Here is a 71,180-nt window from a genome sequence, read left to right as displayed (position 1 = left end):
CAGCTTAGCAGCAAGGTCACCGGGGAAAGGCAGTTTCCACTAATGCTGTCGGGCAGTGGCCGTGCACCGTGCAAACGTAGCCAAATCTTTCTGTCTATGAGCAGTTCTGGAGTGACCACCATCCTAGGGGGCAAGAAGTAGCAAGAGTAAAAACAGGGAAAGCAAAGTACTTAAAAATGCCTACACTTTTCCTCTTCAAATGAAACAAACAAACAAAAAAACACAATGAAAACCCCCCAAAAATTGAAAATAAAAACATAGAGGAAGGAGAAAGGGTTTGCTTCTTTTTTAGAAAGTAGCCATGCTAAAGAAATGGCAAACCCATGGACCTGGAAGATCTCTATCAAAGCAAGTGGGGCTCAGATGGAGACCTCCCTCTATTTCTAAGGCCTGCCTTTGTCCCCCAGGAGCAGAGTTTTCCAATCCAGACCATTAAAATGAACAGCTGGGGAAGGTCTCCCAGTATCCTCTCAGGTATCTGAGCGCAGCTCCCTTGCACAGGGCATTTTTACCCTTCCACGCTTCTCAGGAATGCGCCTTGCTCCTATTGCAACAGCCCCTATGGGCACCAGCGCCAGCGCCATCCATTTGGAAAGAGGATGCTCTGCAAACTGATATGCAAATAAAAGCCATCAGCCAGGAGATGCAGCAGCCACAGGGCCAGGCTCATTGTGCTCGCTCTAAGTTCAGCACACTGCTGACCCAGCCTTCCCCGGAGGTGCCACTCGCCCAACAGGTGATGTTTGACTCAGTGGTCGCGGGGTGACAATGTGCCAGAAATAGGAAATTCATATCATTTGTATTCCTTTTCCTCTGCTATTCTACGGGTTGAAAGGGCCACCATTTTAAATTTAATTTACAGGGTATACCGTCTATCTGTTGGAAACACGAGGAAGCAGACCTTGTCCTAGTATTTATCAGACACATGCCGCCCATCTGCTTGAGCTGGGTCGAGGAGGATTTGCTGTTAATCCTTCAGACCCATCTGCAGGGGGTTCAAAATGCTGACCAGAAAGCTAGACAAGATGAGGTTTATTTAATTAAAAAAACTGCTCCGGAGGTTACTGGAAATCACTCTGAAGAAGAAATAGCTTTTGATCATGTCACTTCTAGGGAAGGCGGGAGGGGAAGGGGGGTGGGGGAGGCAGGCAGAGTTTTGCATCAAAATAAGACTGCGACCGTGGGTAAATAAGTAAAAGGAGAGATCTGCACCAAACAAACTTGTTCCCGTGAGGGAACGTTTCTATCTACCTGTTACATCAAATATAGCAAAAGCTAAGCCCCTGCTCCAGCTTGGATGTTTCACCACCACACTGCGGGGCTTGGCCTTTAATCTGGGCCAAGGAAGAAAGGCAGAAATTGGGTTACTCGTGCACGCACACACACACACACACACAAGCACACGCACTAATCTGCAGGTTTGTTTGCATGGATCTGGAAACGAGGCAGACACAACCCAGCAAACAACTCCAAAACTGCAGCAGGTTAGCACTTTAAAACTTGGCATTTGTGTTTGCCTGCTCCTTGGAAGGCACGCGAAATTCTGGGGAAGACGGCTAACCCGAGCCTTATTGCCTCAACGTTTAATTTCAGCTTTTCATATTCATGGCCACCGCCATGCGAGATCCATTTATGTGGAAGTGAGAAACAATAAAATCCCGGCTACGTTTGCCGTGCTGAAAATGGACATCTGTTAATAACAATATTATTTCTAATGAAACATTATGTACACAACTGGTTTAATGCGGGGCTGCCATTTGGGAGAAGTGGCTTTTATGGGAATAATCCGCGTACTTCCAGCTCCTGATTGTTATTTTACGGCAGTATAATGCCTGACAACTTTAAGAGTAACTCATACAGACAATTTGCCCCTACCTCTCCCAGGGCTCTTTGAAAAGCTGTGCCTTTTCCTAGTCAGATTTCTGTACTGAGGGTTACACAATCCTTTTATTTTTCTTTTCTTTTTTTTTTTTTTTTTAAAGCATAAATATCCTTAGAGAAAGCAAAAGCAGAGACAGAAGAGAAGCCAGCAAATAGTGATATTCCTGACAACAGGCTGTGAAAAAGAGGGTCTGGCATTGCAGGTCCTGTACCCAGCACACCAGTAAATACAGCCCCACCTAGAGACAGGGGGCACCCATCCTGCAGCAATCGTGGATTTTGGAAACCATGGCCAGGAACAATGGGGAGATCTTATTCGCCTGCAGAGTGGCAAGTAAAGATTCACGCTGCTTGGGATCAGATAGCAAGCCTCCTGCTTTGTGGCTGAAGATAACCTCTCAGCAAAGTAACTTTATCTGCAGCAAATTATTCCTTAGCTTCCCATTGCAGGATTTGCTTCACCTTATTCTGAAGCAAGTGGGGCTGCCTCCTATCAGATAGAGAGTTAGAGGGATGTCTGCTTTGATTTATTAGAGAAGTTCCCAAGGAAAGTGCTCCGGCAAAGTAAGAAAATCTCATCCAGAGATTCTGAAGAGAGAAATTCACTGCATTTCTTTTATGATGACCAGGTTAACCAACTATGCAGAGATTTGAACACACAGATAGAAGGTCTCTGATGTTTAGCAGGCCAGCAAAATACATGTTCTCTCTTCTGGATGTACAGTTTCAAACGATCAGTGGGTCTTTTGTTCCCCTGAGCCTCCCAATCCACATTTTTTTACTTTTTACTGAGCAAACCAGGCATTTCCCCTAGTTGTTTATTCTCAGTGATGTAAATGTGACATTGACCCTCACTAAATGTCCATTTCACGTGTTCACAGCCCAAGGCTGTGTGAACGGGTCTGACACCCAGCCCTGCCTGTCCTCGCTGCACCAAGGGAAGACATCGCTGCTGCTTTAATTCATCTCACCATTTTTGCTGGCAGTTACTGCACCCATCACAGCACCAGCAGAAAGGAACATGCACCCCTGCTTGCCAGGGTAAAACCGGGCAAGCTTTGTATTTAAGGTACTGTTGAACTTTTATTTCTAAGATGCTGGACTGAGAGTCAAAGCCACTCAGGCTGGCAGCACGTTTCCTTCTGCCCTCTCCATCACAGAAACTGTGCACCTCAAGCCACAGCACAGCTCACCAGATCCCCTTTAAGGGGCTTCAAATCTCTGTGAGGTCCAAACATCACAAGGCGAAAAACATCACAGAGCAAAAGAAAAAACTTTTCTTAATGGAAGTATTTAAAAGATAGCAAAGCCCAATTTCTCAGTGTAGACACTTCAACTGCACACAGATCCTGTATTTACACATGCAGAGTGGAATTTGCACATGCAATTAAGTTGATTGACATTTTCTCACTGTGTAGATACCTTCATCAGCAAACATTTGTGCAAGCAATCAAGTGAGCTATATTTTTAAATACCCAACCCTGGCATGCAAGAGGAAATGGCGAGGAAACAGCAAGGACCCAACTTAGATGAATTCATCCTAGCACTTGTCAACAAATGTAATGAACAGGAAATCAGAGAAGCAAATGACAAAAGCCATGGGTTCTGGGAAAAGAGCCTTAGAGGTGGTGTTAAAAGTGTCTCAGGAACAAGCAAAGATCACCTGATATGTCATTTTTGTCATAATTAGTTGGCAAAGAAAATAGTGAAGTCAAAGTCACAGTGGTGCATCGCAGCACTCCTGTTAACAGAGCAAGGCTATCGATCCCATCACTCATTTACTTAGGAGACAGAATTTTAAACAGGAATGAGGACGTAGTCACCATCAAACCAGCTGTCAGCTGGGTGTCACCCTAGGCAATTAGCATGCTCCTAATGGGCTACAAATTTTAAGCCCAAATTCTGTCCTCAGATGCTTGCGTGCAGCTCACACCGACTTTGCAGAGCACATGGTTTAGAGCACAGGAACAAGAGAAGATCTGCAGGCTGATACTGCAGAGGCTTTAGACAAACAGTCTTGGCTGGGAAGAAAAGGAACGGGAGAGGAGGTCTACCATGGATGCTGCTAACAGAGCAGAAAGCGTGAAAAACCCTCCTTGCCAGACTAAATAAGGCTGCAAATGTGCTATCTTCTGCCCAAGGCAGCACTGGAAATGGACTGTGAGTACGTTTGTAAGCACTACAGGTAGTTAGCTATTAATATTTCTGGGGCTGATCCTTGGCAGGTGTAAGCCATCCAAATTCCACTGATTTCTTGGTTTCCTACCAGCTGTGGCTCCATCCTCGTGTTATTATTAAAAACAATAAATCTCCTCTTTGGTCCAAATTTAGTTCTATCTATGCCACTGTGGCTGGATTAGCTCCACTCAAACGAACGGAGGGAAGTCTGAGCTCACGTGTTGGAAATGAATGTGGCTGCAACATTTGTTCAAGTCGAAAAGAAACACCTTCATACACGTGTGCGCGAACATATTTGTTGCACATTAAACTGACTGAACGTTTTCCCTTAGAAAGAAGGGGAAACAAACTACTTTCCCTTCAGGAAATGACATTTTGTGCAAAGCAGGATTTCCCACACCGGGAAAAAAAATGTTTGCCAGAAATGTTCCAAAGAGAAAACCGATGGTTCTTGTTTCGTTCTGCATCTGCCTCAGCCAGCACACTGCGCTCTGGGAGACTTGTGATTCCTCCAAGCAACTCAGCTGCCGGAAGAAATAAGGGCACATTATGGTAGAAGCAGTTTAGGCAGTGGTGGGATTGTCTGGGATCACGGGAAGCAAAGCTACAGCTCCTGTGAGCACGGGGCTGTTCAGGCAGAACGTGAATGATGACCTGATTCAAGCAAAACTCTTTCATTTTAGCTCAAAATGTCAACATGAAATGCTCTGACATTTGCAAATCAATTCTTTTTAGGAACTATGTGTTCCAATTTGAGATGAAAACAAATATGAAAATACCAGAATTTCCCATGGGACAGAAATCCGGTTTTTCAGTGAACAGTAAGAGATCTCTATTGAGAGGTCACTTCTTTATTACAAAGCCATTGCTTTCTACGTCTGTGCCTGAATTAAAATAAAAGATGGTCAGGGACCAAACGCCCTTCTCAGACATAAATGGCCCACTGCCTTCCACCATGCACACAGCTGGCTCCTCTGTCACATTGGTCACAGAAGCACACAGTTGAAGACTCCAGAACAGAGGCAGGGAGTGAGATAATCAGAGAATTGAAGAAGAATGAAGTGACTTTTCAAAGCCCATCCCATAGACACACTCAAAGCAGGGCTAACTTCAAGTTTTGGACCAGGTACCTCAAGGACTTACCCAGTCCAGCATTGTACATCTGCAAAGATGGAGCTCCCACAACCTTCCCAATCCCCTCTTCTAGTGTAACCTCATGGGGAGAAGTTTTCTTAACACCTAACTGGAATTTTCTATGACACAATTTGTGACTGTTGCCTCTTGTCCTTCACCTCCAAGAACTGTCTGTCTCCATCTTCTGAGTGATGATTAATTCATTGAAGCTGGTTTGTAGATCCCTCCTCAGCTTTCCCTCCCTCCAGCTGAACAAACCCAGCACTCCTAGTCTCTCTGTGCACATCCTGTGCTGCAGACTCCTGGTCACCTTGATGGCCTCAGCTGGACTCACTCCAGTTGGTGTCCTTCTGGTACTGGAGAGCCTGAAGCCATATAAAGAATTACATATTTAATCAGTGAGAGGGATGGATGACAAGGAGTTTGGTGTTTGAACTCAATTCTTGCACCTCCTTCACTTAGCAGTACAATACGATGGCTTTAATGGCATTTTCTATCTCTTAGCAGAGTGACAATACTCCTGGCACACCTCAACTCCACGAGCTTCAAAACAAACCAAGCCAATTTGTACCAGGTCTGGATGAGGCTGGGTAACTCCTGGGCACTTGTTAATGTTTCCATTCAATCAGATGAAACCATGATTGCAAATCACTTCCCTGCCTATTTCAAGAAGCAAAACATGCAATAGCACAACAAACATAGGTGGGGAGAACAACCCAATTGTGGAATTTATAGCATGTAGAGCTGTAGGTTGTGTTTGTGAAGGGGGCAAATACCAATGTATGTGCAGAGCAAAGTGGAAAAGTTAACATTCAGGAAGAGCAGTATGTAATTCTCTGCACCAAAGCACATGCTAGCCATGCTACAAAGCTGTCTGCAAGGAAAATGCTAAATGTATTTTCAGGCAGCTTTTCACTGCTAAGGGCTGGAAAGGAAAGAGAGAGGCCAGCTCTCTGCAAACCTTCAGCAAGCTCTGTGGAAAAACCGTGACATCAGGAAAAACAACCACAAGCCACCAGAAAGTGCCACACGCATGCAGCGTGAATAAACACCACTCCTTGGGGCTACCTTCTCTTGATTCCTTGACCATGAGTCTGGGCACTAACTGCTTCTCCCCACCCCACAAACCTTCCCTTATAAAAGACACCCTGTGCTGGGATACCTGCTCTGGTGGTTGCAATTAACAACATGACTCAATGGGATGCTCCACCTTTCTTGCCAGAGGATGAGCTTGTTTTTTCTGTGCCTTGTTACCAGGGGATTGCATCTGGCCAAGGCAGGGCTTTGCTCCCCAGACTCCTGATATCAGTGCAATTTAAGTTTCTGTAATTTAGCTGTGGAGGAGACCCCCAAATCCTCAGAACGTGAAGCTCATTCATCCTGCAGTCTCATCTTCTGTTCTCTGCTCTGTTCCAAAATATTTAGCCTTTACATTTCAGCCACGCAAACAGGACACCAATGATTAAACCCAGGTTTCTACATTGTCACAGTTATACATCTCCTGTCTCTAACCTCTTTAAATAGAGTTGATTAATATTCAGACTTTGCAATCCCTTGATTAAACTAGACACCCAAAAAGGAAGGCACTAGCAGAGACCAGTTGCTGAACTGGAAACTCCAGGTCAAAAACAAAGAAAGAGGAAAGAAAAACAACAACAACAAAAAACCCACCACCAACCAGCTCTTTCATCTGCTTCCTAGGAAGTCTCAGCTGTGTCTGTGTCACCGTGCAGAAGGCAATAAGAGACGATGGCGACAGATGGGGAGCTGAGGACACAATTCACCCAGCCTTCAAGAAAGCTTACGGTCCCGTACTATACATTAATCCACAAGGTCAGTAATGGGGAGGGGGGGGAGACACTAACTGTGTAAGCAGATAAAGCATTAAGATGGAGGTAGCAGACAAAGCAGGCACGTCTGTACTGTTTAGCGTGGATGGGGGAATCTGGTGGAATGTCACAGGGGGCATTTCAGCTGCAGGGCCCCTTGCCAAAGGCACGGCCAAAGGGGAAGAAAAGAGCAGAAGGAAATAAATGGTGCAGGAGACACTCATCCAAGTGACAGTCAGTGCTGAACAGGGAGTAAATTAATCCTGGATGACACTGACAGACTAGGATTAAGTAGCTCACCCATGTCATTAGGTTGCATGCACGTATAGATGAGCTAACAAAGATAGGGACAATGCTTACCCCAAATAATTGAGGGCACAACAAAAAAGGGTCAGGGAAGGCTACAAAAATAGTACATCGGGAAGCTTCCAGAGAAGGTTTTCAAGTCAGCCCTTTCCTCTATCACTCCCTTGCTAAAATATCTATTCCTATTCTGATCACCTCTCCTCTCACCTACTTGACTTCCCTCTCTTTCTAGCTCCTCTCCATCTCCTCCACCCTGTCCAAAAGACAGTCCCTTTGATTTATCACACATTGTCCCGCTCCCCAATCCCTATGCTACCTCCAAGCCTTCTGCACAATCTTGTAAAGCTCAGTTTCTTTCATAAAAACTATCACTGTGCTGTGATGCTTCTGATGAGAGGTAACTTGCCAAGAAATCCTAACTCAATCACTTGCCATCATGAGTCCAGAGCAGATATAACCAATACACATCATTTTCTAAATGGTTAGGACTTTTAGGATACTCTCACCAAGCTGAGGCTGCTAAACAGTGGGATCTGGTTGTCTCTTGCCAACACCACCAACTTCACATATGACTGGATGCATCACCTTGGTTCTCCAGTTTAATTCCCCCTGCCCTTTGCCAAACCCCTGTTTACTTCCCCCAAAATCTGCCCAGGTAGTTCCTCTTGCGTTGAACCCGTAAAGCACAACATAGAGCACAGCCTCCAGGTATGGCTTCAGGGCTGGTTTAAAACAATCTGTGAGAGCACTGCTGTCAATAAAGGACAGGGCTGCATTTTTCCTCCTTGCCCTTCATATTGGTTGATATGCTCAGAAATCAATTATCCACGGGGTTGAGCTACAATTCATTGCAGAGCTGCGAGGACTCTGGAGGAGCGGGCACAAGGGAAGAGGCAGACATGCACAATTGGGGATGGAAGCAGCAAGTGGCTTCAGACTCACCTCTGAGCTCTGCTGTAGCTCTGAGAATTTATTCAGGACCCTGCAGATAGTGCTGCTCCATCCATAGACTCGAGGGACGTCGTACTTTGAGTTTCTTACAGAGCTTGCCTGGCCAGGGTCCTCAGTGCTCTCTCCCAGCAAACATTCACTCTTGTTCACTAGAATAATGAAAGTTAAAGATTAGTAATGTTCACATCAGTGTGAAAGTGGTTTAAACAATGTGTTTGGTAAATTAAAAAAGGATCAACCTTACTCAGAGCTGGCAAGGAGATAAGACTTCACTACGTATCACCCAGGTGGGAAAGTGAAAACTGCTGTTTACCCTCTAAGACCCCTGCTAAAGGCATCTCTGCCCAGACCAGGAACATTCACCAAAGCTCTGTAGATGCCGTTTTGTTTCAGTTTTCCTTCCTCAAGACTGTTGCAATTAGCATTTCTTAATGCAGCTCAGCTGAAACCGCCACTAATGCAATCCGAAGTTGCTAACTGCAATGTCATTGTGCACCATAACGAATGTTTGCTTAAAGATCAATAGGTGAGGCCAGTGTTAATTGTTAAATTAAACATAAACATTGTCAAAACACATCTATCATTATTCTTCCACCTGATGACATGAACCTGGAGATCCCTTGGTGACCTTATATTCGGGCTCTGTGACCTTCAGGTGCTTTGCATCAGATTATCTTTACCTCCTGCAAACTTTGTGTTTTAACTGATCATTTTAGAATACAAAAGATTGCAAAACTTGTGCAGACTCAGGAGTGTTTTTTCTGAAAAACAATCTCTGAGGGGGTAAAAATATCTATAGTGTACTTAGGAACATCTTCAGGGAATTTGGAGTTAAATGTGTCACAATCTTGCTGCAGCCTTTTGTGGTAACATCCATTTCTACCCTGCTTAGATTACCTGCTGGATTTACCAGCAAAATACAGTATTTCAGGTGTTAATTTTCAGATGCTTTGCCAACTGGTGGGCTTCAGTTCCTGCTAAGCAGTCACTGGAAGAGATACAGATCTGAGGATGGGCACTGCACATTATGCAGGAAGCTGGTACTGATGAACATAAATAATATTGGGTTACAGCCCAGCACAAGCACCATTGCTCCCAGTGACTAACTGTGTAGTTACACTGGATTTAGCAGTGACCAAGAACTCATTCCTGCCCTTCTCTACCTTCCCCTTGTGCTGCTATAGCAAGGTGATCAGAGTTTGCTGAAGGTGCAGAGAGCCTAACATAATAATTGCACCATGCATTATCTTCTACGTGTCTTAGGATGTTAACACCACTGTAGAACTTGAAGGGCCATCCTAAGTCACCCCGTCTGGTTCTTTACATCACAGAGAATAAAACCGCACAGATTTCATCCATTTATCAACAGCACCTTAAAACCATTGAATTTTTTGTCCCTGTTACGCTGGTGGGGTCTGTTGCAGAGCCCCTTCCTCTGACGGTAAAAAGCTTCCTTCTAACTTCCAGCCTTGATTTATTCAGAGCCAGTTCCTGCCTATTTGTTCTTGTGCCAGCATTTCAGCTTATATAGCTCTTATCCCCTCCCTAGTGTTTACCCCCCCGATGCATTTCTGGAGAGCAGGCCTATCTCTCCTCAGCCTTCATGTTATTAGGCTGAACAAGCCCTGCTCTTTCAGCCTTCTTTCATAAAATTGGTTCTCCATTTCCCCAGTCACCCCAGTAACCCTGCCATTCTTAAACCTGGGTAACCACAACTGTCCCACTCAGGTTTTCCTTGGTGTCTCATACAATGATATTAACACTACTGTAGTTCTACAATAAAATGCATATGCTCTAGGGATGGTTTTTTTCTGTTCACAGCCAGGTTGCAGAGTGGTCCATCTTCCTTCCCCAAGCATTTAATGCTCCCAATGCTTTCACTACGTCTGTCTTCCAAGATGAGGAGACCATCCCTTAGGGCAGCAACTTCTGTTATTGGTTCCCAGGTGCATTGACTTTGTACATCACACTACCCAAATTCTCTAAGTTGATCTGAATCAACAGTGCTCCCAAATTTTCTATCAGCGGTGTGTTTCATTAGCTCAAGCAACTCCAAAACCACTTTCCAGTTTCCTTTTTCTCCTTCCTAAGACATTTCCATCCATGCCCCTTGGACTACTCTTTCCACACAACAGAACACAGGTTTTAATCCTTGCCTTTTCCACCACAAATTCCCTGTGCAGCACAATATATTGAATGCTTAAGAGGAGCCCAGATAGACTGGGGCATCACACTGGCCTTGATTTCTGCTCAGTGAAAGCTCTCCAAGGCACAATCTACCTTTCACAAACCCATCTTGTATTTATCCCACTTCTCCTGTGCCTTTATGTGCTCAGTTATTTCAAAAGCTGTTCTTAAAGCATTGCACAGTACTGAGATAGGGCCAGGAGTTTCCCTAATCACTTTTCAACAGCTGTTCCATCCATGATTACAGGTACCGTGCTTACTACTCTTCAGTCAAATGCTCGGGGCAGAGTACTCAGGCTCTGAATGGTTTATTTAGTACCTTTGCTACGGGGACAGTGATCTCATGTGTCATGTCTCTCTTCGGGCCTGATCTAATCCTTACAGACCTGAACACACGAAGCAGTTTGAGTTCTGCATTGCATGTGACTCTCCCCAGTTCCATTCACCCATTCCCTTTAGCCATCTTCATCCTTAAGGACAACTGAGACAGTGTCCCTTCAATGTCTGGATGACACACACCGCTCCCTAACCCCTGCTTATTTCAAGGTAGACCCATTCATTCTTTCTCTTTCCATTCATATGGCTAGTGACCCTTTTATTGTTTCTTTTCACTATTTTACAAGATCCTCTCAGTTTCACACCCCAGCTTTAGACCTTCCTCTCCTAACCTTCAGGACATGGCTTCTTTACCTGGTCTATCCTTTCATCCATTCCCTGCATACTCCATTTTACTCCAGATACCATTTTCAAGGTTACTGTTAATCTGCTGAGGTCTAAAACTCCTCCTGACAGGTTTTTCTCACTGGTGAGTAACAGATTCCAAGTAACTTCTACACCTTGCTTAAAGGAAATCCCCATCATTTTACATCTCCAAACCTTTGAGCTGTCCTGCCCTCCTAATTTTACCTGCTTCAGATACCAACATGAGTTACTGCTTGCTGTTTCTGGGGACCCTTTTCCTTTCTTGCAGGAGGGCTGAGACTATTAATTCTACACATTACACTAGTGTTACTACCTCCACCCTTCATAGCTACTCAGTTATGGGCATGATGAATCCTGAATGGCTGCACACACAAGCTGTCTTCCCAGCTCTAGGTAGTTTTGCAGTAACAGGGAACGTGAGAAGCGTTGCCTATCTGGGTTCTGATATATAGACTTGCTTTTTGTAATTATCAACTGGTGCCTAGGCAACACCTCAAGCACCAGCTGAAATTCTGAACCTAGGTTAGCAGGTAACAACTCTTCTGCACCATGATCATCCCGCAGATCAAATTCTCTGCCTGTGTGATTGAAGCTACGCGTCTCTCTTCAAGTTTGCACTGGCATGACTGAACTGTTATCGGTGTTACACAGAAATAAGTTGCCTTCTGATGGGATTCTTGAGTGGAGCATTGCGTAAAACCCTGCAGTTTTAATTTGCTGGAAGGAAGAATACCACTTTGATATTCATCCTCACTTCTGTCAAACAAGATACGTGCTCTGATCTGCCATGACTGCAATTTCATAACTTCAGAAATACACAGTCACACAGCAGTGAGGACGTGTTTTTGCTAAAGTCAACAAACCTAACATGATAGTGTTTTAGGCTTCCTGTTATTTTTCACTGTGTTGTTAAAGCAGTTTGGTCCTCTCCTAATAAACACATTTATTCATGTTACACAGATTTGAGATTTGATAATTACGTAAAGAAGCATGGAAGTCTCAAGCATAGCAGGATCCACAATGAAAAAGTAATAATAAAGAAACACTGAAATTTTATCAAGATAAGAAGGACAGGCAGAACTAGAATTAGGAGTGCTAAAAAAATGAAAGCAGCCTGCTTACCTCCTGTTCCCTTTGAAAAACCTGGGGAAAACAAAAACAAAACAAAACAAAGAAAGAGATGGAAAGAGACAGGAATCTCCAGATTTCAACTTCTCCACACCATTAATTATGGCAGTTAGAAGAATCAAGCGCTTTGGACAGATTTTGCCTGGATTCAGGAAAGCGCTTTAACATGGGTTTAAGTTTACCCTCTGTTTGGAAAGTACTTAAGTATAGGCTTAACTTCGAGCAGACGTTTAAGTCCCCTTGACTTTAACATGTGCTCAAGTGCTACCTACAAAGGAAGCATTTTCCTGAAGCAGGAGACCATCTTGGCTTAGGCACTGGATTAGCTGTCAAGAGACAGGGATTTGTTTCTGTCTCTACCCCTGGCCATTGACAGGGTGAGCCCAGGCAAATAACACCCCTTCTCTGTGCTCAGTTTCACCACCTGTAAAATGGAGCTAACTGCACTGCCTTTTGTAAAATGCTCTAATGCTATGCATGAAAAGCACTATATTTAAGAAGTACACATTTGTATCATACCCAGGTCTTTCAAACATCTGGTGGTGGCAGCTACTGGAAAATGAGGGATCTCAGTTTCATGTTCTCCGTATCCTTCCCTGTTAATTCAGTATAAGGGTCAACCGTATTGGCTGATTTCTGCTTTTTATACACCTCTTAGGGACACCTATCTTCTTTTTTTTTTTCCTTTTTTTTTTTTTCTTTTTCTATTTTAACATTAAAAAATCCAGTGAAGTTAATGGGTTATTAAGTTGTTGGATGCATTTTACACCTTCATATGTGAAGTGAGTTTGGATTTTCATTAGTTAGAGCTAACACCAATTTTCAATAAAATATTAACCAAACACACACAGAAATAGTTCATGTGGATCTATCCACTCCTTCAATAAAATTAATAGACTTAGATATTTACTCTTGCCCCAGCAGTAATATTTTCCCACATTACATTTCAAACAATGAAATGACACTAAATTCATTTAAAACAAATTTATATTATTGTTATTTTAAACAATGCTTAATTCAATTTCAGTGTTTGGCATGCAGTGTTTGAAAATATCAATATTATTGTTTAAAGTAAAAAAAAAAAAGAAAAAGAAAAAAAAGAACTCAGCTGCAAATTATTAGCATATGCATGCTACCTAAATGACTTCTAGGGCTGGTATTTACATTAAACTGAAAATGAGCAAAACCAGCCAGATGTAACTGTGTGCCATTCAGAGAATGGGGTTGCGAAGATATATACATTTATTAAAGAAAGGCATTCAGCCCTAATTTCACTTCTTTCACCTGCATTTGGTGGTAACGCACCCAGGGGAGCATTACCGCTTGTTTCCTATGGCTGAACTGAGAAGAGAGGGACACGAAAATGAGGAGAGATGGGGAGGCAGCCCATGCGTTGCTCGCTGTGGTACTTTTGGGGCTGTATTTGTCACTTGCAGACCTCCACATACTTGGGAAATAACACATAATTTCCCTCACAGGTGGGGAAACTGAGGCACTGAGGCTGTACCGTGGAAGAAGCCAGAGATGTGCCTGTGCAGATGGGGACGTAAGCCCCCGCCATTGCAGTCTGTTCTCCTAGCCAGGGCCTCGTCCTCTCCTGTCCTTCCCTCCCTCCTTCCCCTGCAGTCAGCATGGCTTCTTGCACAGCGGGGTCTGTCCTGGGTGAGGAAAGGCCCTGGCTGATGGCTTTTCCCCCTCAGGCGGCTGTGGTGAGGCCTCCTCTCAAGGCTGGGGGCAGCAGCAGCAGCCATTTTGTGTGTGCCTTCTGCTGCTGCAGCCTCCCGGCTGAGGGGGCAGTGCCTGGAGGGCAGAAGCGTTATTATTCAATAACAGCATTATTAATAGCATATATTATAACCTATATTGTTATAATTTAAATATATTGTAATAAAACTTAGATTAGCACACATACTGCAAGGAAACTATATGCCAGCACGGAGCAGGGCTGGCAGAGCACAGTCCACAGTGGGTGAATGCTACAGAGAGACAGCTCTACCCAGCTGTTCCCCTGAAAAAGAAAAAAAATAAAATAATAAAAAAAATAAAAAAATCAGATGCCTGCTATCTCAGCTTCCCCAATATTATTCTTAGGGGAAAAAAAGGTCTTTTTTATGTTTTAGCTGAGGAAAAGGATTGTGAGAGGAAGATGGAAGGGTTTGTAAGTAAGAGAAGGATATGTTAAGTATGAGGAGCAAATCAAGACAACTGCAGAGGAAATCATAAAAGGATTAAAAATGTGACCTGTGCACATTTTTTATTCTCCTACTAAGATATTTGGAACAACCGTGAAGCCACAGACACTCCGGCCTCAATTCCCAGTTCTGTGCTATGGTCTCCAGCCTCAGTATTTAGATCTGATCTCTACCTGCTAATTGTGGTCCTTTAAAGCCCTTCTAACAAAGAAAGGCTTGCCATTTGAGGATGCCTTCTCGATGTTCAGCGCTCAGAGGAGCTCTGATTCAGAATAAAACAAGCAGCTAGAAGAGTGTGTGGGTATTTAGCTAATTATACGTTTGGTAAATTTGTGTTTTAAAACAATGCCGCTTGTCTCCTCCCTTTGCAGAGTGCCAGTTTACTGGAGCGTTTCCCATGGATTGGCAATTAGATGTAATTAGGTCTTGTGATTTCTGCATTTGTCTTCATGTCACAAAGTTTACTACTGAAAATGCTCATTTTGGTGGTAGGCATTTTCTAATTGCTTACAGCCTGCAGCAGTAATGGAAACCATTGGCAGCCTCAGCACCTGAGTTTACTGTTGGATCAAGACATCGCTCTATGCTCAAGTTTTCAGGAGGATTTTGCAGTTCCAGAAGCCAGCCTGGATCTTGCCTGCATCAGCTGCACTGAAGTCAAGGATGGTAGACTTAGACCAGCAGAGGATGTGCCTGCTGGCTGACACAGCAAATCATCTAGTGTTTGGGGAGGTGGGAAAGAAGTTAAAGCCCATGTTTAGCAGTAGCTACAAATTTAAAGAGGACAAAGCAAACTCTTTTTCTTACAGGACAAGATCTCTGTGTTTAAGTGCTAATTTACAAACCTTTTGGAATTCAGCTTTGTGACTGATATTATCTCAGTGCTATGCAAGGCATTTTTGTGCAGTCTGTAGGAGGGACCAATTTGCTGTCCTTTTACAAGGAGGGTAGAACAAGGAGCAACAGGTTTAAGATGCAAAGGAAAAGCTGAACTAGTAGGAAAACCTTTGCAGTGTGAGAATTGCAAAGCAGTGAACTAGAATAATGGTGCTACGGGTTCTTTTAAAGTGGAGATCTTTAAGAATGGGTTATGGAAATAGCTAGCTGAAGTGATTCAGGTTTTATTGGATACTGGAACAGAGAGATGGACTGAAGAGCTTTCTAAGAGGCTTTTAAGCCTTATATTTTGGTTTTATGAGTAGTAAGGGTAGTCTTTCTCAGCCCACCATTGTCTCACTGTATTGTCTCACAGTGCGTGCATTTGTTACGTAAGTCATATGGGCACTGCTCCCCTCTCCTGGCTGGATCTTCTAAGCTCTTAAATGCATTCCCCTGAAGAGTGCATAGCGGAAGGGCATATTTGACAAGCACAATTGGAGATAAGCAGCCCTGAGGAGTTTTAGGACACCGAAGAAAAAAATAATCTTCTGGTTTCTTCCTTGCACAAAAAAAAAATCATAAAATAAAATAAAATAGCTCCATCCCCTCTGGACTGCAGAAAGAGACACTCTAAACCAGATAATCTCTAGCTCTTAGACAGAACATTTTCTCTGTTGATCTCAGAGATCTTTGCTAAGGAGGTCAGCAGTGAGATCCTGTTTTGCTGAGGAACGCAGGTGTGCAGATCTGAGTAGTGGCTACAGCACCAGGTAAGCACACGTGGGGGCTGCTTTTTCTGCTCAGAGGCAGATCCAGGCTGTGCCCACCCCTTCTTGCAGATGGGGAACGCCGTGCATCTGTGTGGGCAGACCAGCTGGATCCCGGCAGAGCTAAGCTTGCCACGTCTAAGTCCATCAGCAGACACCATAAGACCAGCTCTTTCTTAGCGTGCTGCAGATGCTTTGTGCCTCACCGACTGCTTGGCAACATGGACAGAGGCGTGTGTAGGTCACAAAATATAGTGATTACTCTTGTTCCTCATCCTCACCATGCTGTGTAGGCACATTACTAGCAGCTGGCTTATGCTCACCCCACAGGTCATAGGATAGAGTAGAAGTAGAGCAAAAAGCACCATCCAGTTGTCCTGATGCTTTCAAGGCTTGTGCCTTTGCCTGGAGCAAGCACACTTACGGATGACGCATGTGGTTATGCACGTTCCACCCGCAGAGACTGCAGCTCTTTGTCTAGTAAATGCTGCTGTGACAAAGCTGTTCCCTATCACTCCCTTTTATTAAATATTTGCTACAGCACTGGCTCAGTGTTTTTCTTAAACTCCATAATTTTGGATTTAGGATTGATAATAGTGAAGACGCACAGAAACCATATATGTGTACACAGGGATAACACCTAAAAATTCAAGGCTGATGGCCCTGACATCACGTAAGACATTTATTTGTTTCCTCAGTCAAGCTTTGGGGAAAAAATACCCTAAAACTATCTAGTTTATTTTTGTCTGGAACTGCAGGGCAGATGAGTTTTCCAGAAGGGATAGAAGGCTGCCATTGATTTTATTATTGAGTCAGTTTTAATGAGTCACAGTATTTTTGGAAGGCTTTTAAGATTACTGTAAAGTGCTTAGTTACAGTGGCTACAGGTGCCAAGGCAGGAAAGGAAATAACAAAGAAATACACAGCAGCTGTATCGCTACGCTTCCCCTCAGAACTGGGATCAGCAGAACAACACACATGGAAAATGCAAAAGAAAATAGGAGAAGATGTAAGAGATGACAGAAGTCAGCATGGTCAGCTGCTATGCTAAAGCAAAATGCATTTTATTTAGGGGACTGGCTAATGCTCCTTAGTCACAAGTTGGAAAGGGCCACTGACAGGCTCTGGATTGCCAGAAATTCACATATTTGCCTTTCAAACTGTCCTTTGGTTGTAAGTCATTTGCTCCCATGGCTGCCAAGCTCTACCACTGCCATCCTGTGTTGAATGAAACTGTGGAAACATCTCATTTAGCAGATGAGAGAAAGGAAGGCATAAAGGGGGAAAAGTGATGGTATCAGAGACATTTTTTTCTCTTTGACTATAATTTGAACAGTTGCCTTTTTTTTTTTTCTTTTGGCCTGTACCATTCTGAAGGACATAGGGCATGACTTGCAGAGAGCTCGCACAGGTGCTGTGTGTTATATGGCAATAGAAAAAAAAATAAATCAGTAATTTCTGCTAAAATTACAGTCTAAAGCTCAGGGGATGGAAAACAAACAGCCTCAAAAAATACAAGGCTAGACCAAAAGCTTCCAGTTACCACATGACGTGCCAGCCAGATTTTCAGATACTTTCCGTGATGTTTGGACTCAGAGTTCGTCGGATGCAGCAACCGTGATTCCAGCGAGCGGGCACTGAGCAGGATCCATTAAAACATGCACACGCCTGCGTTTGCTTCGGCATAGCAAGTGATTGAATGCACAGCTGGATACTTGCATATGCAAATACCGGTCTGTCCGTGCAGATAGCTGCACGCAGCCCAAGGAATCAGTCCTGGCTTTGGAGGCCTGTCTTCGCCCTCCTCCTGCTGCCCCCACCCCCTTATCCAGACAGGGACACTCAGAATATTCTCCAGGCTGCAGCAGCACCGTGAAGGGTCACCGCTGACTTCACAGCATCTTCTAGCACCCTCAGCACCAGCACTGCTGGCCCTGGAGATGCCACGTAGCACCCCGGGCCTCAGCTGCCCCACTTTCACACACAAACACGCACGGGAGAGGCAGGGAGAGCGGAGGAAACTACTCATTGTCTCCAGACCCAGCCTTGTGTCTGCTCTTCATGCGTGACTGGCATGAGTCCCACCGCTAAGTCCTTGGCTGCCGGCCATGCGCGGAGTGGCAGGCACCTGTCCCTGCTGGGAGACCTGGCGACCCCGACTTGCCCTAACGGTTAGTTCTTTTCTAACATCACGTCTACTCGAATTTACCTCAGGATTTCCCCCCTCCGGGTGCCAGGGAGCTTGGCTGATGCCAACTGCTTCACCATGGATAAGGCAAGGAGCGTTCCCAAGCTGCACCCCGGCACCCTCGAAGCATTCAGCTGTACTCTCCTCCCTGGAACAGATGGGGCCCATCAAGGTGTTAGTGTCCTCCACCACATCAGCAAAATACCCCAGCACTGGGACAAAGTCAGGAGAGAAAAACAAACCCCGGCGGGGCTCCCTTTTGACCGTCCTTAAAATGCAGTCGGAGGTGTGCTGGGGAGCAGACCTGGCTCCGCACCCCACCTTGGGGGCAGCAATGGGCCCGAGATGCTCCCCCACACCCTTCGTGCAAGGACATCAGCTCTGTGCTTGGGGAATCACAGCTCCCAGAGCTCTGCACGGCATTTCTGCTTCCCTTTCTTTGGGAATCCTGTTCTAATATTTCTCTTTTTCTTTCTAAACCAGGCTGTGCACGCACAGACCGAAATGCCTTTCACGAGCTGTCTCCGAGTGGCTCTGCTGGAGTGGGAGAAAGGGAATTTCATCTCACTGGAGAGGAAACAGAGGTCAGCAAGGACATTTTTTTCACCTTTTTTTTTTTTTCCCCCAAGATGTTTAGCACAGAGATAGGACTAAGACATCGATGTCCTTATTCTGCAGCCTGTTCCTTACGTAAAACTCTCCTTTCGTCAGCGTTACAAATGCGAGTAGAAATATTTCCAAAGCGTGGAGAATTTTTGAGTGATCTCCCATTATTTCAGCTTCATTTATGGTCTCTTGTCCCAAGGTAGGCACATTTCGCTTATCCTTTTGAAGAAAAAGAACAGAAGCCTTTGCTTTCCGACAAACGATCTGCAATGGAAATTGGCAGGTTCCGTGCACCTCGTCCTCAATTTTAATGGCGTGAAGTTCATCAGATAGAAAGAATGACAAATGGGATTGGAGAGGCTGTATTTTGCATGCTTGGCCCTTACTATAGTGTGTGCAACAAAAGCTGCCTGCTCTGTGATGAGGAAGAGGGGGTGGCTGAAGGCAGAGCATCCCAGCTCTGCTGCCTCATGCTGAGCGCTTGGTGGCTCTGCAGTCACCTTCCCCCTCGAGCAAGCATGGCCCATGGGTTTTTTCCATCCATCCTATCTCCCCCGAGCACAGATCTTCATGGCCCAAGCTCTCCTCTGCAAGGCTGATACAGTACCTACAGGCTGGAAGCTTTATCTCGGCAGGCTCCGCTGCAAAAGAAATAACAAGAGAAAAACTAGGCATCCAAATCCTCTCTCTCGGAAATCAATGCTCATTTTGTATTTAAGCTCAAAGAGGCGCTAGAGCCAGCATAACCAGGGATGGGGAACAGAAAGGACTAAGCAAAGGGTGCTTTGTGGTAGAACGACAGGTCAAGATTGAAGTCAGTAATATTCTCAGGTCTGTTTGTCTGTTAAAAAAAAAAAAAAAAAAAAGTAAGGATGGAAAAAAAAAAGGCTATAAACAGCCTAACAGCAGTGAGATGAAGGAAAAGCCATCATTTAGGGCAGTGGCAACTCGTTAACCCAAATGACCTGCATCTCTGGTGAGCGCTGACCCAAGGACTTGCGAATTTACCTCCGCTGCCCAATAAACTGTCGCTGCCCAGCTTCTCTAATTAAAATAGTCCTGGATTTGCAGGACCTACCCAGAGAATAAACTGGAATTGATCAGATTAGCTAAGCCAGATCATACGTAGAGCATACAGGCTGGCCAACAGCCTACTTTGGACCAGATTAACCAGCTAAAATAATTGGGGATTTTTGCAAAGTCTGCCCCTAAAGACTGGCATTAAAGAAATGCACCAAAGACTGAGCATATATTGCAGCCCATTTCTTTTTACCCTATTTAGTTCTTAGTCTGATGTTCTTTGGCAATTGCTGGGAATCAGCTTTTTATCTTCCACTCACCAGTGAAAAAATCCTCTCTCTGCAGCTGCTTCAGGTGAGCAACGGAAAGGCTCGGGAGGCTGTATTTAAGGTATTCCCTCACCAAAACTCTCGTCCCTATATTCTTTCCCACTGCTCCCTGCATCGCCACCCCTGTGTAAGGAGGAATGATTTGCTGGGAGTTGGTGGACCGATGCCTGAGCGAGAGCAAAGCTGCGTCTTGTCCTGACCGAGTCAGATGTCCTTGCTGGATAAGGATGAGGAGGTAAAAAAAGTCTTCCAGCCCCAAAAGGGACAAACCCAGGTGGCTGCAAAATGCCCTGGGGTCTACATGTAACATGGGAGCTTTTCTCCTGCTCTCCTGAAGGGAAACATGCTGCATCCCTCCACCTTTTCTCGCTAAGTTATACACAGGGGAGCCGGCAGCCGCATCCTGGCTGATGTTTCTTCTGAGCAATCTGGGCCTCACTGCTGCTCAGGCAAAGCAGGTTTTGCTTCCAGAGCCAAATGACTGCAGCCACAGGGAGGAGCAGAAGGAGGAGCAGAGCCAGGAGACACCTGAGAGCTGGATTTCCTGCTCCTGTTCTCTTTCTCGCCCTCCTCCCTCAGCAGCCTCTGCCCAAGCCAAGCAGACAGCAGGGCCACGAACATCTTGTTCCCCTCTGTGGAGGCAACCACCCACTTGGCTTGTGTGCAAAGCTGGGAATGCTTGCACATTCCCAGCATTGATTTAGACCTATACACAGGCACTTCAGAGGCAAATCAAGCCTGATGTTTTCTGGGATGTTTCTATGGAGGCTCTGCTTTTCAGCACCACCGCTCTCAGCCTGCTTCTTTGAGCACATCTGATTTTTTTTAACTTTAATTGAATTTTTTGCTACACAACAGCCATACCTACCCAAAGGTTTAAAACATCGTCAAAGTGGGTGTGTTGTATTCAGCTGGTCTCAGCTGTGGGATGCACCAGCATCTGCTCACCTCCGATCTCTTTATGAAGCATCTGTCTGAGCACAGCCAAGAGGGGAAGAGAAAATGGGAGGTGATGAATAGGGAAATAAGATGCTGCTGTCCTGAGCCTGTAGTGTTCTCAAGTCCATGTCTCTGAGCACTGAGGCAACAGAGAGAAGGATATGTCATCAAATGGCAGAAAAAGATCTCTGTAATTTTGGCTTTGCAAAGGACACCAGTTTGTAACAGAATAGGCTTCTGCTCTGCCTGTCCTGTAGCTCACTCCTCCCTCACCCACCTCTCACGAGCTGAAGGCAAATTTCCTTTCTCAGGAGGGCTCTTGCATCTGAGCTCAGTGCAGCACGCTTATTTTGGCCATGGTATTTGCAAAACCCAGCCCGGCACACACAAGCTACCTGTTCTTCTGCACCCATTACAGCCACACACAACAATTCATCGCTTCCAGTCTTGAGTAAGGGAATCTGTTGCTTGCTGCTGGTGAGAGGACAGGACCCCAGGACTGCCACGAGGCAAGCAACCCGAATGCTAACTGGTTTGCAAATGAATCTTTACATACCACAAGCCAGGGAGTGCATCTGCTTTTTGGGCAGAGGGACAGCTGCCACAGCAGGAGAGAACAGCTCAGTCCCAGCGTTCAGCCTTGGCTGCAACGACTCGACTCCTGAATTTCCACATGTGAAATTTCTACTAAGCTAAACGAGGCAGCCCTGTACACAGAACAGCTACAAAAAAAAGCCCCATACACAGAGAAGCTACAAAACATGGTATAAATCGGATCAGTGAGGTGTTTCTCCTGGCTGCTCAGAGGCCACTCGCCTTGAGCTGGGCTTTTACCAGGGTGTACTCACGGGGTTTGCTGCAGAATCCACAGCTGAACCCCAAATATTTCCCCAAAGTTAGCATTTCACCATTTTTTCTGGAACTACATCCAGAAGCTAGCCTAAGACACCCGCATGAGGGATATTATACAACAATGGAGATTGTACACGTCCTTTATGTAAAAACACTTAATCTCACAGCTGCTTCCCTCCCCTACACCCTCGGCAAAATTTTCCTTCCATCTCCCACTTAAATACCTGGTATTTGATCATTTCGCAGGGCTGGCAAAACCAGCACAATGGAGGCAATGTTTGCTCAGATCTATTTTTGTGTGTATGCGCGCGCGTGAATTTTTGGCAGAACCGGTGTTTGCAAGAAGCAGATAAAACTTTTCCTGTTCAAGAAGCACCGACAGCCAGGAACTGCTGCCTGCCAGCAAATCTCTGCTTACCGAGGGAGATCTTGTCATTGTTAGCCAGGTAGAGGGGCTGGAGACAGAAATCTAGAGAGCTTCCTCGTTAGGCTCTAAATGAAATAGTTGTTGAGCAATTAGGCTAAGACAGTAAATCTCTGTGTGCGGACCCACTTCAAGATAAAATCCAAACTTGGTTTGCCCTGCTCCTACAGCACGGATGCATATGCATCCTGGAAGCTACATAACCCAGTAATATTTTATTCACATCACACTCCAAGGAGCTCACTGACTGGAATTCAATAGAAACTGTTCTCTGTGTGAAAGTAATTTCAGAAAGTAATCTAGTTTATGGAAATGAAAGGCATCAAAACACAAAAAACACTGTTTCTGTACAAGTGCTTTGCTTCAAATATTTGACATGGAAATTTATATAATCCCTCTGGGGCACATGGGTTTCATGAGTGTTAACATCTTTTGAAATGAATTTCACAAATGTTTATTTGGAATACCAGGCATACAAATAATTTAGAATATCAAGGCATCTTGTTGAATCAGTCTTAATGATACAGATCTCAGATGGCAGCGAAGGTTAAAAGGTATGAATTTTAATTGGGTGTGTGGAAGATGCCGTTTTCAATCATTGCACCGCGTTGCTAAAGCTATCGCTTTCCAATTCTAAGCTTCCCGCTTCCTCCTCCTCCCCTCTCTCTGTTACTTAAAGACCAAAATGAAACATTTTTCACATTTTATTTGTGTGCCAGGCATGTATTAAATACAGAGTTGTGCTGCCTATCTCGGTTTATACAGGACCACATCACCGTTGTATCGCAACACTTCTCAAGCAAGAAAGAGGTTGACTTTTTCCCGACAGATAGCGGTATATTGTTATTCCAGTCTTATAAAAAGTTAAACGATTAAAGGCAAACAGTGTCGAGGCCATCTACAGCACAAATGGTTGCTAAGAACCTGGTCAAAGTCAGATTTTACGGCTGCCTTCTCTCTTCCCTGCTCCCATGGTGGGCCCTACTTATGCTACAGCATAAATCAGAAATGAAATTATTTTGCTGTTTAAAAGCCAGCTTTTAATTAGTAGACCTGTATTTATTCCTGGCTTTGGACAATGTGATGGCTAAGCATGAAAAGAAAAACTAACTGGGTACCTGTTAAAAGATCTTTGTCCAACCTGTGTGGCAAAGGAGCAAGGATCCTGTGGGAAAAGATATCGTGTGATTGGGTAATTAAAAATTATCATAAGCCATAGGCAGTAGGAAGGCAAATTAAGCCTGCAAAGGCAGCGTGCATCTGAGAGCTCCTCAGACACTGAGTGCTCAATATTGCAACTTCAACGCTCATTTAAAGTTCATTCGTAACCTAGATTTGTAATCAGTGGGATTTTATCCAAGATACTATTTTCCCGTGTATTGCACACACACGCAAATAAACTTGAGAAGGAAAACGAGAGCAGTTTGCTCACATGGAACAAAGTGGTTAGGCCCTTTGGTAATTCGCTCCCTGGCTAACCTTGGATGTGCTCAATCAATGCAAGGGAGTTAAGTAGGGCACCTTCTGGGGAAATAAAAAAAAAAAAGTCCCTCTCCCATTCAAGAGCCTTGGGCCAGAGCGGGTGTTGTGCAGACCATGCCTTCAGAGAAATGAGGCAGCCAAATTTCAGCAAACCTCTAAAGAACATGCACAAGGCTGATAACTTGGCCAAACATGGGTGGATTTCAACAAGGGCGTGAAAAGCATTTTGTTCACAGGCAGCGTACGGCCAATTTCCTTTCTTCTCCCAAGTGTGATGATGAAAGCTCAGCAAATGGCTCTGAGATTTTTTTTTCTTTTTTTCAAGCAAATTTTCTTCCAAGAAATACTCATTGTTTCCTTTGAAATGTCTATTGTCAACAGCGAGAGTAAAATGTGTTGGAGGCAACCATCCAACCCACTCAAGTTTGAACCACTAGCAGAGAAATGACATTGGTCTTTTTGTAGGACCAATTCAAGATGCCTTGCTATGGACTGAACTGTCAGCTTCACCTGCACCTGAAGTGATTCTGATTTCAAACATGTCTTTATTTGCCAGAACTGATGGCCTTAGCTAGTTAATAATAATCATTCCGGATCAGATGATGGACACTGGCTTGGATCAACAAGATCGCCGACTTGGGCAACTACTGAGAGTAAGAAGAGAGTAAGTATGTAATTGTGCTTCCCCTCCAGGCTTCAGCAATCTATGCATTGAGGTTTTGGGGATCCCAACCATAAAACAAGTAGGATTGAAGGGGACCAATGCCTGCGAGGCAGAAACATTTCTAGAGCATCCCTGGGAGATGCTGCACAGAACCTCTGCTGAAGAGGGAATCCAGCATCCTTTGGAGCCAGTTTAGGGTTTCAACACCCCCACAGGCAGAAAGTATTTCCTGGTGTCCTCTTTGAGAAGCTCTCATTTAGGAGGAAACACAGAATTCCCTTTTTGTTTTTGCCCTCTGTTTCTCAGCCGGGCCGTGCGGCTGCAGCCTGGCGGTGCACGTCCCCTTGCCATGGTGTGTGAGCGCACCCTCCCCACTGCCAGCCCCGAAACTCCCCTCTCGTTAGGGCGGGCCAGGAGGAGCACAAAGCCCTCTATTTTGCTTGAGTCTCTTCCGTGAACAAGCGGAACAAGCGATAAGCACAGAAAGCAAGAGGAAAAGTTGCCCAAGCGGGGCACCGGTTTTCCCCAGGGAAAGGCTTCCCAAGCCCTCCCCTTCTCTTTGGCCCCGTTGGGATGGGAACGAGCCTTCTGCTGAGCAATGCGGCCATTGGCTCCCTCTGTCCCCCCACTCATGTCAGCTTTCTTTCCCCTCCTGCTACACCCATGTCCTCCCTGTCACCCTGCAGCACACACAGTCGCTGTCAAGCCCTCAGCAATGACAAGACAGTTGGGTGACTTCCAAAGCTCCTCTGCTAGCAGAGCAGCGACAGAGGTGTCCCTTGGAAGAAAAGCACCTGCAGGAAATCCTCAGCTTCTTCCCTGAGAAACACCTGAGAGTTACCATGTCTTTTCTGGGCTAAAAAACACCCTTTCAAAACAGCAGAAAAGGACAAGAAGAAGGGTATGGGCAGTATCTGCCACAAAGCTGCTGGAGGGCAAGCTCCGTCATGGGATGGAGGGAGCCAAAAACTGTCCTTGCAGAGGTGAGATGGCAAAATGCATCCCATGCATCACTGTCCTCTCTTAGGGAAGTAAACCACCTGCTGCTAGTGCTGGATTTCAGCGAGGAATGGCTGCATCCACCACCAACAACATATGGAAGGTCGGTCCTACAGACACACAGAGCTCCAGAGTGCAAAGGGAGGAAAAATACCTTTCTGCGTGTTCTTGGAGAGGGCTTCTCCATTTCAGAGATGCGTTTGACCTCCAGCTTTCATAGCACAAAGACAACAGCACCATTGCAAAGGTCTGTTCCACCTTGTTCAAGTTCCTCAGTGTGCTGCAACTGCATTTACCTGAGCATCTGCTGGTTTTACAGGTACATTGAGATCTGCTCAGACCAAATCCTTGTGTACAGAGGAGTTCTCGAGTCCTCGTCTTCAAAAAGCATGTCAACAACCAAGCAGCATCTGGAAACTGAACTCCTGCACCACACTGACTGGTCCAAAACGTCCCAACAGGTATGAGAAGTACGATGCCTGCTTCAAAGTGCCCAGCATTGATAAATCCATTATTTCTTCTACCGAAGGCTGTGGGCAAAACACACTGATGTTACAGACACCTGAAGAACAGGGAACCCAGTTAAGAAAGAAATCCTTCAGGCTCAGGGTATCTGTGTCTGCATATAGCACACTGTAGCATATAAGCCTCTGTGAAAACCCAGCCTCTTTAGGAAGTAAAGATCTGCAGGACTCCCACATGTGGGTGGCTTAGGAGAAGCTGAGATGCTCAAAGGCACAAGAAAAAGGAGAGAACATCTTCCTGTGAGCCTGCAGCAGAAAATAAGCATCAGGTGGGAACTGATCCTTTGGGCTATCAAACCCAGACCCATGTTTGCAGCCATGTTGTGCGCTCCCTTACCCAAACCAAGAGTCAATTTGTCTTAAATGAAGTAGAATATGCAGCTACTCGACCATATACTTCAAGGACAAAATATAAAATGATAAAAATGGTCTTTCGTAATATCTGCAATGTTACATTAGGGATCACTGTTCAAGGAAGGGGATTCAAAGGCATGGTTGCTAGAATTGCTTGCAGAAAGGCTGAAACACAGCGTAAATTGCTGTGATGCTCAAAACACGACAGCGTCTCCAGGACTTTCTGGGAAGCACCTCCAGCACCAAAAAGGAAACTAAGACATCCTAAAACCCATCTGAGGACAAGAAGAGCCCCCTTTAATCACCAAGCCCTTCCCGTCACTTTCCCCGGCAACCAAGGCGTACAATCCCATTTCACAGGCTGAACGAGCATCAACTTCAAATGAACTGGAGCGCTTGCCCCAAGGCCATTCCCAAATCTCAGTTGTCTGAGAGTCTCAAACTCTTTTCTGATATCCAGCCTGAATATATTCCTCATCAGCTCATGTCTCTCTGTATTTGCAGCAGCACAGTCCATCAAAGCTAACCAGTCTCACCCTTCTCACAACCAGCGTGTGCACAGCCAGCAGCCACGTCCCCTTCAGCCCACATCATGCCAGGTTAAATCCTGCTGCCTGCGACCATCTCCGCTCCTCATTCCTGCCTCAAGTTCAAAGCCGTCCCCGGTTCCTGACGTCTCCAGTCTCAAACCCAGCAAGGGCACCAAAGAAACTCATGCAAAGATCCGTGTCAAAAAAAAGAGAGATGCAAAAAGGAGATTGTCTCTTTTTAATGCAGAGATCAAGTCAGGGCAGAGAGATGCTCATGAACCCTCCAGCTGCTGGGGTGGCTATACCAGCCAAATACAGCCTTGAAGATGTTCATCATTTGCAGAACATTTCTGCCTCACACAGCGCAGGTGATTTCAGGAAAATCTCTTAAGCTGGGCCAGGTGATTGCTGCTGTCATTGCAAGTGTTTTAAAGATGACTTTCAAAAGCAGTCTGGGTCTGGGTTGCTTGCAGGGCACACATTTTTTCTTTTTTTTGGTACAAAGTCCCAAAGGGAAACTCACCCAGGGGAGGGGGCTGGTCCTCCAGGCTTCACCTCTGGGACAATTCACTCAGGAGAACAACGGGACCCCTAGAAATGCAGGGCTTCAAATTAAGAAGGTGTCCAAGCATCGATGAATTCCTTTCTAGCCATTGGCTTTAGTTCACTGCTGCTTGAAATACCTTTTGGAAGGATTTCAAGCCCACTTCTACATTCCTGTCAGTTTGATCACACTCACTGCAATCAGTATTTATTCTAATTTGAACGAGCAGTCTTATGAATGTTGGTAAGGAAAGATCACATCTACAGGTCATCATCTTGCTTACAGAAAAATAAGTTTAAAAAACTCACCATCAGCATCAAGTGGATTGCTTGGAAAATCATTTTTGTTCCAAAATGTAATCATCTATATTGGATGCAACGTTTATTTGTTAAAAAGAAAATAAAAATGGAGTTTGGGAGCTCTCATGTCTATAAAAAGACTACTTTTCCTGGCATTTATAAATATTAATATGGAATGCTAGTGAAGAACAATACATAACAATAATGAGAATCACCAAATCCCATCATTTTTGACATCGTCATATCAACAGCTTAAGGATTAGCAGGTGAACTTTAAACATATTGCTTCCAAATAATAATAATAACAGTAATGATAATAACATCAGAATGAAAAAAAAATAACCCTCACTGCATTATATATTCTTGATGGCTTTCTTCTTCTAATAGCGTTTACAGGATCATTGCTTTGAACATTTGGATGACATGCTTAAAAAATCAACCTGAAGAAGGGGGAAGGTCTTCTTATCTCTTTCCATTCTTGCAAAGCTTTGCTTAGCCTCGTCTTTGTTTCCCACTAACCCCTGACATTGACAGAGTCAAAGGCCTATCAACTAATACCCTAATTTCAGCAGGATTTTGTATATACATATATCTATGCGTGTCTGCAAACGCTATGTGTGCGTGCGTACGTATATGCATAAACCGAAACAGTGCTTTAAAAGATAAAGTTGCACCAGGTGTCAGTTTTCACACCTCTTACTAAATACGTATGGTAAAAGACGATGCCACAATTTCATTGAAAATCCAAGCTATTGAGATCTAATCGCTGCTTAAGCTGTGGCTTTATTCAAATCTGGATCACCAATAGGGCTTGGGATGTAAATGAAGTGCAAAGAGAAATAAAGCAAAGGAAAAAAAAAATCTATGATAGCCCTTTCCTTCAGCCATTTGATTCCCAAGTCCTTATCAGTCAATTAATGCATACTAAAACTTTAGAGGCAGCCTCAGTTTAACAGACCTAATAGCTACAGCAAGTCCCAAGCATTAGCCAAACAAAACACACTTTCAGCAGCCTTAATATGAGACTGAAAAAAGGTCAAAATAGACAGGCTTTACAGAATAAATCCTGACGATCCATTCTAATTTCCACTCAAGGATCTTTTAAGCAGTTCTTGGATGCTCTTTATGGTACTTTGATCCAAGCATAGTTTCATTAAAACTTTGTGGCTTGGTATTTTTAAACCTGATAGCTTCACTAAACTAGTTCTCAAAATGTTAGCTAAGCCGCTATGCATAAAACTACTTTACTGTCATGGTGTCTTCTAATATCACCTAAGTACAGGCTGTTGCAATTTTGAAAATGAACCTTTTCTACATTCACTAGATCTCAGCTTGGGAATTTTTGCTTTCACACTTGAAGGCTGTCTCACAGCATAAAGAGAAGGTGCTGTCTTGCCCCCTTCCTCTCCCCCTCCTTGAAACCTAAAACTAAAATTAGCTGCTGTACCTTATTTGTTCTGGAAGCAAGTTACACAGTACTTTTATCCACAGTGGTTTCCAATTGCAGGATTAACACTGGACGCTAAAAAAAAATAAAAAAACTAGAAAAATAACAAAACATTAAATGGTGGTTTAAAATCCACTTTAATGACTGCAGGATAAATTCCCTAAAAAATCAGGAAAACAAATGTTACTTCCCAGCTTCATAACATGGCATGTTAATAAATCTGATTTAACTGCTGTGGATAAAAAAAAAAACAACTCTGTGTCTCCAGAGAATGTCCTTTGCTCTCCTGAAAATGAGGATGGCTGAAAGGTTAGGCGACAATTTTCTTCCTTTCGCCTGGCGTTCACAAAAGCCTTGATTTCTTGAGAAGCTTTTGTGGTGAGCTTGCACTACATTAAGTAGTTGAGAGAATTACAAAACGATGGCTTCAGAAGAGACTGGGCTATTTTCAAGAGAAAATATAAACAAAGGATCATTTAAAAAATAAAAATAAAATAATAAAACCAGTAAAACCACCCTGTCCAGCCCTGCTCTGGCCCGAGACACAGGTCCAGCTCCTGCTGCTTTATGTTGGGGGAAAAAAAGCCACAAAACCAGCAAAACTTGGTGGCTGTTTAAAGCCAAGGTGGACATTTAAGGCCAGAACAGGAACTCATTTGTCTAATTATAGATGGATGTGGAGTTATCAGCATAGCCACTCCATCCTGCACAGGTGCCAAACATCCTCATGGCAAAATGGGTGCCCCATCCAGGATCCAAGTCCAACCACACCTCTGCACCAAAGGAGGCCAAAGTGACCACGAAACCCTTTGGCATCCAAAAAGTCATAAGAAATGCATGGTTTGGGAAAAAAACTGTCCCACCGACCACTTCCTTACTTTTGAATATCTTATGGGAAAGGCCACCAAACCTTCCCTCTTTAATTCCCTCAAGATGCTTGCTCAAAAAACCTACAATTTACCAATCTGGCCATCAGCCACGTTCTGGTGGGCTGGGATGAGGCTGTCCCACTCCTGCCGGCACCCGTCCCCATCACCTGGCAGAAGCCCTCCCTTGTTTGCACTGCTTCACGCACCTCCGACAGGTCGGCAGCAAATCCTGTCAACCGAACAGCTGACAAGAGCATCCTGATGTCAGGTATAAAGAATGCCACCTACAGCTTAATGTCTGAAAAAAAAAAAAAAGCAAAAAAAAAAAGCCTCCGAGTTCGGGCAAACAATGAACGTTTTTGTCTTCTTAATGCCCAGTATGCAATCGAGTGGAAATGCTACTTCCATCCTTAATCTACAAATGAAATTAAAGTTGTTGAAAGACACATGATAAACCGGGATCCTTTGTTTCTTACAGAAGAAGGGGAAAAAATTGAAACCACTAAATATTTTAGCAGATTTACTAAATTTCCAATTAAATCTGGAATTATGGCAGAGCCTGTATCTCCCTCTCACTCTGCCACACACATTTTCTATTTGAATAAAGTAGGTTAGATGCGGCGCTCCCTCCACCCACCCGCCCGAGCAGGAATATTAATGAAGCAGATCCATCGCCAGCACGATGGGGATGCTCGGGCATCCCTGGGCCCGAGCGGGTGGGAAGGGGATGGTTTATAGGGGAACAGCCCCGGCTATCCGGAGGGAGCGGGATATGCTAGGCAAGAGCACCCTCTGCCCGCTGGCAGGAGGGTCTGGCTCTATTCACATGCCCCCATCGCTCCCCCTCCTTCCCTTCGCCGAGGAAAGGTCACGGGAAGCAGCTTACACAAGCCAGATGAGGTGGAGACCAAATCAGGACCAAGATTATGTGTCAGGGACTTAAAAGCAGGGGCCGAACGTCAAGCAGCGCTGGTGCATGCCTTCTGCCTGCTTACAGCCCTCCCTCTTGTCCCACAGTCATGCCAAAATCAGGATAACCGGCCGTCCCTCGCTCCAGGGTTTCCAGCATGTGTGGCCAAGTTGGCCCCAAAAAGGTTTGGGAGACCTGGATGGCTCTTGAACCTGCTCCAGACCCATTTGAAACCGAAGGGAAGGGGGACACGGTGGCTGGCCCTCATGGCAGACAAGGCCTCGCTGTCCCTGTGTGCCCAGGGGAAGGTGGGGATCATCCCCTGCCACAGGACAAATGGAAAGGACACGTGGGCACCAGGGGAACCACTGAGCCCTGAGCCAAGACGAGTCCATCCTGCACGTTGTCCATCCTCCAGCACCCTCCATCTTCAGAACTGAGGTGAGGGAAGGAGCACGGAGCGGCCTGCCCCAGCCAGGCCCTTCAGCACCCAGCACTTCATGCTCTAAGCAAACCCCAGCCAGGCTTTTTTGTGTTTAAGCCCATCACAGAACCATTTAAGTTGGCGAAGACCCCTAAGACCGTCAAGTCCAACCATCCCCTTCATGCTTTGGCTCCGTGTCCCCTCTGACACCCTCGGGGTTTGCTCAGAGGCTCTCAGAAATCACCCTCACCTCGTTGCTGATGGTGATTACACCTTCCTCACACGTTAGCTGAGATGTTTCCTCTCGAGGTCTCAGTGGCACTGAGACGTGGGCAGCCCCACACATGACTTCTTGAGGCCACCACACCAAAACAGCAGAGAGGGGGAGGCTTTTTGTGCCTCACGGAGCTGCCAAGCCCACACCAAGTTACTACGAGGTTTGTCGTGGCACACAGCGGTTGAGAATAAGGCCAAAGAAATCAGTAATTGTGCTTATTTTCCTTGCTTGTAGACAGCCTGATTGGTCCGCTGCAACTTACTCCTGCTGTCTCTGTTCATATCTTTTCTTCTAGGCAGCTGCCAGCTGATGCTGCATGTTGGTTTTGAGTGGAAAATACTAGCAGGCCTGAGCTCTAAAATGCTGTTTCACTCACGTTTCAGTATTTAGCTATACAGATGCTGGAGAAGGCCTGGTATTTCACAACCTTGGACGCTGAGGGAGCTAACAGCATTATTTGCTAGTGGTCAGGAAATGCAAATCGCAGCTGCAGAAGGGTTCGCCACCTCGTGTGGGATTTCCTACGCTGTAGATGCCCCTCTCCATCACTCCCAGCATGGTGCTCGTGGTCCTGGAGAAGCCCATAAGGCAAATAAACTCCTTTTCTTAATCTTCTTACATTTTTTGTATTTCTCTGCTCTATTAATAAAGGACTGGGAAATACATCTGTCTGCCCCAGCAAGGACCTCAAATCATGTTTGAAGTGGTGGGTAAAAGTACATGAGGCATTGTTGAATAGCCACTGGCTGAATCAAAAGTAATCCTAAGACACCAAAACCACTGCTGTATTCAGGTAGATTTCAGGACATTTCAGCCACAAAAAAAATGAAGCAGTAATGACCAAAAAAAAAAAAAAAAAAAAAAAAAAAAGCACTTAAGAGCAAGCACTTAAATACCATGAATGTGTATTTTAGAATTAAGGTCTGTATTTTTTTTTTTTTATTCTTATCAAAACATATGACTTCTCATTTTGGAGAAGGACAAAATATTCAAAATATTTTAAAACAGACCTAGAAGGATGAAGCTTGTGAAACCAAATGCTGAAACAGTGCTCCAAAGGATGCAAACTGTTCCACTTCTGGCTGAATGGAGCATCACAAGGAAATGTTTCAAGAGCAGAAAGGATGACCAAGTCTAAGTGACCTCAGCTTCCTTCCAAACCCAGCAATTTCCAGAATTCCCCGTGGGAATCCCTCTTTGTCAATGTGGTGCGAGTGACAGCAGTGCCCACTGCCATTGCCCTGGCCTGGATGCCTGGAGGGAGATGGACACCCCAGGTGCTGGGACACTCACCTGGGTTATGGGTGGTAGAAGAAGAGCTGCAGAGAAGGAAGGTCCCCTGTGGAGGATGCAGACAAGCTAAAAGTTTTTCTTCCTTTAGAAAAAGGCAAAGAGACACCTGCCAGCCAGCTAACAGGGAAGCTTGCATGCTGCAAAATCCCAGTATATCAGTTAAAACTCCACCAAAGGAAAAAGCAAGAGCATTTTTGCCTCCTACTCGGACCCTGCACCTCCAATTCTGCGGGTCCCAGCCCAGTCACACCAAAACAGCAGCCCCCACTGCTTCCCTGCTTGCCTCCCCTCTGCCACATCAGAGCCGTGGCTTTCCAATTCTCGCCACTCTCAAGCTCAGCAGAAGGTGTGGAAGGCATTTGTGGGCTGGGGGACAACCTCGCCAACCCAATGGTTATTGCACAGTGACATGGGGTTGCAAGAGTTCTCGGCTGCTTGCTCCTTGCAGCAGACATCTCCAAGTAGATCTCAGAGCCCAGCAGCCCAGGTTGGATAACTCAGGGATGGCCCCTGATCCTAAAAACAGAGGCAGCAGAAGGCCAGGACAACTTGCTCCTGTGGGTCTTGTAGGCACTACCACGGGTTATGTGATTAAACAGCAGCACCGAGTTTGCAAAGCTGTCAATCCCATACCTTTCATCAGTACTTAATTCACTAAAAAAAAAAAAAAAAAGCCACACCAACCCTTAAAAGCTTTGGAGCTGCATTTCTCATGGCTGCAATAATACTTACAATATGGACTCTAGCTGCTTTTTATGTAACTGCTGCTCTTAATCAGCTTGGTTTTAGCAGCTCTAACCTGCTCTTCCTTGATTTATTTTATTTTATTTCTAAAACAAACATAGATTTACAATCTCTCTGATTTCCCAGCTTTTATGCCACTCCACTGAGGCGCTTTAAACATCTCATTTATCTCCCATACGTTGGGAAATTACAACCCCCTCCCCTCCAAAACAAACAAGCAAGCAAAAAAACCTCCAGCTAAAATCTACACAGTTGGAAAGTGTTGATTTAAACAATAACCCTGAAAGAAGATAGGGAGAGACTAGAACATGAAAACAGACTTTTTTTTTTTTCCCCTTGTACAGATTGAGCTGTGAGGTTGTTTGCATCAAATGTTGACTTGTTCCAAGGCAGCATCTATTTATATAGTGTGGAACTGGTAGGAAACAGCATGAAATGATAATTTCCAGTCTTTGGAGAAAGACTGCACCGCTACATTTGTTTTAGCACCCATTTTCCTCTCTGTCCTGCCCACATCCACATCTGTGCTTATACGAAGGGGGCTGGAAATTGTGGTGGTAATTTAAAGTATTGGGCTGTCCAAACGAGGTTTGGATAGGAAGTATATGCTGACGTTTTTTTCTGATCTGTATCATTTATGAAAAAAATCCTTCCCTAATTAGACAGATGATTTAAGCTGTATTTGCTACTGATTGATGTGTTTGCTGAATACAAAGGGCTGCACTTAAGGAGAACAACTGCAAATCTTGCTCTGGTGAAAGCAATGCTGTGCACCAACTTCCTAGTCCGTTATGCTAATTGCAAAATTCACTGAATACAAATAGTGGATTTTTAAAATTTTCTTGTTTTAGACTGCTTTTATGTCTTTTTCTCATTTCTCTCCTGCCTAACATAATCATAGATTCTTTAGTCTATATTACATTAAAGTAATGGGAAGCTTTTTCTTCCCAATTAACATTTGGTAATATATAAACAAGCAACTCACATTTCTCAATGAATCAAAGGGATAACCTTCATTTTCTTAGCTTTATATCCATTTTTTTTCACTCTGTAACGACCTTTTATGTACCCATGAAAATTATTGCCAGCAGAACACTGCACTGCACGACGCATCACCTCCCTATTAGTAGTCAAGGCTTGAATTTTTAATTCGAGATAACCTCCGAACACCGAAACAGTTCACAGTACCTCAACCAGCAAACCCAGCAATTTATCACTTTCCCCTCGAAAACAGAAAGCGGGCAAAACACGAAAGTCTCCTATGTATTGATGGGGCATGGGGGGGATGGTTGTAAATCTAAACCCTCCATTCCAGAGCACATCCCCAGATGTAAATAAGCACACAAGCATGTTGCTACATATTTTTACCGAAGCAATTACAAACAGCCTTATCAGCGGCGGGCGAATTCGGCACCGGGCACATTTCTTATCCGTTGTGCCCTCTGCTGGATACGGCACACAAGGCAAGCAATATTATTTCCAATTAATTTTTGGCATCATCACTTGGCATCTGCTTTAGGAATGCAAAGCGTGAAATTTGTAGTAGCAGGTTTAATATTTGATCCAGCCAAAAATATTTTTGCTACAAGGACTTACCTTTGGTGGTGTTTTCCTCCCCGCCCCCTCCCCTCCGTGCTCTTTCCTTGCCGCCGAGCCTTGTTTACGGTCCAAACTCGAAAATCTGCCACCGAACGCCATACGTGGCAGGAATAATTTCATGCTGTGCAAAATTTGTTTCATTTCACATCCTGTAAGAATAATTACTTAGCATAATGCCACTTAAGCTGCATTTCTAGCTGCAAACATTAAGGAAATGGTAAAAAGCTAGATCCCAGTTGGGAGAAAAAAAGGGTATTTAGGGGTCACTGGGGTTCCTTAAAACTAGACACTTTTAATGCCAGGGACAACAAGAAAAATTAGAATGATATAAATGCTGTTTCTGAATTTAAAAACGCGGTAAGATCTAATATTTTCAATTATATTCGAGGTCACCTATACAATTGGGCACCTCAATAGGACACTGCCTTCAGAAACACAGGACAAAATGCCTGGCCAAACTGCCCATGTTTCTTGTGTTTCCTGCATCTTCTGTAATTAAGTTTATTTGAGGGCTACAGTTGTCCGAATGGTCCTAAATTAAGCAAGTGAAGAAGCTGGACCTTCCTCACATCATGTTATCGACTCTGATTTTTACATGATGCAAAACTGGACTAGGTAGGTTTGGAGAAGAGTTGATGTCATGGATAAGTGGGTACATTGAACAAATTCAGCACAAGTTGTGAGAAGAATACCTTAGTACTTCAAGGCAGATACATGGTGCCAAAGGCAACTCTGATCTCCCACCTGGGCTCCCCAAAAGAGGATTCTTGTAGTCAGAATTACTCATAGTTCACGCTTACCTGTAAAAATACTTTTTTTTTTTTTTTTTTTTCCTAGCAAAATCAATCTGCAACACTCACTCAAATCCAAGAATAGCATGGCCAAGTTGAATTAACTCAATTAATTTTAAGGTTCAAAATTAAGATTTTTTTTTCTCTAAACGCAAAAACAAACAACAAAAAAGTTCATTTTTTTTCAATTCCAAACCACAGCTTGAAATCAATCTCTCAATTTTTCTTTCCCAAATATTGGCAAGACGTAATCTCATATGGAGAAGCTCTCTTGAGAAGTACCTCATCCCCTCATTTTTTAGCCAGCAATGACAACACTTGCGTGCACCAAGTACCCAGGCTGCCCTTCATCTTCCTTGAGGCCCTTGTGTCTCTTCCTCACTCACCAAAAAAATCCACTTGTGCCATACTTTGAACAACATGGATTTACAAACACAAATTCACCGATATTCAATAAGTTTGCATCAAGTTTATTGAGCCCAACAGAAGGCAAATTCTCAGATTCATTAGGAACAGGCTGAGAAGTCTTGCTGGATGGAGTGCACTACCTCCAACCTGCCTGCTACCAGCACAAATTCTCCCAATGCCAGTCACCTGAAGCAAATTATGCCAATTTATCCTCATTCTTTGTTTTCACTCCATTTTGAACAGGCCATTACTGAAATGTCAGGTTTGAATACAACAGGAGTGCCAAGAGGCAGCAAGGGAGAAATAATAAACTTTAGGAAAAAATTGAAAAACTTTGGGCCCACAAGTCCTTCCTCTGGTCTGAAACAGGCAGCAGGTACTACCTGAGGAGGTTCAGCAGTTCTTCAGATGTGCTTTTTACACTCTACACTATTTAAGAGGCTTTGCCGCTAAACCAAAGGCCGAGACAAATAAGAACAATAAACAAAAGACCCCCAAAACATCTCAAAATAAGTCATGGTCCTCTTCCCTTTCTATGCATTTTTTTCCCAAAACCAAAAAAATCATGAAGTTGCTGCTGTACCTGACCTGCAGCAACGCATTGAAGTGCTCTTGGAGAAGGGACAAGGTGTGGAGGACACGGTGCCACCACAAAGCTCTCTGCCCTCCCTGCACGGCCTGTGGTGGCCATGAACATGGCTGCTCCATGTGGCAGCCTGGCAGGGGCAACACCACAAGCGCTCGCTCTGGCTTTGCCGAGCAGATCCAAACCAAACAGCCTTTCCCAGGGTGCTGACAATGACATCTTCATTCGGTGCCATGAGCGGAGCAGGAGCTTTAGCCACTGTTTGCTCATGTAGCGATGTGCCAAGCTCTCGACCCTGCAGGCCCCTGGGGTGGGCCACACTGGGATGGCTTCACCAGGGTGCAGTCATCGGCACCCCCTGGAGATGCCACCTGTAATATGGGTGCCTTCTTTCATGTGTTCCCCCGATGTGGAGGCTGGGGAACACAGCAATAGGGATTTCTGCTCTAAAACCTCTGCCTGATGTCCTCCAGGCCGAGGTGGTCACAACACTGAGGTGTCACACTGTGGATAAAATGCGTTCATGACCTCCCGAGTTTTACTCTTCAGTTTAGATGTGCAATGAGGGAGATGGGGAGAAAGGGCAGTAAGTACACTTAAATTAACACACCATTTACCAAACTCGACATTAAAAAATAACAAGAACATGCAAGTGACTCCATGCTGAAGTATTTCCTCGCTCTGAATCATTTCTTACCAAACCTAGGGATGAATCAAGGGCAGCCAGCATTGGCCCTGGGCATATGGTAACCCTAACAGCGCTCTGCGTGACACCCAAGTGGCTGCAAGCCAACAGGAATGTCTGTGCCACCTTACAGATCATCTCCAGGCTGCTTTTGGGAAGCCTGGCCTGCAAGTAGTTTGGTAACGCATGTGTACACACGTAGGACAGACACATTTCAGCTGCATTTCAGGACAGATCGCCCTGCTCGGCATCTGGTTCCTCAACTCCCTCTTAAACAGCAAATGTAAGTTACCAACATCTTGACGAAGGCCAAGCCCAACAATTTAGCAGTTGCCTCTTTATTTCTTTTTAAAGACCGCGCTGAATCCCGATGGGATTTGGGGGTTTTGTTTTAATGGCAAGGCAAGAATTCGCTGATCCTCCCCGTGGCGAAGTTACTTTCAAGTCAGGGAAAGTTCTTGGCCCACGATGAAAAGTCTTTGCCAATTAGCGCTCAACAACCTCAATTCATTCCTCCTGGTTCAAGATGAGTAGGAACCTAATAAGGCTGCGATAAAAGGGCAAAAGGCACCGAGTACCCAAAGGGGATTAATGGGCTCTTCCATTTATTTGTCTTCCCAACAGCTGAACTGTTACAAGTATTGACGGTCTTCAAACGGCCCCGCGCCCAACGCGGCCAATGGCCACCTCCAGCCCCCCAGCCCCACGGGGCGAGGGCTTCCCCCTGGGCGATGCCAAAACCAACAAAGCCCCGGGGATCAGGTAATGAAACTTCAGCTTTTCCCCCTTTGAGATTTATTTACTGGCAGCTGACAAGGGGCAAATTCAGCTCGGATTGTGTAGTCAAGGCCCTGTCAAGCCTTCAGAGGCACCCTTATGTCGAATCACCTTCCTGACTGGCATGTCGCTGAAAAGCCCTCGGCGCTGGTCCTTAACAGCTCCCGACAGCACAAAGGACACTCCAGACAGATGCCTACATGGCATCCTGCAGCATTTTAAAAGAGAATTAGTGGTTTTAATTATGGTCGTCGTATGAAAGGAAACCATGCAAGCTCCGCAGGAGACCTTTGATCAAACCCTTTTGCTAGCACAATGCCGCGGAACTGTGACTATTCCTAGCAAGGGGCCTTTTCTCGCTGAATGACTCACCAGTGATCTTTGAATGCAGACAAGTTCCTCGCCCTCCCTCTTCATTAGCGAGCATTTCTATACAGGCCCTATATAGTGCGCCGAGTCTAGGAGCTATACAATGGGGGGGAAAAAAGAATCCCTACAGATTCTGGCCTCTACTTAGGAAGTGCTGAAGGACTCTGAGTGACTTTATTCATTAAAACAGGTTGCTATTAATTAACTGTCATAATAAAATAAAGAACTATTATTTGCATTTCTTAGTGCACTCCCTTTAGTAATATGTATAAAAGATGCTTGTAACAAAAATGAATTTATAAGGGAGGAAAAAACCTCTGAAGTCTCCCTCCTCCCCCCCCTTTATTTTTTTTTTAAGGTCTAGGCAGCAGGAGTCTGACTAATTATTAGGACCAGTTCTGCGAGAGAACAAATAGAGGTAAAACACAAATATGAAAGTAATTAGGAAAATGCAAAATCCTGTTTACTTGGCAACCAATTCATGCAACTGAGACTAACGAAGAGCAAATCAGCTTTGCTTGTTTGATAAACTTAGGGGTGCCACCTAAGAGGAGCTGATAAAAATTAAACTTCTGCCAGCATCCCTCAGCACTGCCTTGTAGCGAATAGGCTTAAAAACATGCATGCAATTGGTTCATCTAAGAGCACAGGCAAATCTAACCTGAACAGATTCACAGGAGGAATTTTCTAACTTCTGTTAAACATTTCCACCTTTGCAGTCGACCATCGGTGATACCTCGGAGCTGAACACCCAGCACAGACACCCATGTTGCATGCGCACACAACTCATACAGACACAGTGCTGGCGAATGGCACAGTCGCAAGCATTTCTGGTCTTGTTCCCTAAAAAAACATCCTGTTCCTACTGCTGTTCATACCTGGGAAGGCATTTTGCTAGTGGGAAAGTTCTGCTCGCAGTTTGTGTCGCTGCTTATTACAATGTGCCACGATACGTTACTTGAAGCAGACTGCAGGCTTAGATACCTTTGTAGAGCCTCTCTTTTCTCCCGAGCAGATAGTGGAATCCACAAAAGCTTCCAATTATTTCAAGACTATGCAGCTGAGGAGGGGCATCTAATCAAGATAAAGAAAACCCTTGGCTCAATATATTTGCTTGAAAGGATTTTCAATAATGCAGGTAACAAAAGCATTCAAAAATTGGATTCCTAATGCTTTTCTGCTAGACTGAAGGGCTGATTTTGAGAAGTGAGAAGAAAGCCAGCCCTGAGAAAGCTGCATGGAGGAATGTATGATGCTCTCTCCCTCTGTACAAACACTTCTGCAGGAATTGACAAAAAGGAAGAGATTTAAGTGAGGCACAGTCGATCTGAAATGTAGTCAATTGCAACACAAAGAGTTAAAATGACAGCCCTGTGCCGCTCTTCTTCACTCTCCCCTCTGCTTTGTGGCTTTGCAATCCAGAGTTTTATTTTTTTTTTTATTGCTCATTTCTCATCCACTGTTTGGACAGGAATTGTTTATAGGCGAACAGGGGAGAAATCACCCTGTGAAAATAAATCGGAATGAAAGGGAGAAAAATGAAGAAAAATACAAGAATCCTAGACAGCAGCTTGGTTTTTATACATACAGCACTCAATGAAAAGTGCTCAAGTTTTCCTACAATGAGGTAGAGGGCCAACAAAAAAAGTCATCTACTCTTAAAGGGATCTATTAGGATTAGTAACCGCATGAGCCTAAATCTGCACCTACATGCACGCATGGCAGAGAGCACAAACACAGCACTCAAAAGTAGAAATTGAGTCCTACAACAGAGCATCCCCACACAGCACCTCTCGCTCCCATGCATATTTTGCTTGCACATCCTGCTTGATAATGTGATCCTTATGGAAGTCCTTCCTTCTCTGAAAAGTTTCCTAACCCAAATGCAGTCCTGGACTGTCAGCAATTTCTCTCCCCTAACACTACTGCACTGAGATTTCAGAGAATGGCAGAGCAAAGTACAAAAATTTTGACAAATGCGCATTTCCACAAGAGCTTGGTGTCTTTTTTAAGCCTTTCAAAGAATCATCTCCATTTTGAAAGACAAGCTATTTTATGTCATTTTGGGGAAAATAAGTAGCTGAGCCACCTGCTGCATGTGTCCCCAGTGGGTCATGTCTGCAGCACCCCATGGTAGAGGCACAGCCAGGGCATGGAGCATATCTGAAACAGCACGTGGTCACACCCCCACAAATGCCACACACTTGTCCTGATGGAAACCTACCTAACTGCACTGCCCTGTGACCATAAAAATGCACAAACTAAAGAAAAATGTCTGTACGAGCCTTTGCTTAATGACTGACTGAAGAAACATTAAAAAGCTAAAAACACTTTTTGCATCTCTAAAGGATGCTGTATTCATAAACAAAATTAAAAGCTCTCCATAGTAGTAGAGATTCACGGGTTTCCTTTAGAAGGAAACTCTCCTTTGAAAGCCAGCATTTTATTTAGTGATGAGCTTTCTTCCCCATAGAAAACAATACAAACTGTTCATTTGGCAACGGCCATCAAAGAACAAATAACAGTACGTTCCTGCGGTGGCAAGCCTGCTTGATTTCCTCTTTACTGCTCTTTCTGCTGCCTTTTATAAGTTGTCGATGCCCAACTCAAATTTTTGCTCCTAACTTCAAACATCTCAGTGCTTCAGAAGGTGCGGGGGGGGGGGGGGGAACAGGCGCTATCCAGCTCGCCTCTTCAGATCAGCTTTCATTTTCCTCAGCCCCTGCAGCTCCTTCTTCAGGTGTTTCACAGCCTGCAGGATATCCTGCCGCTGGGGATCGTCTTCTGCTCTTTCAGTGTACAAGAGGAAATGTTTAACAGTTTCAGAGAGCAGCACCTCGGGATCCACGTCCACCTGATGGAGACGCAACATCCTCTCGCAGGCTATCGCGTAGTTTTTGTGCCAGTTCACCGGATGATTTGGATGAGAGTTGACAATTTCTTTGTATGACTGTTACAGGGAGGGAAAAAAAGGGCAAATTAATCAAACAAAGGGGACCAACAGCTTTTAACAGTGCTTCAAAACTGTCCATAAAGGAACAGATGCTATTTAGATGTCTACGCCCAGAGTCAGAGGATTTCTGAAACCTCACTCTGTGTTTGCTGTGTGATGTGTGACAGAATGAATCCAAAATCCAACTGGGAGCTGAATCAGTTCCTTTTGTGGAGCAGATGTATGTTTAGAAACATTACAGATGACCGAAATAACCCCCGGGCACATTATGCCCTTCCCCAGGAGAAGGGTTACACAGGGCTGGGGAAAAAGATTTCACTGCTGCCTCTGGAAAAAACATTTACTCAATATTTCAAGAAATAAGGACATCTTCAACAGGACTTGAGCAGTCTTTTGAGTGGCAATATTCACAAGCTCAACATCAGGCACAATGCTGACAACACTGCAGAACAGAACAGCAAAAATCACAACATAAGAGGCAAATGTTTAAAGGAAACTATTTGTAGGCTGTTTGCTGGGGTATAAAACACTCCTCCTCTCTGCTGACACACACTGATCGTTTTGTGCATCTGCTGGCATCTCTGGCAGTACAATATTTATAGAGATACCTCCACCAGCTTACGTATGTCATTCTTTGCTGTGAAATGCAGCAGAATTAATTTGCAGTGAGAAGACTGTCGGATTTTACACTTGCTGGCTCAGATGCATGACTGTGTAATGACAGAGAGGACAAGTGCATAGAGGGGACTTCAGGACAGGCAATCTCTTGGCATGGGTTTGGAGCCCAGCACAGACAACATAATTATAGCAAAAGGAGGGTGTCAACTGGTTAGCTTTTGGCATCTTCCCTGACCGAGAGGGCAAGCAGGAACGGATAATATCCCTGAACAAATCTCTTTGAATCTGCTACGCTCCTGGTTTGGATGGATGAGAGAGAATGCAGATTACAGGACAACCCACCTCTATAGATACACCGTGATATTCCCATGTAGTCAAGAAATTAAAAACAATAAAAAAAGGATGAAGACTGCAGGAAGCATTCGTAGCAAAATGCATGACTTACAGCGTATGCCAACGTGTAAAGCTGTGATTTCATTTCTGCAGTCACACTGGCAGTTTCTGCAAGGTCAAATATAAAGAAAGCTGTTTTCATCCTAGGAGAACAAGAAAAAGGTCCATTATACAAACTGCTTAACATAACCAGCTCACATCTCATGATTACACACATCTTCAATGCGTCCATAAAGCCCTTTAATTGTACGGGACAGCACACAAGCTTTTTTCAAATCAGTGACACCACTACAATTTCTTTCCACGGTGTGTCTGAACTACCTCTGTTCCTCCAAGATACTTTGAGCAGAGCCTTCAGGTGAACAAAACCATTGCTTGCCAGAGGCAATACACCCTTCATCGCATTTGGCCCATCTTTTCCTCCTGAAGCTTGGCTCGTTTAGATCCAACAAGGCCATGCACCATCAAGCTGCCCACTTTGGTGTGTGTTTCCACGCCAAGGAGCTGGCATTGCCCACCAGCTGTTGGAGGGGAGCAAAGGAGCATCACCTGGCTTGCCACATCTCCTCGTTGGCGACAGCTTCCCAGGAAGAGGGCTTGAAACTAAACGGAAATTAAAATAAAATCCAGCCATCAGATCCACGTCACTGTGTTTAGCCCATCACACAATCAGTCCTTACAACCCAAGCAGCTACAGACCTCCCAGGCAGAAGAAAACCTCTCGTGAAGCCTATGGCTCTGTGACAGCAGAGAACTGAGCTGATCCTCAGTCATTCATAAAACTTTATTCCTCTTTCTGCACCAGGGGAGCCTCTGGTGCTCAAATTGGTTGTTTGACAGCATCCCAGCTAGGCACGAAGTGAGAGATATTTTTTACCATCCATCACAGCTCAGTCCGTGACATTTAAAGCTTTAGATGTCCCACGTTCTCAGTGTTTTTTGGCTCCCAATCAAGTTTTAAATAAGGATTGGACCTGATAATTCACTAGAAATGTCCTCTCTATTTTAACTCTACCAAAAATATCACAAGCAGATTTATTTTATGTTCCAAAACAAAACATTATGATTATGGTTCATGTTTAGTTTCTCTAACACTGATGTGGTTACACTGCTGGCAGAAGAATAACGAGCAGGAAGGAACAGGGTCCTCTGCCTCTTACCTCCCATAGTCTTCAGTCCAGTTATAGAGATTCCTTGTGAGACGAATCCACTCGCCTGGGTCAAAGACAGCATCAGAAGGAACCAACTTTTCACAGGTACCCCACGGCCAAAGAGAGTAACTCCTTCTCCAGGTGGAGTCCCCTTCATGAAGACCTATGCAGACAAACACTTCCTTACTGCCAAAAAAAAAACACAACACAGAGAGGAACTGTGAAGCAGACCTGGGGCAACCCCGCATGCTCAAGCAAGCCACCCACCCCACATAGGTGCAATGCACAGGATTTAAGCCACACATTTTCTGGGGCACAGACACCCACCCAAACCATCTCACGTCGGAAGGTGCACATCTCCAGGTCCAGCTACAAAACAGATCCCACGCTGCAAATAAGGACCCCATCCAGTATTGCACATCTGTGCAGCCAGCACAGGAGATACCCCAAAGGAGATGTCCTCTCTCCCCTCTGCTGGACCTCACACACGTGCCAGAAGCAGGAGGAGAAGCCCATTTCTTCCTGATGGCACTTGCCCGTGCTCTTCTGCCTACCCACACTCGCAAGGCTCAACCCAGCTAGTCTAAATGCAGATGCTATTCTTATTCATGTGAGTATCTAATCCTTTCTCCACTCTTACTAAGCTATTTTTATACGATGATTATTCGTGGAATACATTCATTCTATGCTAATCACTTGGCCACAACGCTCACCAAGGAGAAGCTGCAGTCATTTGCTCTCCAACTATCATCATTTTGAGTATATAGGAATGCTTCTTTTTTTTTTTTGTGATGAATTGTCGGTGAAATCAAAACAAACATTGTAAATATTCTCTGCCAATCACCTTATTTTTCCTTCTTAAAATCTAAACCTACCTCAATACAACAAGAATATTTTATCTTGCTCAACAAGATATAATATTGTTCAACAATATTGAATGTTATATCTGGATGGAGTTACTTCTGCAGAGATATTTGCTTTAATTGTAAAAATAATCTCACCACCAGGGAGGATGTCAGCAGAGAAAATTGGTCTTTAGGATGCAGTACCAGGCTGTTCCATAAACAATTTCAAGAAAAAAGGGTTGAAGATTTTAGGAAAGCTGTTACATACGAAAGAAATGCTTACTGTTTATTTACTTTGAGGAAACGATGGAGATTAAAAGTTCGTGTCCCATCGGGTAACACTCCTTCCACAGGATTCCACCGGTCCCCAGGAAAAGAGACACCGGGTAAATGCTTTGCCAGCTTGGGTAAATACCATTCATAAGTCATCATCTATCACCAAAAACATCACCACAGTTAGAACAAGAAGCAGTTTTCATCCATTTTACACCCAGCAGCTGTAGAAATGGTTTCTGTACGAGCAATGACTCCATTTACACAGTAAGGGTCACCTCCCATTTCAGCAATGGCTTTCAATATCAGTTTCTGAACGTACCTCCTGGTCCACTAAGGTGACATCTGGCCTCACTCCTTCGCAATAATGAAGGTAACGAAGGGCGTTCCCGGGTAAATCTCCTCTGAGCAAGACCACTGCACCCATCGGCATAGAGGACAGCAGGTTTCTCGCAAAGTTGTCAACAATATAATTGGTGCTCTGATCACAGGTGCTTAAGAGAACAGATGAGAAAGAGCATCTTACAACTAGGCATCTGCGTGCCTTTGCCCATCTTCAGAATAACTTTATGCATTTGGCATCCACAGGTGAAGCCCTTCTTGTGGTCAGATCCTGCTGAAAATCATCACCTCCATTTACAGAAAAAAAAAAGATATAAAAATGAAGCATTTAAGACTACAGTGCCTCAGACACCATCACCAGAGGCATGTCATGACATTTTTGCCAAAATACACAACCATTGCATGGATTCACCTTCATTCTGACTTTTTCCTGGGCTAAACCTAAAGATTTACTAATTGGAGCTGGAATTGCCACTACAACAATGGCTCTAAATATTAGAAATCCTCTTCACCCTTTTATTGCTTTTGATTAAGCAATAAGTAGCCATGTTTTTGTAGCACCAGGTAGAAGGAGATTTACATTTCTTGAGATGAGATCCTTTTTGGTTCTCCATCATGTGCACGCACACCAGCATGTACACTCAAGAGCAGGATGCTCTCCTGCCCGTGCACCATACTCTTCACCAGCTCATCAGCCTCTATGTGAGCACCCCTACTACTATTCTGATTTGTACCCAGACCACAGCAGAACCTTCAGCGTGGTTATGGAATAAGGAAGCCCTACAATACAGTTCTAACTCAAAGAGGAAAAAAAAAAGTAAGAAAAAGTCCTGGGTAGAAGGAAATCTGCAAGGGAAGGAGAAGGTGACTGCTTGGGACAAATCAATTCTGTAAGCACTGGGCAATAAGGCAGAGATTCAGGGGTTTCTTCCATACCAAGCTTAGGTATCTACATCATTTTCTTCCTTCAGCCCTGACTTACAGCCTGAGGTTGGTACTTGGTGGTTCTGAGGGTGTTCAGACAAGGGACTGGGGCAGACTCCACGCCCCAAGTCCATGACCACGGCTGCTTCGATGGGCACCTGGACTCGTGCAGGTTTCAGCAGCACCCAACCACACAGCATCCCACAGCCCTGGGGGCTCCTTACCTGTAATTTGCCCAAATTTGAGCAGCAACAAGAGCCACAGCAGAAAGCCACTCCAGCCACAGCAGCGCCCGGCCACCCTCCAGCATGGAACCAGCAAGGGACACGAGGATGGGCAACCCCAGCCCCGCCAGCACAGCCACGACAGCATTGCTCTGCATCCAGAAACGTTCCACCTAGGGCACAAACACAGGGCATGTACCTCCTGCCACAGGATGCAGGTCCAGGTTTTCAGGGTAGGATGGTCTCTGGGCTGAGAAGCTCACAGTTTAAGAGCAGACAGAGATATGCAGAGTTTTTTTTTTGTTGTTGTTTTATTTCTTTCCTTCCTTTTACATACAAATCATCCCTCTAAATTCCCAGACACCACATCTCTGTTTCCCCAGCTATAAGGAACCAGAAAATGTAGCTGCATGCTCACACCCTGTGCGGCTCCAAGACAACCACCTGTTCCTGATTAGCTGGGGAAGCAACAGCAGCCGACAAAGCCTGAAGGAGGCTTCTTCCAAAATGTAACACCCCAGAGCAATTTTCGGAGTGAAACTTACCACGCCCAGAAACAGAGGCTTTGTAACATCCAAATTTGCTCTCCAGGCAAAGAAGAGAGAATAAACACACAGCATTCCAGCGAAGAGCCAGATCACAGAGGACTTCTGTTGCCTTCTCCTATAAAAAATAATACAGCGCTCTAGTGGCGTGATCAAAAAGTAGGAAAAAAGTTGTAGGCACTTGAAGGTAACTGTCTCCCTGCATGCTTAAATGAATTTAATTCAAGCAGCTGCTGGGTCTTTACCTTTGCAATTTATGAAACCTTTCCAAAGCACACAACCATCAGAGTTGCAAGCTTTTTAAGCCTGCGGTCTACAAAGTCTAAGCGTAACCAGGTGCAGGGCTATTTTTCTCTTTATCAATAACCAGAACAGGACAACTGCTGGAATTTCTGCACAGGGAAGCCCCACACACAAGGCAGAAAAAACAGCCAAAGCTCACACCCAGCCTGTAAGAAAAGTGGCTCAGAGCAAAGAGTCCCCTCCAACTTACGGCAGCGCTGCGCTGAGACAGGCCACGAGTGCCAGGGCGAGGACAGGGAGGGAGAGCTCCGACCTCATCTGCGCCAGCTGGGAGCTGTGGAGAAATGAAGTGCACGTCTGCATCACCCCAAAATCGCTGCCAACACTCTGAGAGTAGCAAGGAGCAGGGCAGAAGGACAGCATAACGCATCCCTGTCCAAATGGGATCAAGTCTACCAGGAATGGGAACAAGCTGGGTTTACATGCCAGGATTTTGGATGAAAAAATTGCTGGGGAGGGGATCGAGCACTGTTCCCTCAGTAGGAGGACAGCCAGACATGCACTGTCCTGGTGCTGGGCATGCACAGCCCCAGCTTTGGAAGGAGAAGACAGGCAGGAGAGGAGCCACCTGGGCTGAGAGCACAGTGGTGGTGACAGGTTTCTCCCCACTGCAAGGTGAACTCGGGGTTTTACTCACACCAGCATCTCTCTCATACTGGATCCAGTCTCCGACTTGGCCTGGATTAAAAAGAAAGAGAACCCATGAGAAGCCCACACGCTGACTAATGTGTCACTGGGGCAAGGAAAAGCTTTTTTGTTTTCAGTTTGCAGAGCCCCCAGCATACAGGGCTCCTCCAAAACCCCTTCAGGTGGTGCCAGAGAGTGGGCACAGGGAACAGGAATTGCTTAAACAAAGAGAAAAGCACACGGGCCTCAATTCCTGCCTGCTTACCAGCCTTGCTCATGGCCCCTCTGCACTCACAGATCTGTACAGATATATGAGTTTTTTTTCATTGCAGAGACCTGCACTCCACGGCACAAGCCTGAGAAACAAGTGGTGCGTGGTGGAGAAGAGAAACTCCTTCCTAGATGCTTGCTGGAAAAGTGGTGACTACCAGATATAAGGGAAAGTGGATCCAGCAGGTCTGGAAGGAGTATTTAATCTCGATAAAAATGTTTTTTGACCCTGCATGCCCCTAAAACAAAGCAAAGCCCCTCCCTAGGACCTGTCTGTCCATCCAGGCAGGGCTCTGGCATTAGCCCAGCTGGCATTGGGACCAAACGCTTGGATTTTGCTGCATTTACTGCTCCAGCTTCAGACCAGTTCATCGTAAATGTGATTTACGGGGCAGGATTACACGCGGTCCAGCCCTAAGCCGCCTGAACATCAACTTGAATTCATCACATCTGATGGAGACAGGAGTTAAGGGATTTGCATGCCCAGCAGAACCTAATTCTCGGGAGACAGCTGGGAACAGGACAACAGGGGAAGTCTCCGAAGCCCTTCAGAGGGTGGATGTTACCTCTGGAGGAGTTTTGGAAAGATTTGATTTGGATTTATCAAATCTTTTCCCTCGCATGCTACAGCTACACAGCTCTCAGGGATGGCTGTGGGAGCGTTCCCTGGAATGGCAATGGGGTGCTCGTGGTGTGTCACCAGCTGGAGGCAGCTGCTGCAGGCACAGGACTTCATTTCTGAGGATGCTGAGGACCCCAAAGAGTGACAAGATACATAAATCAGACCTCTTTCTGTTCTCCCAGCCCTCCGCACTGAAATCTCTGAAGCAGGATGGAAAGAAGGGGTGCTGGGCATTGCTTTCTTTGGGTGCCCAGAGCCAAACATCTGAGTTAGGGCTGGAGGAGAGAGATGCAAACCCTACACCCTGCAGAATCACATCGCACCTCCTTCCCTTTGCAAGAGCACAAAGCAGGCAGAATAATCCAGAGCAGAGGATTCTGAGATCTCCCAAACCTACCACTCATTTTGATAAAATATTCAATGTCAATAAAATATTTCAATGAAATATTACTAGGAAGTAAGCTAGAGGAATATCTTTTAAAGGTAAAGCAATGAAAACTGCTTGCAACCTCTTTAAATAGCTATTTAAAATAAAATAAATAATAAAAAAGACAATTATTTGTCTTAAAACAAGAAAAACACAAAATTGATGTCACCATTTCCCTCTAGCAAGGCTTTCTCTTTTGGCTTTTTGAAATATGAGACATCTGTACAGTGTCCAGTAAATAATACAGCTCACACCACTAAGACATCTGATCCATACCCAGAAACTCCGACAGATCAAAAGGTCAAAATCAGAAATAAACATTTAAAACGTAAATTATTTTCCATTTCTTAGCCAAACTATTTAATGTCATGAACAGAAAGCTCCTGCTACCGCATATCTCAAAAGAAAGCCATTTAGAAAATGACCCGTATTTACCAGACTGAACGTCCCATATTCCTCCCTGAGAAAGTGGGTCAAAAATCCTTGAAAAGTCGTCTGGTCTCCCCATGTCCAACGGGCTCGATTGAGGTAGGACGAAGCCGGCAGATAGAGATAAGGCAGCAAACCAGCCAAGAAGCATAAACCCAACTTCAGCAAATGGCCTAGGGACAATTCCTGCACCAAAATATGTCATATTGCATAACAATGTTTATTTTAGTTTAATCGTGCTGGAACTTCAAGAACAGATAAAGAAAAAACATCAAATATATTTACACAGAGCTGATCTCTCAATTTATAGTAAGTCCCTACAAAATGCTATGTTAAACCTTACGATTTTGTGGATTACTAGGAAACTGCATCAAACTGATCTCCTTTGCATGGCAGGGTGAAATTTAAGTGAAGCAAATAATATTAGCTAGGACTCATGAGTATCATACTCATTGCATCTTTCACATTTAAATCATGGCATGACATGCATAGATGGCTGAAGCACTGCAAGGCTGAGATAACCCACTTTGCAGCGATTAAGAGTTGGCTGGTATTCCATCTGGCAAAAAAAAAAAAAAATGCTGCTCTAGTACAACTACACGCATCACCACCATCATCAGGAGTCGGTTTTGCCATTTACTTTATCGTGATTAGGCTGGCTAAATTGGATAGGCCAACTTTTGGGGTGGGATTTTCAAGACTGCCTAAGGGGTCAGGAAGACAAGACTTTCAAAGGGACTTGTGTGCCTAACTCCTTTAAGTGCTTTGGAAAATCCCACCCCGGAATATTGCACGCTTGCTTTCTCATCAGGCACCGTCCTGCCAATCAAAGCACTCCCTTCAGAATTTGGGGTGATGTGGAAGAGAGCCCATTCAGAGCGACGACCTCCAGAGCAGAGAAAGTAGCTCGGTAACGTCGCCGGTCAAAAATTCCTTTAGAAGCCTGGCTCTTTTTTGTTGGTTTCACTGAAAGCCACCATTTTTGATCGATTAACCTCTTTTTAGGTGGTGGTCTGCAGCAGGGTCTACTGGGCTGGTGTCTAGGTAGGGTGTTTCCCAGTGATGCCATATTGGCACAGCATTCTCCCTGCTGGAAATCACAGATGTCTCTCCAGGCCTCCCTGGTTGTGAAAAAAGCTCCGTTTAAAGATCACAAATGCATTTCCATCATTTTGTTATGGGAAATACGAGGTCAGGAAGGCTTTTGCTGGACATGCTGACCTCTTGGACCAAGCTTGTCTGAGCTGCCCCTATTGCAGCTGGTGGGTTTCACTCCGGGCTCAGCTCTGAGCTGTGCATCCCATCCAAGATGTGCAGCCCTTTTCAGAGCAAAGCAGGGCTTCTGCAACACGTCAGCATCCAGCCCAACACAGCCACTTGCAGAAGACCACCTACAGGTGACAAAAGCATTGCAGGGCACCTGGACATCACTGGGGGCTTCATCCAGGTGGATCTCTAGGAGTCCTCCTAGAGATCAGCACCTGCAGCACCCTTCCTGCTGTGCTACCTACTCTGGCTACCTCTGCGACTGCTGACACCAGTCATGAGATGATGTGCAACAAGCAGAAGTGGGTTTTGTGGTCCCACCAGGGAATCAACACACAAACTCATCCCCAGCCATGCAAAAGGCAGTGCCATCAGCCAGGAGAGGCTGCTCACGCCCGTGGCGTCCCACCAACAGGTAGGTACCTGCACTGAACACACTTAGCTCCTGCACACCGAGGAGTTTTAGCTCAGAGTATTGGCCTTGCGGCTGTGTACTGGGCACTTACAAACAGCCGGGGCACTGAGCTCCTGTGCCAGGAGTCACGGGCAGGTCGCTGGTGTGAGCAAAGCCCCTACACTGCGATGGGCTGTAAATTCAGGTGGTTGACTGATGAGTTTGGACAGAATTCCTACTAACACGGTTCGTACATCAACATATAAACAAATGGTTGGAAAAGAAGAATTATTAACGGCCTTAAAACAAGCTAAAACAGAGGCATGGGTCAGCAAAATACGTACCGTCTTCTTGAGCAGCCGGGAGAGAACCCAGGGCACGATACAAGCCACATAGAGCACTATCGTGTGCTGGTTGCACAGGCTGAGCCCGCAGCAAAAGGCACCGAGTCTAGAGATCTGAAAGGGAGAAAACCAAAACCTCACAGTTACTCTTTATCACCTGCAAAAACACCCAGATGCCAAAGCAGCTTGAGCGCAGCCCGCAGCATGCTTAGAGAAGGCAAAGCACATCAGTGAGCACTGGTCGATTGTAACACAGACAACACGGGTTACTTCAGATTATTTTTATGCCACAAAAAAAAATAAATAATGCCACTTTTATGTACAGAGACATTATTTTACATAACAGGAATGATTTTTGACTCTTTTGCAGGCACAGTGGGCTAAAGTCAGGGCCACACAAACTTGCTAAGCCAAGGGAATTAAATGCAGCATCACTGAGTGGTCTGAGATCCCTTCTGAGCATCTCTGAAAGAGTTTTCTGATAAAGGAGGTAACATATCCAGACTCTGCAGCACAGTGCAGGGCATTTCTCATGCTCAATCTTTCTCCTCCTTCTCCATCACTGGCCACTTGGTCCATGTCACACCCTGGAGCCACACTTGTCCACACTCCTCAATGGGCAAAAAGCCACCAGGGTCCCACAGACATCGTTGGACAGGAGCTGACCGCCCATCAGTCACCAGAGCACTGCCCCTGCTAATTTCAGTCACTGGTGACAATGAAGTGTGTGAGGTGCAAACACTTGCCTTGGCATGGTGATGGGATCATAACGTTTTTAATCGGCGTTCAACACTGGATGCTGTTTTGTCCCAGGAACACCTGCCAGAACTTCAGAAAAACTTTGTGGGCTTCAGAGCTGCCCCACAAGACTCAGGACCACCTGAGTAATTTTTCAAGTACATCAGTGAATCAAGCAAGCTCCTGAAAATGTCTGAAAGAAAGTCAGATTTACAAAAAGTGTCGCCAACTCGCTGTTTGTAGTCTGGCCTCTTCGAGGCGTGTGATGCTGGCCACCCAGAGCATGGAAACAAGCTCACTGGCTGCTCCTGAAAACCTCACCTGAAAATCCAAATGGAAATTGGGCACAGTAAACCACAGGAGCAGGTCGGAAAATGCCCCAACTCCATCTTTGTGGAGCCCAGGGTCTTGGGGCAGAAGTGACCAGAAAATACAAAAGCCCGATGATGAAACAAGGCCTCCATAAGCCAGTGATAAAACATGTTATTTGAGAATTTGCCAAGCTGAGTAAACTACCACTGTGTGCTCCTGAAATTCCAGGCTAGCCTGACAAAAATCCTTTTATTCACACAACTTAGAGGAGTCACAGCAGGCAAGTCTGTAGGAAGAGAGGAGATCAGGTGTTCAGGCAAATAAAAGTAGAAAGAACAAGGCCGGGGAGCAAGAACACCTTTTGACTGCCGAGTCCGTTTACAAAGTAGAGAACACGGCATGAAATTCAATGTCTCTGTATTTAATAGTGGCATTATTTTAGGGGCACATTTAATTTCAGGAGCATATACATTGAACTGCACAGAACTGATTGAAAATTTGGTCGTTTCTGTGTTTCATTAGAAACCTGGGCTTCTGAGTTGATGAATTTTCCTGTATGATGCATCTATTTGCCCTCGGGAACATCACAGTTCTGACAACAAACCCTCGAACACCCACTGCCTGGTTTGAGTCTTTGATGCAGAAAATTAAACTTTGCACCGAAACGTTTAGATGAGAATGATTTTGCTTTTTTCTCTTCTATCCCGTGTGTTTAAAACAACAAAAAGCCAAAGCAGATCCAGCACATCCCACCTCAACCCTTAAGGAACGCACACAGATCCTTCAATTTTGGCACTTCTGAGTCCAGGCAGGTCAGGGATCAACACCACCAAGCACAGGTGCTGAACCCAGTCCCCAAATCTGGCCTTTCCTACGTAAAGTAAACTAAATCAATACTAAATGAACAGGAAATTAAACAGACACGTGATGACTAATTGAAAAAAAAAAAGAACTATTCACTTTCCTTGAGATGTTTTACCTTTGATCTCTCTTTTGCAGTGGATGCCTCCTCAAAATGCACGGTAAGAGCCATAAGCAGCCCCACAAACAGATTGTTTAAGCTAAAAACCTCCGCCGTGATGGACCACTGCCATGTTAGACGAGAAAATGAAAACACCCCCGCAGCAAGGATTCCTCCAGCATATGAGCCAGAAAGCCTGCAAACACAGATAACATGAAATCTTCTTTTCCAACAAAAAAGCCTACTTTATTGTCCTTTTTTTTTTTTTTTTTTAAACATACTGTAGCAGCAGAAATTTTGACTGCTACCCAGCATCCTCCCAAAACATTATATGGTTAATATCTTCCTAATAATTTCCTTGCAGAGAATTGCAATTAGGGAGGGCGCACCTCAAGCCGTCCCGTGTATTTGCAAGGCGCTGAATACCAACCGGCTGGCGAGCCAGGCTGCCTTTTTCTCCTGAAACACCAAAAAAAAAAAAAAAACTTAAAGAGTATTCAATTCGGTTCAGAAACCTTGATGAGCAATGACACAGCGGGTCACGGTACGCCGAGCCAGAGAGTCATGCCTCTAACGGGATGCTCTCCGCTGGAGGACACGCGAGCAGCGGTGCAGCCTTAAATTCATCGAGCCCCTGCATAAAGAGTGGATTAGAGCTATTCACGACGGACAGCATTAGCAGAGCTTTCCCGGGGGGAACGTTTGAGTGTCTCAGGGGTGGGTGAGGATTGCGGTGCCCCCAGCCCCAGGATGGAGAGATGCCCACCAGAGCCAGGGAGAGGGGAAAATGGGCGCTGTCCCCAGCTGGATGGGCTACAGCACCCAATGCAGCCGCCTTCCCAAATCGGCAGGGAGCCCACGAGGTGGGATTTAGCCCAGGAAAACCATTGCACCTACTCTGCCATAATAGCTCTGCCCTTCTGGATGTGTTAAGGGCAGCTCTGGCTCTGCTTTTGATTTTTTTTTTTGAAGTGTGGTGGTTTGAGAGGTCTCCCCCGTGAGACGTCACCCCGAAGAACACCACGCAGGGCACCACAACTGGTCAGTTGGAGACTTGGGTGCCCACACGGGACTTGCTTATGGGGTTCCTCATGGGACACAACTGAGATAAATGGAGAACAAGTCAACAACACCTACAGCCCCTTCACACAGATGAGGGAGGTGCTGGCACAGCACTCTTGAGCAAGGGCTCCTCTCCTTGGTTACACTTTTCTTCCCGCTTTCCTGAAACACCCTAAGCTCTCTCAGTACACTGAAAAGCCAGCACATTTCTGTAGATGTCACAGGAGGACCTGTGCAGCTAGAATTGGACATTTTAACCCATTAAAAGTGGGAGGCAGAGTTGATGAGAAGGACAGGACAGAAATAATGGCATGGGATGACCGTTCCTCCTCCTGACATCAGACACCCCAAGTGGCCCGGGGAAAGCCACCCTGCTGCTCCATTAACCACAGAATTAATTGCAAATTAAAGTGACTATTGATGAACCCCATGCCCTACCACGTCTCCCGGGTGCTCCCTAATGCCTCACCACCGTGGTGGACTCTTCCAGTGCTTGAGTTTCGTCAACAGAGGTCTAGGCACTGAGCACAAAAATCTCCAAGAGAAGACCTGTCGCTCACTAAAAGAGGCACTCAGCAAAATAAAAGCCACGTACTGTGATACAGAAATCACTATAGAAGTGTTTTTGGCATTGCTTAAAATCTTCAGCAAACTCGCAAGTGATTAAAGGTGTTAATTATTACAGGTTTTCTACCAGCAGTATCCCAAAGTCGCACAACCTCATAGAGAAGGTGTTCACGAGCACCGATGCTGCTCCGTTGGCTTTGCTACCGAGCCAGCTCGGCACCTCCATCACCTCCAGGAGAGGTGGGAAACACAACAGGTCTTCCTTCTCCTTTAAACAGCACCGAGTTTTACTCAGAAAGAAATAAAATTTGTAAATCCCTCTGAAACTCCTGCAGTGAAATAATGCAGAAAAGGTAAAACAACTTCCCCAAACTCCTTGGGATGAAAAGCAGCTTACTAGGCACAACTCCTGATCGTTTACCAAGACTTCTTGTCTTTCCCAGAAAAGACTCGAGCGCCTTACCAGAGTTCAAATGAGCTTAAGGAGCGCCTGCCCTCTCGATAAAAAGTCTCAAACCTGCGCTTCAAGTTTTAGGAAATGAGGATTAAGCAAAAGCTACTCAACCCCAAACTTAAAGACTTATCCCGGCTGCGTGGGCAGGGGACAGCTCTGCTCCCCGTCCAGCCACCGAGCTGCACAGGGTCGGGATCCAGCACTGGGCACATCCACAGGTTTTTTCTTAAAAAGAGCTGGCACTGCCTGGGAAACCCTCAGGAAAGCCAGCCAAGACTCCCGTGTGGAAGCGTGTTGTGTGCATGGAGCACTGAGCTCCTACAAGTACAGCAGGTGCTTCAAAAAAAATAATAATAGGAACAGGCTGAATTCTTTGAGATCATCACAACAGCAGCTCAGAAATGCAGTTTGGCAAACGCAGGCTGGAGAAGCAGAGTTTTTTCCAGACTCTGCTACTAGCAATGGCAATGATGCACTTACAACTCTGCTGATTCAGAGAAATGGGATTGCTAAGACCAGGTAACCCCACACAAGGATGAAGGCCCGACCAGCAGAAAATAACACCTCACGCAGGTCTGCTCAAAGCAGCAGCTCACGGTACGCAGCAGCACCGGCAGAAATGAATCCCACACAACTCTGATACACAATGCTGGGCCTGAATTAAGTCAGGTCTGCCTTGAGGCTGGGCTAACGTGACCAGAATTGGACCTCCCCACACCATTACAACCACCTCCTGGAGGCCCCTTGGGCTCCTCCAGCACGGTGTGGCACTGTGCTGCCCCTCTCTTGTTGTAGAGCCAAGAGGGTCCTCAAAAAGTTGTCCAAGGAGGTGACAATCAGCTCAGGCAGAGACAACACAGGCCCACACAACACTGCAGAGCAAAAAACATTTCCAGGGTGGAGGAGACACTGGTGGGTGCTAAGTCACGTAAGGCAGAAAGACATGAAAAGGCCTGCACGAAGCACATGGAGCACTTCAAAAAAAACAAACAAAAAAATAAAATAAAACAAGCAGGAGGAAGGTCCCTTCCTATCAGTCGACTAACTATAATCCTGTGAACACAGGCAGAAACTCCCATCATCTTATAACACACTCATGTGGGACAAGATCAGTCAGCCAAGAAGAGGTCACACAGCTCTTTGTGGGAAGCATTTCCCCATGACATCCCTAAACATAAAAGGAAAAGACGAGAAAATTATTTTGTTTTCCTTTTCAGGCACCAGAGTAAAAGAACATGTGCCCAGGCCTCAAGTCCAAGGGCACGGGCAGCACAAACTTGCTGTAGTTGGCAGCATTTAGGCTGCTGCTTGTTGTTAAGAGTTAAATCAACAAGGAAAAATCAAATAAGGTATTTAAATATTTTTTTTGCTTCCGATTTGTGTCTAATCACTAAAACATGTCAACATGCAATCCAAAATTTAGCCTCTGTACTCATTTTGATAAAACTTTTTGTTAGCCAAGAGCATGGGTTACATCCGTCTGCATTTAACCAACCTGATCAACTTGATCGGCATTTTTATTTTTTAATTTAGAAAATAAAGGCTGACATTTCATATTTCATAATTTGCAGGAAGTTATTAAATGATTTGGATAAAGCTATAGAGGGATGAGAACTGAAGCCTAACTGAAATGTTTTAGTAAAATGCAATCTTCAGTGTACTGGGTTCATACAGAAGAAAAGCCAGCTAACCAAAGCTTGTTGTATCTTTGAAGCTAATGCATTAAACACTGGAAACACCTATCTGTACCTAGTAAAATAAGCTGATTATTTCTTCCTTCTTTTTCCTCCGAAACTTTAGAGGTAGCAAAATCTTTAAAAAAAAAATAAAAAGAACTAGTGATTCAAGAAACAACTCTCCTGCTTTTAAACACCTGCTCCAATGAATTATTTTTTTTTTCCATTTAATTTCCCCCTGTGCATGCAGAGGATGACCTTACTGTTGGTGCTCCAGTGGCACTTGCACAGGCTGCAGGTGCATCACCAGCAACTTCTGCCTCTGCACTGCTGTAGCAAAGGTATATCATTTGAATATGTTTATTTCATGGTATAATAGACCAGAGCATTACAGGTTTAATATTTCAATTTTTTTTAAGTGGTTTCACTTGTTTGGTTTATTAAAAAAAAATACTTTTTTGATGCAGATTAAAGAAGGATGGGACTTCGAAGACCTTTCATCTGACTTCTCCTAAGTGTGTCTGTGCACTGGTGCTGAAATAGAACTACTTTTTAAAAAGAAAACCAAAACCAAACACAAGTTAAGGACCAAAGAGATGATAATTACCCCCCAAGCCCCGTTCCCTATGGGTTCACTGCCTCTTAGCCACAAGCACTCATTGCCCAAAGCCGGTTCCTCCTGCTCCCAGCACCAAAGAGCCAGCGGGGGACAGCAGGGAGCAGTGACCCAGCTTTCCTGCTGCCTCGGGCACCTTGGGGGGCTCCACGGGCACTTAAACCATGCCCGCAGCCTTCATCCCCAGCACTGGAGGAGGAGGAGGCTGTGAGGAGCTCGGCGTGGCTCGCCCATCCCGCTTGAGTCTTCGTGGCCGTCAGAAGATATTAACACCCAAACAGGCAGGAAAGCCACAAATTAAAAAAAGGGGACAATCAGAATTGGCTAAGGAGCATTGATCCAGCGGGGATTTTGGCTATGGGGAGCCAGTTCCTCCCGGCACCCCATTGCACAGGGCCTCCTGGAGTGGGGGCTTGAGGCAAGGACACCAGCACCGTGGCTCTGTAGGGTAACACCGAGATAAATGCATTTAGGAAATGCCCCGCTGAGTGCTCAGCACTTCCTAGCAAGCCAATGTGCAAACAACCGTGCTTCTAGCCACCAAATCCAGGAGGAAACTTCTCTCCCCATGTCTTTTTTACCAGAAAGGCTAGTTGAGTTAGGCTCGATTCACAAACTCAGAAATCCTTAGAAAATAGGTAGGCTTGATCCCGGGCGCTCATAATAAACGGTGGCTGCTTCCAGCAGCCAAAAAGAATAAAAAAAGAAAAAAAAAAACCCTCTCAGTAGGAACCGGCTTTAGCAATTTAAATGTTTTATAAGTTTTTTTTGTAATTGCAGAAACTTTTCCTAATCTGACATTTGTTAAAACCCCTTATTAGAAATTATGCAGCCGCGGTAGCTGCGGCAAAAAAAAAAAAAAAATTAAAAAAAAAAAAAAAAAAGAAAAAAAAATAGAAAAAAAAAAACTGGAGCTGGCTTCACAATTACCAAGTCAGCCCATGCAGCCCTCCGCTATTGTGCGGGGTGGCATAAACCCCCCGGCGGGCTATCAGCTCCCTGGCAGGCAGGGGGCTGCGCTATTCAAAGCGCGAGATACAAGCTGCGGGGCACAAACCTGGCAGCTCCCATCTGACCCCGCAATCCCCGGCTGGTGACAGCTCCAAGCTCCATGGCAAATTAGGCCTTCTCACATTACAATTGCAGGAGACAGATTCCATTAGCGGTATCTGAAATTGAGTGGAGAGCTGCTCTGTTATCAGACTTGACTCATAAGCGCCGCTATTAATCAGAGCTATGATAGCATTTATATATTTCAAGCTATCTGCTGCCGCTGTGATATTCCGCTACAAAGGGTTGATGGGACTTAGGGAAGTGAACAATAGAGCTTTCTGGGAAAAGCAGAGTAAATCAAGAAAGTCTGTGACTTCCGCACATTCTGAAGGGATTGCGGTTTACATAAATTTTCTCCCAATTGGAGATTGAGCTCTTCCTCATCTTACACATGGGATTTAGTTGTCACTCAATGGTAACAGCTGTGAAAAGGTGAAGCGGCCCACCGCTCGGAATATTGCCTCCGCTTTTAAAGCAATTAACCCATGAACAGGAGGATACCTGGTGATATCAAAGGGATTAAGCCAGGCAGTGCATTATTAACATTTCCTTGAACTAATTCTAACTCTGACTAGCTGTCAGAAAAGACTCTTCAGTCTTAAAAAAAAAAAAAAGAGTTTTTGCCCTGCTTTTTCTCCCCCCCTCTTCAAAACGTTATTTCAGCCGAATGTGCGTACTTTAGAGCAAAATGCAAATGAACGGCTTTGCTAATGGCTTCGAACAGGCTGAACCCCACGCCGTTTTCTTAGGGCTACGAGAAGAGAAAAACACCCGATCAATTAGCCAGGGGTCAGGCTAGATATTCGTCTAAAAGCAAATTAACGCCGCAGTACCTTCCATTCTTTTCTCCCTCCTAAAACTTGGTAGCTACTTGTTACGCGCGCAGAGCTCCTTTCGGAACTGCGTTTTGCTACAATGGCAATAATCTAAAATAATCTGGAATCGGGAAAATCCAAATAAGAAGATTCCTCGCTCCCCAAAGCCCTGGGTTCCCATTTCCCCACGCTTCGCCGACGGCCGAGGGGGCAGCGGAGCGCGCTCGAGGCTTTCCGCCCTCGATGAACACCCACAGCCCTGCTCTGTAATCCCCTTCCCGCAGCGTTTCGAGCTGCCCGGGTCCCTGCCGAGGATGCTCTGGGGTCGCTCTGCCCGAGGAACGGCACCGACACCCCTGCAATCCCCCAAAGCCTGCCCAGAGAGCGAGTCGAGCCGCTGGTGACAACCCGTGCAGCTCCCCGGTGGATCCCAAGGATGCCGAGGAGCTCCCCATGGGCAGCAGGAAACTTTTTCCAGCGCCGGTTTTAGGGGAGCACAACGCTGGCTGCGGGGTGGCTGGCGACTTCCACGCGGGGTTTTTCCTCCGTTCAGCCACGAGCTCCCTCTGGGAAGAGCTCTGTCCTCCTAAACACCCGGTCCTTCCCGTGGGAGCTCCAGGAATGGCAATGCCAGAGCAAGGAGGCTCAGGACGGCGAGGTGCCGCTCCCAAAACACCGCTGTCATTCCACCAAACACATCCCCACCGCTCCCCTGTGTTAGGGGGGGAGAAGAGCAGGCTACGGCTCAAACACAGCCCCAGCTTGTTGCTTACAGACTGGTTTGGGGGGCAGTGATGTGCTAGATATATTCTGTTTTGTATATGTACCATAAAGGTCCCAAATTTAACGCAATAAAGGTCCCAAATTTAACACGATACCCAGCACAGCAAGGGAAGAGAAGCGAGGCGCTCCGTTCCACGCAGCATTTTTCTCCTTTTCAAATCCCAAACGCAACTCAGAATAAAGCTGGAAAAAATTACCCCAAGTCCTTCGGAAATGCCACCTCCTGCTCTACCACTGCACCTGCAATAATTTAGCTTCGTATGGTTCCGTGGAGCAAACCAGCCAAGCTATGGAAGGTGGAAAAACTTGCACGTAAAGCAGGGCAAAGCAAACTATTTCTCTCCGCAACGGAGAATGCGAAGAACGCATCATCTGTGCAGAAAATTACACTTTGGCAATCATATTATAAGAACATAATTGGTTTACTTTGTAAACTTGCTATGCTTTGCCTCCCACAGTAAAACAAATAAATATTTGTTTAAGGAAACAATCCTAGAGTCGCACTCGCTGCGCCCTACAAACATAATGCCGCTCGCCCGCCTTTCAAAGCGGAGACGAATTATTTGCATCAGTTACAAGCAGCCTGAGCAAACTCTTTGTGAATGCCATTTTACGATAATTACAAGCGATTTCTTAAGACCGCGCGGAGGGGAAAACCATATTTGATAACTAATTCAAAAGGAGCAACGCGCTCGTTCGGGGATAGCCTGGATTACTGACAAAAAGGGCTTTTTTTTTTTTTTTTGCGGTCCAACGCAACTTTGCTTTGAGAAGCCGTGCTTAAAAACGAAGGGAGCAGGAGCCAGGGCTGCTTCTTATCGACCCCGCAGAGCATCCCAGCACCGAGTACCTGGGCGAGGAAAGAGCTGGTTAAGGGATAAACGCGCCGAGCGCCGTCCGGTCCTAATCCCGCACGCGCAGCGTTGCCCTAAATTGCAGTAACTAAGAGGGAAAATAAACTGTCCTGACCCACCGGCGACTAAAGTCGGGAAATGGCACTTAAACAAACGCCGGGCACAAAAAATAAACGGGCTAAAAGGAAGAGATTTACTGTACGCAGAGGCTGGGAAACGCGGAGAAATCCCCCTCCCCGCCCCGCCGCGCTGGTAAACAGCACCCGTGCCCGGCTGGTGGGTTTGCAGGCAGAAAAGAAAGGTTTTAGAGGTTAAGTTCAGGTCAGACGACAAATGAAATTGTAACAGCCCAAGTGACATTGTATAATGTCTTCTTCCACTCAATCAATAGGGCACTGTGAGCCCCATTACCATAGAGATGGCTTCCTCCCTTCTGAAGGGTGTCTATTGTTTGACGAGAGAGATTTGCCACTTGAACCGTGTTGCTCCCCAAGGATGTGTACTTCATCAATTATTTGTGCTCCTAACATCTACATATTTTCATATTAACGTCCCCAGCGCTCGCCGCGGCAGAAGGAGCGGCAGCTCGTTTTTTTTTTTTTTTTTTCCCTCTGCTACTGAAGGGCTTTCAGGGGTCACCCCGGCAGCTAAATTTTAATTAAAGCACCCAAATGCGGCAGGATTTGATAGCCTGGTTTAGAGCCTTTGTGGGTTCGTGCGATCCTGGTTAAAAACAAAACGGGCTGCCTTCAGATATTTCAGGCTTCCAAGCAGGCAGTGCCAGCAAACGGCTTTCAGGAAGATTTTTTTTTCAAGTGGCAAGAGAGAAGAAACTTTTTTTTTTGCCAAATGAGTGTCTTACATTAATCGATTTTAAGGTGTTTAACAGGAGAACCATAACGTTGTAATTTGTAGATAAAAGTGACCCGCAACACCTTACAATTTATTTCAAAAATCAATCGGTGCGAGGCTGAATAATTGATTGCCAGTCTCTGCCTTACACCTATAAATAATTTTCTGCAAGTCCTGACAGCTTCTGTCACCTCCCAGTCCCAGGATTGCTGGTCTTCCACGCAAGTTTTATATTTGACAGAAGGAACACCTTCCAAATCCAATTAAAAAACAAAAAATAAATAAAATTAAAACCTCTGGAAGCGTAAAGAAAAGTCTCAAACTTTGCTTGCCGTTCCCGTTCCTCTTACACAAGGATCGCATTGCCCAGCACAAAAGGGGCACGCAGGGAACTGTCGTGTGCGACTCGAACCTAAAAAGCAGGGCACGGTGACTGTCATAGCGGGAACAACTGTAATTGAAAAATAAAAAAAAATCACAACCCAGTAATTCAAAATATTCAAGAGATTTAGCAGCTCTGTGCAGGAGTTTGGAATAACCAGACTGGGCTCGGCACCACACCACGACGCCCAGCTCACCAAATACGCTTTGCAATACGGGGTGTTGAATTAAAAGATGCTGCTTTAATTACACACAGACCCTAAAAGTAAAATCGTTCCCTTCCAAGGCAGCAGTCCACGAGACCTGCTGCTGCGTGCTCAATGGGACCCAAAGAAAAACTCCCTTTTAGCTGGGGAAGATGCACCCGGACAGACCCCGCAAAGGGTTTAAGGGGGCTCGAGGCTCTCGGGCTGCACAGGATCTGCCCCCCCTGGAGTCCTGATTTTATTTCTAGCTGCACCCACCGCCTGGACGGGCTTCCCTGAGGGGGCTCTGCTGGCTGGGAGGATGAAAAGGGCTTTTCCCCGAGCCAGCAGAGCGCCCCACTTTGTCCTTGAGGACCGCATCCCCAGCCCCCCGACACAATTCCGGATTTCACAAACAGCCTGGAAAGGCGCCCTGTGTCCCCCCCATCCTCCCCGCGTCAGAGAACATCAGAAATTGTTTGTGCGGGTTGTGATAATCCTCTCCGATCTGGGTCAGGAGGAGGTTAAGAGCGGCGAGGACTCGAGCATCAAAGCAGCCCCCAGGGGGGTCACCAAAACCCCGGCCGGGACCGGGACCGCGCGCGCCTCCCAGGGGCAGGGGTGCGGAGACGGCCGGGTCCGGGGGTGCTGCGGGTAGGGTCCTGCCTCCGCCAGGAGCTGCAATTAACTGGAGTTCCCGGTTTAGCCGTAGGTGAAGCTCATCTTGTTAATTCAAACGGACCATCTGCATCTTCGGAGAACGACAAACTTCATTAGTTCTGCTTAGTTAGCCCCACGGCCGCCGCGCGATAACAAGCCCCAGCAACCTGTCACGTCTTTGTAAGGGGAAGGGCGCACTTTTTATTATCGCTATTACTATTAAAAAAAAAAAAAAAAAAGAAAAAGGAGAAAGCTTTTGTGATGGAAAGAAGGTCAAAGCCAGATTAAACCGCTGCGGAGGAAGCAGCTCCGGAGGGGGCAGCACCCGGGGACGGAGGGGACCACCCTTGGGCACCCCGGGGACCGTACCTGAGCGCCGTGTAAAAGAGCAGGGAGGCGGCCGCCGCTCCCAGCAAGCTGCCGAGGAGGTTGATGCGGGATGCGGGGGTCCCACCGGGCAACAGCCCCAGGGCCAGCCGGGCCAGCAGCGTGAACAGGGGGTAGCCAGGAGGGTGGGCAACCTGCGGGCACAGAGGGACACAGGGCTGAGCGCGGCACGGCGCGGGGACGGCGGCATCCCGGCACCGGCCACCCCACCGAGCTCGACCAACCCATCACCAGCAGCAGGGTTCTGTTTTTTTTGTTTTTTTTTTTTCCCCCAAAAAAAAAAACAAACAAGGGGTTTCGTGCCAATTTTCACCCCGCAAATATTTCTTCCCTCGCTGGAACGAGCAGCTGAGCGGAAAGAGGCGCCACGTCACGTTACCGCGCGCCTCGAACCGCTCCTTGTTTGGGTTCGCAGGATATTAGGGTCATTCAAAAGGCTGTTTGGGAAAAGAAAAAAAAAAAGAAAAAAAAAAAAAAGGCAGATTCGGAACTATTTTATTGGTTAGCAAGTTGAAAGACCACACTGCTATCGGATTACCACCACGCTGACAGTCCTAAGGTCTTGCCTAAAGGGATCATGCACCATAATAAAGTTTATTAAATAATAAAACTTATTAAAATTGTTAACCCGATTTATTTTATTCTCCCCAGCTTATACAAAATTTGGGTTGATAATAAGCCAGCTACTGTATATACAGTAAAGCCTTTGCTTTATAATTTAGTTTAATTGGATTTAAAACTTGAAGTAAATTGTCGCGTGCTGTACTTATAAGTTAGTAAAAACTGTGGTTTGAAAATAAATTAATCTACTTTACTCCATGCTTAATTAAACTTCCTTAATTCCTAAAACTGTTAATGAGAGCATTGATTAAACAATAAAACTAATACTTACTCCAAGCTCATATGCGGCTGTGATCAGCTCCCCTGTGAAAAAATAATGTAAAACCAATAATTACTATTAGGAAATGACACTCCTCCAAAGTTTTCAAAATCCAAATGCTTGCATTGGGGTTTTGCATTAATTTGACTGGATAAAACTGTAAATCTGCAGAGATTTAACAGCATGAAATTTTCTAAGAATATTTTCCCCCTCTGATGTCACTGCGCAAAATATCTTTTGTGTGTTTTCGCGAGACTTTTTACCAACTGATAAGCGAGAGCGCAGGTAGGTCTGCTGCAAGAACGGCTCGAGATCCCCAAATTGCCGACATCTGGGTGCGTGTGCGTGGTTTTGATTTAAAACCGATTGATTCAACAACTCCAGCGCTGCCATTTGCAGCGCTCATGCAGCATTGTTCCTTAACAACAGGCTTGTTTCTCGTTAAAATAATTAAAAAAAAAACAGGTTTGTGTTTTTACAAGGGGCAAAACAAAGCACCGTGCCTGCAAACGTGTACGTGGCGCTCCAGAAATCCCTGCAGCAGCCGCTCTGTGACAGCTCTGTACCTGTCAGGGTCCCCGCTGCACAAAACCGCTCAGATTTTGCATTTTATTTCATTTTCGACAGCAGCTGGGAACGCTTGGAGTTTTCGGAGAGCTCCACGCTGAAGCGTTTTGCAGCGGTGCTTTATGAAATATATTCGACAGGCGCAAACACGTTCGAGGATGGGCACGACAAAAGGGGCAAAAAAAAAATTAAAATTAGGGCTGGTGCAGAACAGAAACGCCAGGAGGAGAGGTCCCCCCTTCACCTGCTGCTGCCCTAAAATTGCACGACCCATTTCAGCATTTTAGTTCCTGCATGTTACATTAATTTTCAGTCTTGACTTACAAAAAATGATGAGTTTGGAAAGGAAGACACCAGTGAATCCCCAGCTGCTGCTCCTGACTGCCATAAAATCACAGTTATCATCCCAAACGTGCAAGGAGCCCCAGGGCTTCCTGCCTGAACACCTCACCAGGGTGGATTTTACCCCGCTTGCAAACGCCAGCTGCTTTTGTAGCTCCTCTATTTGAGGGAAAAGTTTCAACCCATTGCTAAAGTCCCCCAAAAAGCAGACGCAATGGGAAAGCCACCCCGAGCTCAGCTGGCTTGTGGTGGCAGACCCCAAGGGGAGACATTTGGGGGCACCATCCCCGAGAGCAGCTCCAGGACATGCCCTGCCCCATCCCTCTTTCCAGGGCACCCTAATTTTTCCTACCCAAACCCGCACCAAAAAGCCGAGCTAAGGACGAAAACCCCAAATTCGGCTTCCCAGGAGCCGACACGTGCTGACATTTCTGTCTGTCCAGCTCAAGCCCCCAGTACAGGCGTTCTGCAAACAGGCCCCAAAACACCCAAAAACTGATTTATCCCCAGCGAGGTTGGGAGCTGATGTCTGAAACATCAGAGGTTTTATTTTTTTCCCCTTCCCTTTTTTTTTTTTTTTTATTTGAACTTGAGTTTATTTGATCCCTTTTTAAGCTGTTTTAACATCTGTGGATGCTCCCAAAGCAGACACAGCAAATCCTGAAGCACCTCTTTACCCACACAAGAAGCTTCGGTGATTTTGGGGGCACCAGCACGAGAGCCGTGCTGGGTCACCCCGTGTTGCACAGGGGCTGCTCACACCATGAGAAATGAGGGAAATAACCCCAAAAGCCATATTAAGCCCAAGCTGGGATGAGCCCACCTCTGTTCAGCTCCGGTGAATGGATGAAATTCAGGCAGCAGGCTTGGAAAAAAGGGCAAAAAAATAGGGACCGGGACGGGCTGCGCCCTGCTCCGTCCCATTTGAGGTGGTTTTTGGCATCCCGGAGGAAAAACCCAAACTCAACCCAGGTTTCTGGCTCAGCACAGGGCTGACAGCTCCGGGCAGGGGCACCACACGCTTTAATGGGATCGTGCTACCCATCGGGGAGCACCCAGACAGAGAAAAGGGTAGGAGCTGTGAAAATGTTGATCGTCAGGTACTAACTGGTGGGACCAGAGGGAGCAAAGGCAGCCCTTAAAAAAACATTAAAATCCCACTTTTTTATTTATAAGGAATTTTATGAACAGCTTGGATCCGAAATGAGACACGGACAGAGCTGGGAGAGGGTTTAAGAGATCCAAGACGGGGTTTAAGGGATCTGGGATGGGGTTTAAGGGACCCATTCAACTCTTTATGATATGGAAGAGGGACGGTAGGTCTGGGTACCAGACCCTACCTGATGAGCACCCCCATAGGTTGACTGCAAAGCACCAGACCCTATAAGAGGGTGACCACCCTTACAGGGCAAAACCAATGCACCAGACCCTATAACAGGGTGAGCATCTCAATGGGGTGACAGCAATGCACCAAACCCATATGGTGAGTGTCAATGGGGTGACAGCAGTGCACCAGACCCCATAATAGGGCAAGCATCCCTATGGGGTGACAGCAACGTACCAGACCCCATAACAGGCAGAGCATCCCTATGGAGTGGCAGCAACGCACCAGACCCTATAGGGTGACCACCTTTATGGGGTGACAGCAAGGCACCAGACCATGTCTGACTAGCAACCCTATAGGATGACTGCAAAGCACCAGACCCTATAAGAGGGTGACCACCCTTATAGAATGACAGCAAGGCACCAGACCCTATAATGGGGTGAGTATCCCTATGGGATGACAGCAATGCACCAGACCCTGTAAGAGGTCACCAATACAGGGTGACAGAAATTAACCAGACCCTAAAATGGGGTGACCACCCTTACAGGGCAAAAGCAATGCACCAGACCCTATAACAGGGCAAGCATCCCTATGGAGTGACAGCAAGGCACCAGACCCTGTACAATGAGCGTCCCTACGAAGTGGCAGCAATGCACCAGACCCTATAAGAGGGTGACCACCCTTACAGGGTGACAGCAACGAACCAGACCCTATAATGGGGTGAGCATCCCTATGGGGTGACAGCAATGCACCAGACCCTATAGGGTGAGTACCACTATGCGATGACAGCAGCGCACCAGACCCTATAATGGGGTGAGCATCCCTATGGGCTGACAGCAAGGCACCAGCCCCTATAGGGTGACCACCCTTATGGGGTAGCAGCAATGCACCAGACCCTATAAGAGGGTGACCACCCTTATGGGATGACAGCAAGGCACCAGCCCCTATACGACGACCACCCCTATGGGCTGACAGCACTGCCCTCCCTCCCCTCACGCTGACCGACCCCAAACCCTCAGCCCCACCTCCCCGCGGGGCCGCCCCGACCCCAAAACGACCCCAAACGACCCCAAAACGACCCAAAACGACCCCAAACCCCCCCCGGGCGGGCAGGCGGCGCTGGGTACGTTACCCGCGTCCCCTCCGGGCAGCCCTGCCGGCAGCGTGGCCCCATACACGGCCGCCACGGCAGCGCCCAGGGCCCCGGCGGCGGCAGCGGCGGCCCCGACCCCACACCCGGCCCCACCACCCGCGCCCATGCGGCGCCCCCGCGCCCGCCACTTCCGGCTTCGGCCGCGCCGGGCGGGCCGAACCACTCCGCACCCCTCGTGGGGGGGGGTGAGTCGCCACTTCGCCTTCTCCTCCTCCTCGCTCCCTCCGTCTGCCCTCCAAAAGACGTCTTTAACAGAGAGGCTGTGGGAAATAAGCGGCGTTTAGAGTCTTGGAGGGCTCCTGTAGGCTTTGCTCTGTCACTCTTTCCCCCCCTCTGAGGAGGTTTGGTACGGTCGGGAAGGCGGGGAGAGCCGTGCGGCGGGGCGCGACCACCGCGCGGATTTGGGGGGGTGCGGGATGAAACCACCGCGGAGCGGCGCGGGGGGGAGGGGGAGCACCTGTGGGCGGGAAGGGCGGGGCCGCCTCAGGCGCCGTGCCCCCGCGCCGCCATCGCCTCAGGCGACGGCAGCCACAGGGCTCGGGGTTGTCCTGAGGCGGAGCCGTCGCTGCCCTGCCCCAACAGCCCCTCCACGCACTAAATTTTAAATATAAATTCCTCACATGCAGCCCGGTGAGGGCTTCCTCTTCCAACTGGTGTAAATCCAGAGCGAAAGCAGCCGGGCTCTGTGAAATGTGGCACACGCAAAGCCCGACGGCTCCCCACCACATGTAAATCCTAAATCATCCTTCCACATGTAGTGCTCGAAGTACAGATGTGTATTGTGTAAATAATAAACAAATAAATAAACAAATACATAAATACATAAATAAATAAACAAATAAGTAAAGCTTTACGCCCCGAGTGGGGTTACGCGAGGTGCTGGTGAAGGAAAGGATTGAAGGGGACTGTGTGGGATGTTAAAAAAAAAAAAAAAGAAAGGAATTAAAACTGCTTTTGCGCCGTGGGAGTAGTTAAAGAAGGTAAATAGCTTCCTGAGACCTATCGATGGAAGGCTAAAACGCATCCATAGAAATCATTATGGGATTGTACAAAAGAGCAGCGAGGCCATACCTGGAGAATTGAGACAGATTAAAGGGAGGCTTTTGAATACAAATGAAAAAGGTATAGAAGAGGGTAACGAGGATAATAAATGGCCTTATGGATTAGATCTAAGTGGGGACGTTAGAAAATGAGGTTTGCATTTATTGAAAAAAAAAAAAAAAGGCAGGATTAAAGGTCGACATGACTGAAAAAACAGCACATCAGATTTCGAGGAATGGAAAAGCTGGTGCTGGAGGGCCCTTTTGAAACGTAACCAGCACACGCACACACAAGAAAAAAAGGCATGAACTGAGACCAAGAAAGGTATTAGGGGAATTTAGAGAAGGCCTCTTTACACCCCGCGGCTGGCACGTACAGAGACGGCAAAAGAAACCGCTCGGAAGCTAACGGGGCTGCCTGGAGGAGCTGGTGGTTTGGGGTATTTGGGGTACAAATGGGGCTGTGAGGGAAGCTGCTCGGCACCGAGCGAGCCTCAAAGCACTGGGCTCGTTGGCAGGTTCCTCGCCTCCTTGGCTGAGGTTCATCGGGGAGAAGAAAAAGATACGTTGCGATCCTCAGCCAGCCATTGTCACTGTGGTAATGAGAGGGGTCATTGTTCCTGCACCCGTTGGGGCTGCTAAAATGTAATTTTAGCAGCAAAGTGCGCAGTCTGCAGGCTGGTGGCGACGCTCTTTATCCAGAGCGTGGCTTTTTTCTTTGCGGCGTTTTTCCTTCTTTGTATTTGACTTGGAAAAGGCGTCCAAAGACAATGTTAACCGTGACTGATTGCAATTATATTGAGGGGGGAGGTAGCAATTTAAACGTGAATATTGAAACGTGGAACAATGTCTGGTAATAATATGGTGAGGACAAACTATTCTTTAATTGTCCTACAAGTTGTTTTATATCTTTGTCATGCAGAAACTGGAACTTTTAGGGTGCCAGTGACAAAGTACTTTGCTCTAATATGGTAGGGCAGGCTCACAACAGCCTTTATCTTATTGAATAACTAACTACCGCCGTTTCAAAGGGCAGGATTACAGACACACTTCGTGTTGGCACCAACACTTTGAAGAGTGCATTTACATTTTTCTTCTGTAAGCAGAAATCTATCAATTCATGAGATTTGACTTCTCCAGGTGTAACCCAGACGTCTGTCCAAGGCACGAAGGACATGCAAACCCTCTTTTTTTTTTTCTTTCTGTTTTTTTTTTTTTTTTTTTTTTTTTTCTTAGGGGTAGCATGAGCCAGGCAGGTATTTTAAACCATTTTCATTCATGCTCTAAAAGTTGAGAGTTGTCCAAACCCAAGTCAGAGTCACCCCACCACAGAGCAATGCACAACAACTCTCTGGGCTTCCTCAAAGCCTTGAGGGTAGGCTCAAAGGCATTAATAACAATAATAAATATAATAATAAATAATAACAATATATTATTAATAAAATAATAAACATAACATTAACATTAACTACAACAACAATAATAATAATAATAACGATAA

General features: G+C 45.8%; 1 protein-coding gene and 2 long non-coding RNA genes across 11 annotated transcripts in view; all 3 read right to left on the bottom strand.

Moving 5' to 3' along the window:
* Positions 1–8,742, bottom strand: part of LOC140002562 (uncharacterized) — a 16,107-nt gene extending 7,365 nt beyond the window's left edge. Inside the window, exons 1-4 of one of the 6 annotated variants that reach the window (XR_011809404.1) lie at positions 8,519–8,742; positions 8,271–8,428; positions 5,504–5,558; positions 1–123 (exon numbers count right to left, since the gene is read on the bottom strand). The exon at positions 1–123 is cut by the window's left edge and continues 68 nt beyond it. This is a non-coding gene — a long non-coding RNA (uncharacterized lncRNA). The remainder of the gene's footprint in view (positions 124–5,503; positions 5,559–8,270; positions 8,429–8,518) is intronic. The other 5 variants (XR_011809400.1, XR_011809403.1, XR_011809405.1 and 2 more) reach the window with 5 other exon arrangements.
* A 4,713-nt stretch (positions 8,743–13,455) lies between these two features.
* LOC140002563 (uncharacterized) lies at positions 13,456–14,787 on the bottom strand. Its single transcript, XR_011809406.1, has 3 exons — positions 14,662–14,787; positions 14,209–14,304; positions 13,456–14,096 (listed from the first exon to the last, which is right to left on the bottom strand). It is a non-coding gene; the product is annotated as an uncharacterized lncRNA (long non-coding RNA).
* A 21,909-nt stretch (positions 14,788–36,696) lies between these two features.
* Positions 36,697–68,783, bottom strand: TMEM260 (transmembrane protein 260). 4 transcript variants are annotated; one of them, XM_038180249.2, is made up of 17 exons: positions 68,619–68,735; positions 65,266–65,297; positions 64,356–64,507; positions 54,418–54,487; positions 54,047–54,224; positions 52,018–52,131; positions 50,020–50,199; positions 48,276–48,316; positions 47,829–47,912; positions 47,336–47,453; positions 46,791–46,963; positions 45,623–45,794; positions 45,311–45,459; positions 44,192–44,368; positions 43,581–43,634; positions 43,084–43,174; positions 36,697–42,017 (listed from the first exon to the last, which is right to left on the bottom strand). In XM_038180249.2, exons 2-17 carry the CDS (start codon positions 65,274–65,276, stop codon positions 41,745–41,747), a joined length of 2,037 nt encoding a protein of 678 aa, XP_038036177.2. In that variant the 5' UTR covers positions 65,277–65,297; positions 68,619–68,735; the 3' UTR covers positions 36,697–41,744. The 4 variants fall into 4 exon arrangements, 3 of the variants coding, with proteins under 3 accessions (XP_038036177.2, XP_038036176.2, XP_071894233.1); XM_038180248.2 differs by lacking the exon at positions 54,418–54,487 and having other exon boundaries at positions 68,619–68,781; XM_072038132.1 differs by lacking the exons at positions 54,418–54,487; positions 68,619–68,735 and adding an exon at positions 66,145–67,899.
* Between the last annotated feature and the right edge of the window lie 2,397 nt (positions 68,784–71,180).

The sequence above is a fragment of the Anas platyrhynchos genome, chromosome 5 (assembly GCF_047663525.1).
Source record: "Anas platyrhynchos isolate ZD024472 breed Pekin duck chromosome 5, IASCAAS_PekinDuck_T2T, whole genome shotgun sequence".
In the NCBI taxonomy this organism is placed as follows: Eukaryota; Metazoa; Chordata; class Aves; order Anseriformes; family Anatidae; genus Anas; species Anas platyrhynchos.
This window is presented reverse-complemented; position numbering and strand designations above follow the sequence as displayed.

Coding starts and splice junctions, on each gene's coding strand:
- TMEM260 (XM_038180248.2), bottom strand. CDS start 68,745: ATGGGCGCGGGTGGTGGGGCCGGGTGTGGGGTCGGGGCCGCCGCTGCC. Junction 46,964..47,335: donor AGCCTCTGTTTCTGGGCGTG/GTAAGTTTCACT, acceptor TTTGTGCCCTAG/GTGGAACGTTTCTGGATGCA. Junction 45,795..46,790: donor CAAATTTGGGCAAATTACAG/GTAAGGAGCCCC, acceptor TGTTCTCTTAAG/CACCTGTGATCAGAGCACCA.